Raw genomic sequence first — 72,089 nt, forward strand, 5'->3', positions numbered from 1 at the left:
AGAGAAGAAAGTAACTTTCACAAAACATCTGTAAGACAATCAAGGGAATATAAATTAAATATGAACTAGGCATTCGAAATTAAAAAATTGTAGCAGTTGGGTAGGAGATATGACAAGACTGTGTTAAAATGTACTTCTACCTGACTAATGTGTGTTGCTATATATTTACGGAAATAATACAATGCCTAAGTGTTCCAAAGGGTAGACTGGAGAGGAGGCAGTTCTGTGGTTCCTCACTTCCATGTGATATGCAAGGACGTATGAGGGTATGGATATACACAATCACTTTTCCTAAAGAAATTACTCCAGAATGGGAAAAAAGAAGAGAAACAGACTTAAAATGTTGGAAAATGAGTTAAATGTTGAATGTGTGTCATTGGTACTTAGGCACAATTGTCTATATTCTCTACATATACATATGCTTAAATTTACGAAAATAAAAGTTTAAAATGAATGAAATTTCCAAATGCGTAGGATATTTTTAATAGATTCTTTGTTTTATTTTTTTAATGTATGTGGTAGCTTCCCTCAATGATAAATGTAGCATATTACCTATAATTAGTAGTATTATAACTTAACCCCTTAGAAGATGGTTTGAAATAAAAAAAAGTAATTAATTGATTAAAGAGATTTTCTTGAGGAAAAGAGATACCCTTCCACTGATGACATATTTAGGGATTGCAAGTTCTAAGTATGCTTTGATATAATGGTTAAGGATCAGTTTACTAAAATCTCCAATGAAAACATCAGAATTTGTGGACATGGAGAAGTGGAGCTGGTGCCTACATGGAGTTTTCACTCTTATGTTCTAGTCTCTTTGGTGCTGGAAGGTACTCTACAGGATACTGAAAGAGAAACATGGACAGCAACCCATCCACAAAATCTTTTACAATCTATCCTATGTGAAAAATATCCTAGGGCAATGGTGGCACAGAACTCGTGAGAACAGGTAACCAATATTTGATTTGACTAGAGACCCACCCCTTCAGAAGGAATCCATATCTGACATGGCTTGGGTATCCAAAAAACAGAGACTAGATAGTGCTGTGGGAGGTTCTGTATGGCAAATGTGTTGCTAATTAGTCAATAAATAAAACACTGATTGGCCATTGGCTAGGCAGGAAGTGTAGGCGAGACAAGGAGGAGAATAAAGCTGGGAAGTGGAAGGCTGAGTCAGAGAGACACTGCCAGCCACCACGATGAGAAACAGCATTTGAAGATGCTGGTAAGCCACGAGCTACGTGGCAAGGTATAAATTTATAGAAATGGATTAATTTAAGATATAAGAACAGTTAGCAAGAAGCCTGCCACGGCCATACAGTTTGTAACCAATATAAGTCTCTGTGTTTACTTGGTTGGGTCTGAGAGGCTGTGGGACTGGCAGGTGAGAGAGATTTGTCCTGACTGTGGGCCAGGCAGGAAAACTCAAGCTACAAGATAGCCCAGAGACCTAGGGTAAAATCAAACACTGTGCATCTAAAAAAATCAATAAAATGATTCCTAATGGTATTCATATATCGGTGCCTTATCTAGTCATCACCAGGAAAATTTCATCCAGCAGCAGATGGGACAGATAAAGAGACCCACAGCCAGACATTATGTAGAGATGAGTCTAAATTGGAAGTCCCCATCAAAGTTTTCCTCTCAGAGCTCAGGGAATCCCATGGAAGATTTGGTGCAAAGACTGTAAGAGACAGAGGGGATGGAGGACACCAGGAAAACACTGCCCTCTGAGTCAACTAAGAAAGGCACATATGAGCTCGCAGAACCTGAAGCAGCAAGCACAGGGCCTACAGGGGTCTATGTCAGGTCCTCTGTCTGTATACTATAGGTACTAGCTTAGTGTTTTTATGGGACTCCTGACTCTGAGAACAAGTGGGTCTCTAACTCTTTTGCCTGCTCTTGGAACACTTTTCCTCCAGTTGGGTTGCCGTGTCCAACTGGGTTGACAGTTTTTGCTTCATCATAGTATATTATATTTTGTCATGTTTTGTTGTTATCTCTTAGAAGCCCGTCCTTTCCTAATGAAAGACAGCAATGGAGTAGATCCAGACAGAAGGGGAGGTGTGGAGGAACTGGAGGGGGAGTAGAAGGAGGGAGAACTATAACTAGTACTTATTTCATGAGAAAACAATCTATTTTCAATATAAAAAAAGAAAAAAGAAGAAATATGGACTCGATGAAAGGCAGAGAAACGTACAGAATGTAAATCAAAGGCTGGGAGGAATGCTCTGTGAACAACAGGGCTTTCTTACAAACTCAGTGCTGCTTTCCCACTCTTGATGCAACAAACAAACAAACAAACAAACAGAAAACAACTGCAAAAAGTTGTGGATGATTCTACAGAGAAACAAATTAGAAAAGTTGAAATATCAATGTAAAGAAATATTTGGATACTTCAATCAAGTCATCTCATAGTTAATTTACTTCATCACGTACCTATCCATTATACATCATAAAATGGACCTAGATTCATCCAAAAGTTCCTTTACAGTAAACAAGAAATAAAACTTCTATAAAAAAGAATTGTGTCATATTCCAGTTGGCAATAGTTTCTTTAGTGAGATGTGTATTAATGGTACTCCCTAGAATTAATGAAATGCAGTATCTGAAAGTGGAAAATATATGAAGGCTTAATAAATTTGGGTGTGTTAGTTAATAATTCATGTCTATTGCAAAAAAAATACAGATTATCAAAATATACGTTCAATGTTAGGGGATGTTTTGAGGTATAATCCTAATGTTACATCATGCACTAAAACTAAAGACAGAAAAAAAAGAATCATAGTATTTCACTGGGCTGCTGTCATTGAAACCTGTATTCACACACACTTACTGGGAAGACCTCTTCCAGCTCGAGGGCTGAATCATCGTCAGAACTGCAGTCAGTTTGCATGGCAGAAAGGTTCTGCGTTACTCTGAAGATCTGTAACAAACAGAGCTGCTAACTATGAAAACCAAGGCCTGCTAACTATATGATTTACACATCTATAATCTCCTCAGGCCTGCAATTAACAACTCTTTAAATGTAAAGTTCTAATACATATGAGGTAATATTTCACCACATAGTCATAAGAAGGACTCACAGCTCCCACATTTTATTTTAACTATGCAAAATGAAGGAATGTCTAATTAGTAATACTACCTTAATCCCATTCCTAGATAGAAAAATAACCAGACTTCTCCTGGGGATTACATTATATAAAATCTATCATTTTCTAATTAATTTTATTTCTTATTTAATCTCAATCTTCTGAAGTAGTCAATGATTCTGATGCTACTTTAAATATATTAAAATAAGTGAGAAGCCTTTCCTTTCTTTATTGAACTTTTTTTGCCTTGTTTTCAATAGATTATCATTCCTGGGTGAAAGTGAGTTAAGTGAGTTTGGATATGTTTGGACATGGTGACTATTCTAACAAATTTGCTTACTAATTATTTTAAAATGGAAGAAAAAGTCATACCATAAAAAGCAAATAATAAGAGAAAACAAGGATAGAAAGGGGAAGGGAAAAGAGAGAGAATGTAGAGAAAATCTGCTTTTCTTTTGCTGGAATAGTCTAAGAGGGGATAAAAAGAAAGCCTGGCAACTTTAACTCTGAATCCTTCAAGTTATCACATGACTCCCTTTATGTAAGTGACAACATTCATATTCTGAGCATGCCTACCAACTATCCTTGTTCTTCATCTGAAGCTGTCTTTCATGAACCTGCCAACATAAAAGGAATAAACCATTAACAAAACAATAATGATATATATCAGAAGCCAATTTGTCTCGATATCAATGGTAGGCACGCTATTCTCTGTTAAATAAATGTTCTCTCATTTTACAAATATTTGTTTAATGCAGATGCAGTAAGAAATAAACTTTTTAATAGGCTATTTTATGACTGTGCTAAAAAAGTAATTAAATACAAATTGAATTAAAAATTAGAAATAATCCCAGTACTATCTGGTAGTACGGAAAATAAATTACTTTCTGTTTTGAATAAAATATCCCCCTATGTGTTCCTAAAGATGTTCTTCATGAAACTCATCCATGCTCCATACAGCCCAGGAGGGCACATAATGGTCACACCGTTGCACAGTGGGATACCCCACTAGAACTAAATATAAGACACCTTTGATTTCCTTGCTGAGGACTGTCTAACCTAATTTTAGATAACCTGAATCTTTCCCTGTGTGAGTTTGTACAAATGAAGCTCTGGTTCTATTGTCCTAGAAGCAGAGAAAAATATGCATAAATTGACCTTTAAACGACTGTTTTGATAAAAATATAAAGGGGAAAAAATTGTACAGGCACATACATACACATACCTGTGCCTTCAACCTTTCTAAGAGAATTAAATTTAAAATGCTATACTCCTGGATGGATACTGCTTATAAAACAACCACTGACATTTAAATAAGTTAGTTTTCTATCCAAGGGAATATTCAGAAGTGTGATCTTTTCCCAACAGAGCTGCCATTTACCTCATTCTTAAAAATAAGAATATTTTGTTTCAAATTTGTCTTAATCAACTTGTTCATTATTCATCCTTTCTGTGATCAATGTGGATATGAAACAAAAACACAAGGAGCAGCTCAGAGGAGGCAGTGAGCACGTGACTTCCCTCGGCATGCATGCATTTCAGGAGCAGTCTTTGCAGGTCAAGACTCTACTAATGAGCCATATAATACTGTCTTCAGTGAAATTAATACTGTACTTTCTACACATGCATTATGGCTAAGCTTGTGCACTACCAACATTTTCTTAAGAACTCCAAACATCAGACATTTTTACTAAAGTCATAAAAATACAGAGCATACCACCATCTGTGCTGGAATTATATGAATTGTACATTTCTGTTTTTTTTTTTATTTCCTTATTGTAGTCAAATAATGACATCAACATGGACCTGTAAGAACTCCCCAGTGCCATGATTTCATGTTATAAGAAAGTCACTGGGAAGTGAAGAGATGCTTTACTTACTGTTCATTATCTCTCAAGAGTAGCTGGATGAGACATATAATAAAGTCCAGCAGATTATGCACAATATCAACACAACATAGAACAAATACATCAAGAATATTCTTTAGGGTATCATGAACCGTCTTGATTTTTTTTAGGAGAGTTGAGGTAAATGTCATAGTCTCACTGCAATAAATCTGTTTGACATTACTGAAATCACAACTAACATGTAGGTAGATGATTTTATCTGTTTTTTGTTTTCTATCTATTTATCTGTATTTGGTTTATACTAATTATAACACAAATAGATGTTTATGTAATAAATTCAGTGTGTTCTTTAATTTTTACAAGAAATTTTAATATAATGCTACCGATGTTAATGTTATCTATGTTTTATTAGTAGTAATATTTTATTAATAATATAATTAGTAAATTATCATCAGTACTGTTAGAATAAATATTGTTAGTATCTTATTATTAGCAGTAGTATTTTCTCATTCATTACTATTAGCTCTGGACAAATGAGAAATGAGATTGTGAGGGCAAACGCCTAGTGTTAACTCCCAATATAAACACTACACACAGTACCTTTCCACTTCCCGCTATGAGATGATATGTGGAAAGGTCTCCGTATCAGAGAAGGACATAAGCTAAAAGTCAGAGGTACAGTCAGAAGGAAGATAAACAAGAGAAAATATTTAAATCAGGAAGAAGTGAGACAAACTAAACAAAAATTCACACTTTACATCAGGGGCAGCTGAAGGACTTCAGGCAATAGAACTGTGGGCTGTATGCAAGGAATTCCTTGGCTTAGCACATTGAGTACTGAGAAGAGAGAGGAAGGTAGCTTAGTAATAAGTTGAGGGTCCCTAAGAATTCTAAAATCGGACAGCATTGAAATCAAAAGCTAAATACAAACCAGAGTAAATGGTGTTATACAAGCACAATGGAAGGAAATTTGCAAAATTGAGACTGGGTCAAGAATTTATTATCTCATGAATGCCTAGTGCCTGAAAGATGTGGGAATCTGAAAAAAAAAAACCACTAGGATCAGATTATCTGAAGGTCTGACATAGTGAGCTAAATTAAAGAATACTACTTCAGGAATATAATCCTGCAAAGATCTGCACAGTTGCCTATCTGATCAGATGGAAAATAAACCAAATACAGTATATGTCTCGGCTGCACTAACCATGAATATCTTCTAAGCATACCCAATCCTGGGTCCCCTTTGTCTACATCACATATGTTACTCAACTTCTCAGCATGATGAATGACACAGTGAATGTATTAAATAGCAGCATATTTGAGGGAGGGTTACAATACATCAATAAGCTTAACACCAAAAAATAATTTTCTGACATGGATATATCCTTACCATCAAAGTATTGCATTAGGCAAAAGAAGACTCGACTGAATAAATAAAACCCCAAAGAACAAAAACAAATGTCAACATATGTGCTTTGATAGGTTCACACAGACAATTTTGGAATTTTGGAAAGCAAGCTTGGGGATCAAGTAAAATGAGTCAATGTTCGATGAATATATGGATATTTTCTTTGGGAGAGCAGAATGGCAGTGGGCATTTTGATTTGGGAAGTTCTATGATTAGATCCTAGCTTTGGGAAAGGTAGCTATGACAACAGATGATTTATAAAGTCAAGGTCAAAGCAAAGGGGCTCAGTTAGGAAGCTGTTGCAATAACTTAAAAGCGAGATAAAGAGGATACAGACCACAGCTATGACAATGAGTACAGCATGTTGCAGTCTTGTAGCACGTGGAATGAGTGGGGTGGAGATTGTGAAAGAAACATTTCTTAAAGTGGAAGATTCCTTATTGAGAGGGATGAAGAATGTACAACGACCACAGAATCACATTTTGCTGCCTAGAAACATCTTGTTTATTAATAAAGTATCAACCTCACTCATGGCAGTTGTAAAGTTTCAGAATATGTTATGGCATCAATGTACAAAGTTCCATCACTCATACATGTATTCTTATACATGTAACTGGTGCATCTTTTTATTAAGTAAGAGCTCAATTTTTCAAATTGCTTAACATTATAATTCCAAATCATATACTTTTTATTAAAACCACTCAAAATTAATTTAGATATTTAAACATATTATATGTACTTCGGCCAGTGCAGCATATAAATACAAGCTTAAAGATGGCAACATCACAGAGTGGGTGATCCTTCCAGGGTCATTTACATTCACCTGCCAACATTGTTCACCTGCTTTGTTAGTGTTGGTCTACTCCACTGAGCTTGAGAAACCAGCATATCCAAAAAATTAGGAGTTTCATTTGGCAGAGTGGCCAGCATTGATTAGCAAAGCAACCAGAAGTACAATCACCTTTGTTTGCACTTTTTTGTTTTTTGTTTCTCCTTTTAACTTCTAAACTTTAGCACAGGTGAAAATTACATCTAAAACTATCAGATCATTTATATAGCAAAAATGTACAAGCTGTCATAGCTACGTGAAAGAAAGATGAATTGTTTTTTAAGACACTTGAGCTTCTCTTGACTATTCTTAAATATCTACTTCATTTTTCCAAGATGAACTGTGCACTCTTGGACCTGAAATTCTAATACATGGTCACTCTTGCACTCAACACTGTTATTTCTTCCTGGATGAAGAAGATTTCTTACAAGATGCTAAGTCTGATATGAATGACTTTCACTGTAGCTATAGTTTTCCTGCCTGGCCCACGGTCAGGACAAATCTCTCTCACCCGCCAGTCCCACAGCCACTCAGACCCAACCAAGTAAACACAGAGACTTATATTGCTTACACACTGTATGGCTGTGGCAGGCTTCTTGCTAACTGCTCTTGCAGCTTAAATTAATCCATTTCTATTAATCTATCCCTTGCCACATGGCTCGTGGCTTACTGGCATCTTCACATGCTGCTTGTCATGGTGGCTGCTGGCAGTGTCTCCCTCACCCAGCTTCCTGTTCTCTCAATTCTCCTCTCTGTTAGTCCCGCCTATACTTCCTGCCTGGCCACTGGCCAATCAGTGATTTATTTATTGACCAATCAGCAACACATTTGCCATACAGACCATCCCATAGCACTTCCCCTTTTCTTTTCTTAAAAAGGAAGCTTTTAACCTTTACACATCTCCAAAGTCAGCTTGGTATATTTGGGAATTTGGGTGTAGCTTTTCTTACTACTTCTTGCTGGAGGGGGGCGCTGTATCTTATGAGGACACAAAGAATATTTTAGGATTATGGAGTAGTCCATGAGGGTGTATCATCTGAGCCAGTTGCCTGGCGCTATGGCTGCTGGCTCCACCCACTTCAGCTTCCCAACATGGCGGTGGTATGTTTTCCACCAGCTCTGGGAGCCATCAACTCTCAGAAATAGTGGGTCTATGCTTCTATCAAAGCAGCGTGTAGCCCAGAAACCTCTTTTTTTGTTTTATACTAGCAAAGGCTAAATCTACCACACAGCTTAATGTGCCACTTGCAGAGGCCTCATTCCCGCCATACTGCATGCAGGTCGCAGGTCGAGTGTGCACGCCAGGAACCTGCCATAGTAGCTCAAACACGCAGGCTGCTGCTAGCTTGAAAGAGTCAACTAGGAGCTGTTTTTAGCTCCGTTTTAGAATCTTTTTATTCAGGTTTTAGGTGGAAATTCTTGCCAACACGTTGGGCACCATTAGAGCTATTAGAGCCATAGCAAGTGCGTGGCGGTGGTGGCGCACACCTTTAAGGACCTGGAGGGTAGTACATACAGGCAGTGACAAGGCAGTCACGTGTTTAGGTTTACAACCAATGAGAAGGCAGAACAGCTAGACTATATAAAGACATACACACAGGAAGTAGGGCCCTTTTGGAGAGCTCTCTTGACTGAAGAGGATCGCTGAAGCAGGAAGGGTGAGGCTCTTAGCTCTGACCTCTTGGCTTTCTTCTCTGAATTGGCTCTGTGTTTCTTATTTAATAAGATGGTTGGTTACATCTACATTTCATCTACATTCTGAAATGGCACACTTTTATTTGGAATGCATTACATCTAGTATTACCTGCTGTCAATGACATTGGATATTTGTTACTATTTTTTGAGTTTTAGGAACCAGAGTAAAGAGTAGTTACAAACAGATGTACAAATAGACAGATGGACAAATGGACTAGGGTACAAACTGATAGGGTTACAAATGGACATATGTATAAATGGACAGATATATTTCACATTCATATAAAAATAACATTCAGAAAGAGTTGATCAATTTCATTATCTGAGAATTTCATACATGTTTACAATTTTTGAAAGAGAAAATTACTTAATACTTTACTTGTCAAATGGAAGACAAAAATGGAGTGAGATAAAGTAGTGCAGGAACATTTCTCTCTTGCTTTCAAAGTGCATTGATGGTAGAATTAAAGTCGTGCAAAGCACTGCCTGATGAATCTGATGAGACCATCTCTTAGTTCTGTCAGGTCCATCCTATTCTTTTCTGCTGCTTGTGTAAATGACTGTATCCTGCCTGTGAAGTTGTTCTCAGTAACATAATGAGCAGTAATCGGAAGAAGATAAATACAAGTTCAAGATGCTGTTCTGAAGGCTCAAAAACACTTAGAGCACAGGTTAAAATATTTAGACAGCTTTTATGGCTATACATCTAGGAGCCAAAAGATAAAACAAACACATGCTTTCATTTCTGATCCGTAGACATATACCACTTATACATTCCCAACATGCTGACCGCTAATTTCTGCCTTTTATACATTAGGCTCATACTTTTGAATTTATTTATATTGGAATCTCTGTGCTTTCTCTAAAATTCAAATAAGTGGGAATATTTTATTGGTCTAGGCCCTGGCCCCATTTGTTTCCATTGAAATTAGCAAAACAGCTGTGCTGAAATGCAGGGCAAATGAATGATATCAAAGTAAAGAAAATATGTGGAAGGGACTAATCACGCTCTAGAAAACAACGGAGTAATTCTGAAATAGCAGGGCAATGATAATGTTAGCTGGTGATGCTATGCTAATAAGTGCTATATAACAATGTAGGTACTAGTATAGAAATGTTTAAAGCCACATTCAGTTATCAGCTAATGTCTGTCACTCAAACTGTCTTAGCCTGATAATGTTTGGTGCTTGTCATAGCAAAAAAATTTTTTTTTTTACTTTGAATAAATTAATCCAAATCAACTGATGTATTTTAAGGTAAATATATAAATATAGTACTAAGAAGTTTCAGATATTTTATATAAATTGTTTTAATATCAAATAATGCATCATTAAAAATCATGCAAAAATGATAGAAAGATACATTTGTCCCCTAATTTAAAGTAATAGTTATAAAGTACAAGTATCTGTATGTTTCACATTGACATAAAGCAAAATGAAGCTTATCTGGCTTTATAGTTTTGTATAGTTTCAAGCCATAAAGTTTGAATAAAAAACTTGTATCTTTTGGTGTTTAGTGTTGGGTTTGGTTTGTATGATTTTATTTAGGAAAGCTTTCTACGACAAATCACATTCAAAGGAACACAGCCAGGTTCCCAGTGTGCAAAAATTCAGCCCATCTCTAAGAAGTCTCAATTAAAACTTCAACTGGGAATTACCCAGTGGTAATAAATATAGAATGTCAAGGGAGGGGGTAAAGAAGCCTGAACTATGCTGAACAAAGGGAGAATGTTCTTGGCACACAGAATGATTTCCTCTCATATAAGAGCCAATGCTTTATATACCATTGGAGCCACTAGTCTAAATAAAAAAAAATACATGAACTAGGGAAGGAAAAGAAACCTAGGCAAATAAATTCACAACGATTATGATATTATTACCAAACAAATTATTTGGTAATTGCTACAATGTCTCTAATATTATGTGACTCCTTTGGAATGGACATATAAAGATGAATAAATGTGTTGATATACATTTTTAATAAGTGGCTTTAGAAGTATTTTGAAATTGTTACATCACCACAAACAAGAAAGTGGATTTATTATTTTTATATATTATCACATTTAACCTTCAATATCTCTAGGAACTAGGAACTAATAAATCTGTTTTAGGTATGACAAAGCAGAGGCTCAGAAAAAGCAAAATTAGATCATGTGATTTCAAAGTTCTCTCTTCATTTAACTGTGTGAACTACAATGAACTAATTTTTACCTACTCAGAAATAATTCCAAAAAGTAATATTTATTATCTACTACATCCCAAATTCTCCTATACATTAGGTATGGGGATATAACCTAATCCAGAATCATTTTTGTGGGAATATGACCTTTTCAACATGTAATTGAAATATTAAAATTATTTAGATAAAGAGTACATATATTATACAGTGGTATAATTTCTTCCAGTATCTATTTTGAAGATATTTGATAACTGAAAATAGCAGAAAAACCAGAAGAAATTTTTTTTTTAGTCATTCAATCAACCAATCATGGAGTCTTCCCTATCTTTAGACTTCCTGTTATATAAAATTATAAATATCAGTGTGCTTTATGCATGCTTGGTTTTCAGAAACTTGAGCCTAAAATTACTATAACTAATACATACTATATGTGAACAGAGAGATGATCACAACTTTAGAAAGAGTTTGAAGGAAGGAGAGATATATATTGGATTCAAGTAACTCTCATGTATGTTCATTTCATCAGAGCTTTCAAAATTCCAAAACAACAACTGGTCCTGGCCTTAGATATTTAAACCTGAATCACTGCGTTTCATTAAATGTTTCATGGCTCTGCATATTAGAGATCCTCAGGAAAGGACAGAACGTTAGAAGTCGCTGAATCCAGGCAACATATGGAATCGGAGTCCACAAAGCTAGTGGTAATGCACAATAGAAACTTAGACTCATCTCCTCAACCAGAAATAATACTGTGGAGTCCCGTAGTCTGCAATCACTCAGAATGGAATTTTTTTAAACTGCTCTTTTAATATCTGGGTTAGAAAAACAACTATTACTCGTGCCACAGTCTTACGTCATATAAAGTAAATACAATAAGATGTGTACATTTGCTCTCATTTCTGCTGTTTAGAACTGTAAAATTTTTGAGCCTCAAAAAAGTGAAGACAAACTTACAATTAGACGTAGCTTTCAGACTGTTTTAGAACTAAAATATACACATAAGTCTTGTTCTTTTCCAGGACTGCCCACTAAGGATAGCCTGGAATGCCCTGTCTTTCTCTCACTCCTTCAGCTCTTTCCTATTGCATGTGGTGGCTGGGTGACTGTCTTTAAGACCTCCTCTGGAAACAGATGAACACAAAATAGGAAGCATTTCTACATTCTGAATGCTATTGCTCTTGTATACTGACAAGACATATCAATTTCTTTCACAAATGTGTTTTAGGAAAAAGAGAGGAAGTTATCTATCTATCTATCTATCTATCTATCTATCTATCTATGATTAGAATATCAATAATTTTTATTATTAAACTTCTATTGTGTGAGTAGAGTCTTGTGTTCTCAGTTGTGTGTGACTGAGAATGTATCCTACTTTTATTATAGACTGGTAATACCTGCTTGAATCACATCGCTCATCCACACATACTCAACTTAGCAAGCATAGAGGAAAATAATGTCAAGTGTCTGTATGAAGGCTTCGGTGACCTTTGCTTTTCCATACTATGGGGCAAGTAATGTGCAAATTATTTACCCACAGCAACAAAAGCTGCAGCAGGGAAACTGCCGTGGGACCTGAATGAAGGCTTTGTGTCATTTTAGAAAAGCTGTCTTTAAAGAGACAGTCCATCAGTTATCCAGATTATATTTATTTTTTATTTTTAAGGTTGTAATATAATTATATCATTTCTCTCTTCCATTTATCCCTAGACCCTCCCATGTACCTCTTTTTCAGTTATTATGATTAACATAATGTACTGGACCCTGTTCAAAAAAGTATGCATCTTTGTCTTAATCCCAAGTGGGGAGAGGATTCAGGATTTCCTATAATGAGTGCTTGAGTTCAGGCTGTGCTGCTGCTTTCCTGACTTAGCTGTGCTGCCAGTGTGTGCCATCTCAGAGCTTCTCTACGGAGCTTCTTAAGTAATGGGGGATGCAGATAATTTTGTTGACTGAATAGTTTCCAAAGATGGATGCACAGATTATTAGGTTAGATTTATGATCCAAACTGAACTTGTTCTTGTCTTCACCCCCCTTTCCATCTTCTCTCACTCTCCTTAGCATCTACATCATAGAGATCCCAATACATTCATAAAGCCATAAAATGATGATCATTGTAATACATAACCATAGGTAAAGTCAAAGCCGAAAGTGAATTTTCATCTTTTAGATAATAATTGTGAAGTTAGAAAGTTCTCATTTTCTCACAGCCCTTAGCTATCCTCTCTCCTGAGAAGTTGGGAGGAGATGATTATATATTTGTTTGGCTATTCTTTCCCAGACAAATTATTAAATGTGCATATGAGTACGTGTGGACATGTGCATGTGCGTGCGTGTGTGTGTGTGTGTGCGTGTGTGTGTGTGTGTGTGTGTGTGTTTGTGTATGTTCTGCTCAAACATATTGTGAATTTACAGTCTGTCTTTTGATAAAACTATATGAAATTGACCTGAAATGCAGAATATCAGTTTAAGTTTCATATGTTAGTTGAACCAGATTGCTCTTCGAGTTGTCTTTTGGAACAACAGTACTCTTGTACTACAGCCTAAAACATTACACAGAATCCCCATTGCTAGGAATCATATCTTCAGTTGCAAATATAAGAAATCTAGTATCCTCTGCCTTTCTACCAGATTACATACTTGCACTATTAAGTATCTTTCAAAAATTAGTTAAGTTTAGCCTGAATGCCCAAAAGTTTCTGCAGTAAGTTTTATATTTCAAAATATTGTAATAGAGTTTTACTTTAGACATATTTAAAAACAAATATTCTCATGTTCTAGACTCAAATATAATGCTCCACATACACTCTAAACTCTAAATTGTCAGTTTGAGAGATACACCCTTCATTCTTGTCTTGAAACAGACATGTTCTTCAATTAATTTTATTGAGGATATCTTCTGTGAGCACATAAGGCTTTCAAAATTATTATGACTTTTAATACAGCAAAGGATGGCTTTGGAAGTAGGAGCAATAACCGGAAGGAAAAAAACAACAGTATGAAAATCTGGAGTGCGTAAGAAAAAAAAAAAGATGAATGAAAAAGCCCACGTTACTGATATTATTCAGAATACATCTTTATTCCCTCAGCTAAGATGCAGTGTGTATGTGCAGAAGAGACAGTAAACACACACATGATATGGAGCTGGTTTTGTCTGGAACGTTCTGGCTGTCAGTGTAAGCAATTAGTGGCTATCTGGGAAAGGATAAACTTGAGAGCAGCTGAAGAACATTGGGCTTGGTGTAAATTTTGTAGTCAGCTGGATGGGAGCAGCAAGGGGAAGCCTGGGAAGGAAAACAGATGAGAAGTGATGGTTCATGTAGACAGAGATGCAGGGGAACCGGGAGCATTAAAATGCAAAGAAGACACACACACGGCAAGTACAAGAAATATTGCCAAGGCCTGGCTGACAGAATTAAACAGATGAAGGAGTCAGAAAAACACGTTGAGATGACATGAATTTTCAAGTCTTCAGTGTATTTGAAGCAGAGATCAGTGAAACCACTAGAAGAAAATAAATTAGAAGGCAAGGATTAATGAAACAGGATGGAAAATAGCTTATTGTGGTTTAAAGGAGGAAGCAGGACATGTACACTACAACACCCAGAAAACAGTCAGGAATATGGACTGCTTCCAAGGAGAACTACATGAAAATATGGCAGTTTTTAGGTTGGAAGTCAAATCTGAACTTGTTTATATACACAAGTTAGACATGTTAGACAAAGAAGCCTTCCTGGCTTATAATTTGTGAATAAATATCTTCAGAAGAAAATATGAGCATTTCTACATGTGCAGAATTGGAAAAGCTACACCAGCTTGAAAGAATCTCGAGTGTGTTACAATCCAGTAATAAGGACATTTTTCTGCATGGTCACTATCATAACAATTTCTATCATGTCATTAATAAATAATGGTACCCAAATGTTTGATTCTACTGAATAACCATCACAACATTTTATATATATATTTATTTATATAAATATATAACATTTAGGTAATATATTCAGGTAACATAACCTGATGATATCAAAATGATCAAACACATTTAAAATACGAGGTGTTGAAACATATGTAATTGAAAATATCTGTATTATATGTTGTTGTTAGATTGTAGTGGATGACACCTTGGTAGAGTTAATGGTCTACCAGCCATTTTCCTTTGCACAAAGTATATATATATGGCTGTTGGTAGTCTCCCAAGTTTAAATATTTAGGCACTCTGGATATTATTATATAGAACCTTTTAAAGCGTTCTTTATCAAATACAGAGTAATAATGAGAGACAGTTTGATCACTTTGTATTGTTGGTAACCAGTCAGGGTGCTAATCAAGTCATCAGTTGCCTGTAGTTCCTTGACTGGGGGTATGACCTGTGAGGTCAGAGTCTTCCACTTTAGAATGTCTATTGATATTGCCAATGTTCAGATCGCTTTTCACGCAGCCATTTCCCTCAGCCACAGACACAGGAGCTGTGATATAACTATGTCCAATACAAAATGGTCAGCAAGGTGTACCTATATATCTGTACATCTATATAAATACACACATACATGTAACAACGATAATCAAGGAAGAAGAGGATCTCAATCCGAGAGTGGGATGCAGGTAAGAAGTTTGGAGGAGGGGAAGGGGAGGGAATGGAGGGAGGGAAGGGAAAGGTGAAAGTGGTGAGATTATATTTTAATTAAAAATGTGTTAAATAACAATTATAACAAAAATGTTAAAAGATTGTGTTGATAAATGAGATATGATCTGCTTATATATTCAATAAGCTTGCTGGGCCTATAAAATATTTTTAAAACAAATATATACCTATAAAATTTTATATATTGAGAATTTTTTAATTCTTAAAATTATTTCCCTAGTTAAAATATTTAGTGGAATAACTTTCAATCAATTTTTTCAGTTTGAGTTAGAGTGTTAATACACACATCTTGACTTTAAATGACAAACAATAATCCTCACTGGCTAGTGAATAAATTAAAATCAATTGTACATTTCTTTTCTCCTCTTCCTCCTCTCTCCTCTCCTTTCCTCTCCTCTCCTCTCTCTCTCTCTCTCTCTCTCTCTCTCTCTCTCTCTCTCTCTCTCTCTCTCTCTCTCTCTCTCTTTCTCTCTCTCTTTCTCTCTCTCTTTCTCAGCAACATTTTATTGTGTAGATCTAGCTGGTCTAGAACTTTCTCTGTAAACCAGGCTGGCATAAAATTCACTGAGATCTCTGCCTCCAGATGCTGAATGTAAATCTGTGTGGTACCACATCCAGATCTCTTTATTTCTTAATAAAATTTACAACATTGCCAAAAATTTTCTATTGTATAACTTCAGCGAAGCTTTGTGATTAACTGAGAAAGTTGGAAACAAGAGAAGAAAAGTTGGGAAAACGGTCAGAAGTTTTCAAGGGACCCTTTATTTTTCACATGTTACTCCTGTAACAATGATGACATAATTTCGGTGAATACAAAGTCAAGGAATTCCCAATTATATAAAGTTTAGCAATTGAACTAAATATTTTCAAGTTAACTAATTGTTTTGCTTTTAATTGACACATAATACTATATTGTGTTGAAGTATGGTACTTTGATAGGAGGCACAATGTAAAATAAAATTATCATACACTTAAAAGCTTCTCAAAAAAGGATAATGTTAACCAATGAAAATATTTCCTTCAATGAACACTATTAATAAATTTAGAAAAACAGATCTTGTTTTTAATCAAAATGGATTTAAAATGAATTTTTTAAGAGGAAGGTATGCGAGGCTAATTGTGGACAGTAAATATATATTTGATATGAATTTTTATTTCCCAAATAGGAGACTTTCAGGTTTAATTTGTAAAATATTTCCCACAGTTTAAGAATCTGCTTTCACCCCATCTTTTGCATTAAGTCCTTTCCCTACTTCACAGTCACAGAATGAGGCTTCCTAGAACTCTTGGTGGGTTGCGGCGATTGGGACTGCGTGGTTGAAGAACAGCGGAGGCGACTTCACTGAGCGTCTCAGTTAACGCCCTTATTCCTGGTTTGCTCTTCTACGGACTCTTTGAATCTAGGATTTAGAGCCAATTTACTCAAATGACCTAAATCCTTAGAAGATCTTGTCAGACAGAACCTTTGTGCACCCGGGAATAGAGGAAAAACTGCCTTTTGTCATAAAGATACTTAAAAAAAATCATGGACAGAATGAACTTAGGTGAGATCTCTTAGCCCCACTCCATGGCTAGTCTCACAATCTTTATGTGCAGAATTTAGCTGATGGCCCTACCCATGCTGGATACTAAAAATGAGAAAATCTCTAATTACTCAAAGTGTATTCAATATTGAGCTATAAATATTGCTTCTGTCTGTAGTAACATATATGCTTATCTCTCATTTTTTACACAGTATGTGAACAATGAACTCAGAGAACTCATAAAACACAAATTCATCTTTCCATTAGCATCTGCAATTGTAGGAGAATGCTCTAATTTCTAAGGACCAAGGGTAAGGTATGCTACATCCAAATTATGTCAAATAGTGTTAAGCTGTGATATGTATACATTTAAGGTTTTATCTGCAATGCCAAATAAAACCAAATTCAATACCACGTTTCTAACTCCAAATATTAATGAATGGTTTTCCAGTTAAATAAAGACCGATAAGCTTGGATGTGTGCTTAAGAGAACAAGCCTGTTCTTTTCTTTTCTTTTCTTTTCCATATTTGCTTTTGCCAGACTTGGCTCAGGCTGGAAATAATCATAATAATTGGAACCAGCAGAAGGAAAGAGCTGATGCTGCTAGGCAAGATGAAATAAACATGCAACTCAAGTAATACTAAATATAAGCTCTGTGGGATCCTGCTAGAACGAAGCACCTGAGATAAGGCAGGTCTTTGCTGCCAAATCCCTATATTTACAGTTTACAAGAAGATATATTTAATAATGCAATATTTATAATATGTGTGCTACTTAGAAGCACACCCTATATACCAGATTTACGTCAAACGTAGCAGCAAAACTAACTATCTCTAATGAGAAGAGGACAAGCAAGTGTTTGATTTATGAGAAATATTCATATAAACTAATGATATAATAAGATTATAAGTACAAATAGTATATCTATAAAATTCAGAAAGCATAAAGGCACTGTTAGAAGATCTTTCAATTCTTTGCTTCTTGCAATGAGTATTTCCCTTACTATTTAGTAGAGTCCCATTTTACCACTTTTACAGTTTCCATACTACAATAGCATGCAATGTTGGGCCAGTCAAATAAGGAATAGCACAACCTTCTAAAATGCTCATGGTTTCAGTCTGAAATTACCAATCAATCTCCAAGTGTTTGAATCATTCTAAGACAGGTAGAAGGGGAGAAGAGAAGACATTTCTATCACAAAATTTGGAGCTCTGAAAAGTGAAATGGAACAAGAACAGTAACATTTAGATACTTTGTCTACTTAGCAGCTTGAGGTACCTGTCTAGGGATTGGCTCATTAATCCTCTAGGCTCTAACAGTTACACTTGGGCAATTTAGCAAAGCAGATAAGAGCTTGAAGTCAGGCAACTACTTCATAGTAAGTAACCTTGGGCAAGCTGCATGACCTTGGGAAAGTTATGAGACTCTTTTTGCTTCTGTTTCCTGATGTTTAACTGAAATGATTAGAATGCTTTCCTCGCAGGATTAATGTGAACCTTAAATGGGTATAATTAGATGTGAAGTGAGACTTTTCTTGTTTCCTGGAATGCAGCTAAGGCTTCAAGGCTGATGGCAATGGAAAATTACTGATAAAGCCAGTTCTCAGCTCATCACTTCCAACAGCATATAGGGGAAGACTAAATATTTGAAAAGGGATTATTGGAAAGAAGACCTCAAAAAGAGTCTTAATAGACAGGAAAGTGTCGCCTTAAGAAGAAAAGCTGTGGTGTTGAAAAGTGTGTGGGCATTTACCCTGGCCACTCTCAAACTCTTTCTCTGCTGAATTTTTAAAACAGTTATAGTTGTCTAATGCTGATATCTACAAATTAAGCAGAAGAATCTGAAACTTTTTCCCAAAATTATTGGAAGCATTCATAGAGACAGCACTCTATGTCTACCTCTTGCTGGAATAATTCTGAGAGTGGGAATCTGGGCAACACTGTCCCTGACAAATAGGTTAAATGGATGTGAGACATTCCAATAGGAATGTCCTATGGTCAAGGATTTATGAGATTCCCCATGATGAATCAGATGCATCATGTGAATAGTGCTGCTCAAGAAGGCTGCCTGCTGGGCCACATGGACTGCAAAGGAAAGAGCATGGTGGTGTGCTGTGGGCAGGAGCTGATAGTGGAATGGTAAGTAATTGAACTGCGAGTCTATTGCTCCTGTCAGGAAATGCTCTGGTATACAAAGTGTGGCATATGGAAAGTCATGAAAATGGTGCAATTTCTTTAAAGAATACACAGACAGACCTATAACACAGACTATCTATGGACACCTGACTCAACAGAGGATTTATGTACAACTTTGAAAGAACTGGAGAAACAGGCTTTGCACCTTCATTCCTGTTCTTATTTCTTCTTTGTCCTGTTCTTGAAAGAGAATGTGTGTAGGATTAGAGGGAGATGGAGGAAACAAAGCAAAGAAACAGGACAGAGTCACTGCTCTGGTTACAGGTCCTAGAGTTCCTGATGAAGAATGAGCTCAGGAGATGAGAGAGCCCTTCAGCTGGACAAAACATCCACACTGACCTTTGGATCAGACTACATTCTTATTTCTAAGGGTCAATGAGACTATGCCAATAGATGAAGGTGACAAGTCATTATAACCCTGTAGATGATGTTCAGAAATGGACCAGTGGCAGCTGGGAGGATAGACTTGAGTCAGGAGGTGAGAGAAAATATCACTTGTCTCACCCTTTGTACAACTGTGATCAACCCAAATTAGCTGTTACTCTTATTATTTTTATTACTTGTCCCCAAGTGAAGTCACAGTATTTACAACACAAGTATAAATCAGAGATTCCAAGTTTAATGTTATAACTTCAGAGAATGTTACATAACTAATTAAATAAATAATAAGAAGACTATAAGGGCTCAGAAGATGGCTCAGCAGTTAAGAGTACGTGCTGCTCTTACATTAGATCCAGGTTAGGCTTCCAGCACTGACATCAGATAGCTCACAATTACCTCCAACTCCAGTTCCAGGAAATCTGACAACCTTTTCTGGCCTCTGTAGATAAGACATTCACGTGGTGTTCATATGGACAGGTATGCATAGATAGATAGATAGATAGATAGATAGATAGATAGATAGATAGATAGATAGATAAGGTAGATAGGTAGGTAGATATATAGATGATAGATAAAGAACATGTTTTTAAAAAAGGAATATATTAGTTCACTTTCAGTTCCACTCAGTACATGAAAGCATCAGTGTAATAAAAACTAGAAAAGGCAATATTCATTCTATAATATATACTATTCATTTACTAACTGAATGACAATTATTTTTTAATTTTGAAAATTAAAAAAATGAAAGAGGGGCACGGAGAGGCACCCTTGCAATCTCTGCTCTTTGAAGGCTGAGACAGGAGGCCATGAGTTTGAGGTAAATCTGAAGTATAATAACAAGTACCAGGCCATAGAAGGCTGTAGTATATAATTCTTATCACAACACAAAAAATTCAGTACTTTGAAAGGAACAGCAAATGATTATCTTTTTTTTTTACTATGACCTAGTCAATATTGCCACCTCTACATTGTCAAATAAAGCAGTTCTCTAAAAAGGCTGACATGATTGTCATCAGGAACAAAACTTCCTCTCTGGAGCAAGAACAAATGCTGAGCTGCTGCTGACCTGGAGCTCTGCCTCTGTCCTCAGCAGCCAAGCTGCATAAAAGGTGGTAGATAATTATAAGATCTCAGCAACCTGTCTTATAAGGGGCTCATACTATTTGAGACACAGCAGGCAGAGGCATCACATTGTTAAGCGATTTAACATACAACATATAAATTAGACACAACCAGACGCCTATTCACAAAAGCATCAGTGTAATAATGAATAGGACACTCAAATGGGGAAATGTTCATTTAGATGAATTATGAATGAAAATTCATTTCCGTTCAGAACAAACTGGGCATCACTTATGCCTTATTTTGGAGAAAACAAATATTTTGTGCAAAGTAAGTTTTATCATGGATGATCTAAGCAGTGCTCATGCTGCCAAACATCTTCCAGAGTACATTATAGCAAGCTGTAATATTTCAAACGTTTTAAAGTATTTCTAAAATATACTCAAGCTAAAATAGGTATATTTACAATATCTGTTAATTGTACAGTTCTTAACATATATGTTGGATAATTTTGTGTTTCAACCTGACTGGCCCAAAGTGTACCAAAATATTTAGTCAAGCGTAGGCTAGGCATAGCTTTTGAAGTGGGGTTGGGTAGGATTTCATTAAATCAGTGTATCCAGCGAAGCAAACGACCCTTTCTGAAGAGAGTGGGCCTCATCCAACCAGGTTAAGTCTTTAGTAGAATAAAAGTTTGACCACCCTTCTTAGTAAAGGAGAATTACAATTCCCTGACTGACTTTGGACTGGGACTCCTGCTTTTATTGGTAGCCTAGTCTGTTAGCTTTGGACTGGAATATACCACCAGCTCTACTATGTTCTGTATCATATACTCCCTCTGTACAATTTGGACCTAGTCAGCCTCCCTAAACATTTTACTCAATTCCTTATGATTCCAATTACCCCTTTAATTGTTTCTATTCTACTGGAGACCCCTGGATAGCACACTATGATTCAAGTAAAATTAGTATCAAAGGGAAGGGAGACATGTCTTTCATTCACTCAGCAGATGATTATAAATTATTGTCATATTTTCAGAAATCACTGTGGAGAATAGTAAAATGGCTATGACTCAGATGCTGCCATTCTCTGGATGTGTTCCTGTTCCATTCCAAGTGACATGTCTCAACTCCTTCATTGGTAATTACTTTGTTATACTAAATTAAAATAAATAGGTACTTTGTGGCATATTAAGTCTCAGGAGAATCTAGATGCAATTCTTTTTTGTTTTGTTTTTCTGAGTGAGGGTTTCTCTGTATAGCTTTTCGAGTCTGGCCTTGAACTTGCTCTATTGACCAGGCTGGCCTCAAACTTGCAGACATCCACAGGCCTCTGCCTCCCAAGCGCTGGGATTAAAGGCATGTACCACCACTGCTTGGCTAATTGCAATTCTTATATGTCATCCTAGAAAAGATAATTGAACCACATTTCTATAACTGATACAGTTCAAAATATTCCATACATTATTCCTGGGATCTGGAACTACAGAAACTACCTACAAGAAGGTTTTAGTTGAATTTTTCCATCACCCAAGTACATGACATGCTATTGAGTCTGTTGAGACCTAGTTGAACTTGCAAACTGATGAATATTCTAGCAATTTCTACAAAGAACTTTGAATTATGTTACATGTTAGAGAAAAGTGATTCATTACAAATATCTCAATAACCAACTTTCGTGCAACTTAGAGAACATTTGCATTTTAGAGTTTTCTCTAAAAATAGCCTAGAACATCACAGCCATGGTCCAAGAGAAACATCTTAAAATTGACCCTCATAGAATGAAAATTGAGACTCGGTGCCGGGCGGTGGTGGTGCACGCCTTTAATCCCAGCACTCGGGAGGCAGAGCCAGGCGGATCTCTGTGAGTTCGAGGCCAGCCTGGGCTACCAAGTGAGTTCCAGGAAAGGCGCAAAACTACACAGAGAAACTCTGCCTCGAAAAACCGGAAAAAAAAAAAAAAAAAAAGAAAATTGAGACTTGTCTAACTTCTGTAACCTTCTAATTAAAGGTAAAAAGACAGATACAGACAGCATGAATAAGTATAGAATTTCTGCTATTTGATTTTACTAATGTTCTAGTAAAATAGAAATAGAGCTATATATAGTGACAAATTAATATCTATATGTATGCTAACTATGAAATATTATACAAATTAAGAGCACAACTTAAGAACACTGGTTTATTATTGTTATTATTATTATTAGCATTATCATTATTATTAACATCATGGATATACCCCCTTTCACCTTCATTAAAAATACGAAGAAAATCCGCCAGGAGATGGTGGCGCACACCTTTATTCCCAGCACTCTGGAGGCAGAGCCAGGTGGATCTCTGTGAGTTTGAGGCCAGCCTGGTTTAAAGAGCGAGATCCAGGACAGGCACCAAAACTACACAGAGAAACCCTGTCTCGGAAAAAAAGTCAAATAAAGAAGAATTACGATTCCCTGATTGACTTTGGATTGGGACTCTTGTGACTAAGTCCGAGGATTGGCTTTTGTTATCTTTCTATCCTGTTAGAGTAAACCAACAGATCTACCATGCTAATATAAGCCTGTTTCTATGGTCTGTTAATAAAAGCATTCCTCACATGTCCACTGCTGCTATCTTATCCTCTTTGTTCTCCTAAGGGGACCACAGCTCCTTGTATGGCTGTTGCTATTTTTGTACAAAACAAATCTCGACTCTTGTGTCTGCACATTCAATACATTTCTGAGCTGTAGACTTATGGCCAACAATGTTTGAACATCAGACTTGCCATCTGCCAAGCCCTCACACACAGTATGCTACCAGACACCACTTTCTCTACACTCTGTTCTGTAAGTGTTATCCTGTGGAGAAAGGTAAAATAAGAAAATCTTCTTAAAATACCAGTTAGATAACTTTTAACTTAATTTAATGAACAATCCCCATTTCTAATGCCTAATCTAAATTATTTAAAGTAAAATGTGATTTCTACCAATCTCATAAATATTGTCATTACTTACTTACACAATACTCTGAAATTGGGATACCTTTAAAATTTTTATTTATTTACTTAATTTTGTACATACAAGTGTATGCCTGTGTTTAGGTCTCTGCACTTAAGTGTAGGTGCTGCAGAAGCCTGAGGCATAAGATTCCCCTGGGGCTGGAATTACAGAGGATTAGGAGCTGCCCAACAAGGGAACTGGGAACTGACTAGGGTTCTGCAAGAGCAGAATGTGCTCTTAACTGCTGAGTCATCTTCCCAGCCCCAGCAGGCTACTTTTCTCTACACTTCTCAGATGTGACAATTTTTCTGTTTCTAGAAGAGCCTGAAACAATTTTCATAGGGATCAAATTTTAATCTCTATAGTTAGTGTGTCTTCGTCTACTCTACAGCCATTTGCAAGTCATAAGCCTAAATCTGACTCAGCCCTTCCTCGTACCCCTTCCTTAATACTGTCATTTTGCATTTTTTATTTTTATGTTTATATCTGCTTGTGTGTAGATACACATGATACTATGTGCACATAACAGAGAAGAAAATAAAGTTGATATCCATTGTTTTTCTACATCTCTCTGCACCATTATTGGTGGTGGTGGCACTTTTTCTGTTTGTTTTCTGAGAGAATTGTTTATTGAGGCTGGAGTTTATTTATTGGCTAGACCAGTGAGCCCCCAGGATTCTCCTGTCTCTCACTTTAGCACTAAGATTATAGGAGATGCTATGGTTGGTCTATTATCTCTCATTTAGCAGAATATAAACTCCTATTCACTCTGCCGTCAGAATGAATCTCATGTCTCACTTCCTTCCCAGACCTGACAACAGTCACTCAGCCTTCTCCACTTTGTCTCCTGTCAATATGTGGGCCACTAAAATTTCCTTTTTTTCCCCAGGCTCCGCAAGTGTCCCCAGTCCTAGAAAAATGAAAATGAAATGACTTTCTTTTGTTTATATATTTCTCAAACAACAGTGTTTACCAATTTACAGAATACTGATTTTTTAAAATTTATTTATTTTTAAAAAGTTTTTTTTTTCCATTTTACATACCAATCCAGTTCCCTCTCTCTCCCCTTCTTCCACCTCCCACCCCCACCTCCCCCAATCTCACTCCTCATTCACTCCTCAGAGAGGGTAAGGCCTCCCTTGTGGAGCCAACAAAGTCTGGCATACTAAGTTGAGGCAGGACCAAACCCTCCCCGCTGTGTCAAGGCTGAGCAAGGTATCCCACCCTAGGAAATATGTTCCAACACAGAATAATGATCTAAGTCATTAGATCATTTTTTTTAAGTCCTTCATGATATATATCTCCAACTATCTGGAAAATCTTCAGTTGTCTCTAGAAGTACTCAAGCACCATATGCCTCCCCTCACTGGTATCCATTTAGTTTTTGCATAGAAGATCATTTTCATCCTGTCCTACTGTAATGGTTTAAATAGTAATGGCCCTCATATATTTGAATGTTTGGTTCACAATTGGTGGAACTGTGTGGAAGGATTAGGAGGTATGGTGTAGCAGGAATCTTAAAAGTTCTTATTAATAAAAACAAACCCAGGGCCTGGTATGGGGGTGAATGCTAGAAGATCAGAGAAGCAGAACAAGCCACAGCCATCTCACCTTGCCATTTCCTCAGCTGATCCTGTTTCCTCAGACTGGAAGCCTCTGTGTCCTTATCCAAATGGATCTCAGCTGAACTGCTTCTCGAAAGCCTGAAAGCTTAAACCAGCTAAAAGCTTCTAGTTTCTGGTCTTCACGCCTTATATACCTTTCTGCTTTCTGCCATCACTCCCTGGAATTAAATGCTCACTTCCTGGGATTAAAGGAGTGAGTCACCATGCCTGGCTATTTCCATTGTGGCCTTGAACTCACAGAGATCCATGCCTCCAGAAGGCTAGGATTAAAGGTGTGAGTGCCACCATTTTCTAGCCTCTGTTTCTAGTGGCTGTTCTGTTCTCTTACCCCAGATAAGTTTATTAGGGTGCACAATATTTTGGGGAACACAATACCACCACAGCATGGTCTTGTTGGAGAAGGTGTATCATTAGGAGTGGGCTTTGAGGATTCAAAAACTCACACTGTTCTAATAGTTCTCTATCTCTCTCTGCCTCATGCTTGAAGTTTTTGTAAGCTCTTGGCTAATTCTCCAGTGCCATGCCTCCTGCCTGCTGTCGTGGCCCGAATCTTGATGGACATGGTCTCACCCTCTGAAACTGTAAGCAAGCCCCAACTAAACTCTTTATTTATAAGTTGTCTTAGCCATGGTGACTGTTCACAGCAATAGTAACTAAGACACTTTCCTTTGGTCATTGGTTTCTTTCTGCTTTCCATTCTGCCTCTCCTGAACTCTTACTCAAGAGATAGAGATAATCTCAAAATCTCTTATACTGTGAGCAACCCTCCAGTCCCCATCTTCTCTCTCTCAATATCACTTTCCCACTTGAACTACACTCGAAGGTTTTACGAAACATTTCCACCTGCATTGCAAATTTTGTTTCTAATAGCCACTCTCCTTTTGGTTTGGTTCTAAAGCACTCTGCAGAAATGGCCATGTGTGCATGCTGGCTTCTCAGCCAGTGTTTCTACTGAAGCTACTGGGATGCTCAGATCTTGAAGGTGTTAATTTCCTGACCCCTGGTAAGTGCGTGGGTGAACTGGCTAGTAGATAGTGAAGCCTAGTTGGGTAAAGTCACTAGGAGCATGCCCTTGAAGGGTCTGATATACAAACACTAACACTCACCTGCCCTTTGCTTCCCTGCTGTCATGTAGTGAACAGCTTTATCCACCAAAAGTTTGCAACCACAGCTCAGGCCCAAAGCAATAGACCCAGTCCACCACAAGCTGAAATGTCTGAAACTCTGATTCAAAATCACTTGTTTATCTAATTAATTTTGTCACATGATAAAAAGTTCACTAATACAGCTCAAAAGGGTAGGAGGAAACATATACTTAGAAAAAGTTATGATATGCCCAAGGAAACGATGACAGTGATTTAGGAATGACACCTGGTTAAGTCTTTTGTTTCTAAGATCTGTACTGTATATTATCTCCTTTAGATCCTTTCTTTTCCTCTTAGCTGTTCCAAAAGCAGTATATTTATTTCTGTACCATCACAATAAACGGAATGTTTTAAGGTAAACCCCATTGGTTTCTCGCTACTCTGGATTCTTGGAAAATAAGATCTGATCCTTAAGGTTGATTAAATGACAGCCCTAGCTTTATCATGATACACAAAGGAAAAAAATAGCAATTATTTTGTTAAATGAATCAGTCAAAGGATTTTAATTTGCTAGAAAATATTATGTAGATGGGATAATGTGCATTTCTGGAACAAATAAAGAAATCAAAGCTCAAATCTCTTCCATCATAGAGCACAAACACCCCCACACACACCCCAAAGAATCATCCATCCCTTAGGGCTCACACATTCCAACAAAGCATCCATCCCTTAGTGCTCTAACACACACACCTCAGCAAAGTACCCATCTCTTAGGGCTCACAAACACTCCAACAAACTACCCACCTGTTAGGGCTTATACATACCTCAACAAAGTATCCATCCCTTAGGGCTCATGAATATTTCAATAAAGTACCCAGCCCTTAGGGCTCTAAAACACACACACACACACACACACACACACACACACACACACACACACACCCCTCAACAAAGTACTCGCCCCCTAGGGCTTTAACACACATACTTCAACGAAGTACCCATTCTTTAAGGCTCTAACACACACAATTAACAAAGCATCCATCCCTTAGGATTCACACATACCTCAACAAAGCACTCATTTCTCAAGACTCTAACACACACACATTAACAAAGTACCTGTCCCTTAGGACACTATCACACACACCTCAATAAGGCACTATTCCTTAGGGCTCTAACACACACACACACACACACACACACACACACACACACACACACACACACACCACTTCACTCATCCCTTCGGGCTCTGTCCATTTCACTTTAACTACCCAACATGCTTATTGGATGAGTATTTGAATTTTTCTTTGTTCCAGTAATTATTCTTTGGTACATCTGGGTGTTTGTAACATCTACTCCACTGAAATAGTACAGAATGAAGGTGACCTCTATGTTTGCCAAAAGCAATGGAAACCTTCCCGGTTTCTCTTTCTGGACCTCTTGGCAGCATCTGTCAGTGGTGAGAACAATACAGCAACACTGGTCTAATTTACAGACTTGCTTTACTGGGTGGAAGCTCAGGGCTTGTCCTCAAACTCAGATATCACAGTGTCTCTTCGTTGTTTTTCTGTAATGCTTTTGTTAAATAATGACACATTCCCTAAGCTTCTATACAGTAAGTTCTGAACACTTTTTGTATTTAGGGCTGAGTTAGATGATTTCCAGGCATCTCAAATTAAATATACTCCAAATGATGACCCTGCCTTCTACTTCTGGCAACTGTTTGATTCCCGTTTATATCTTAACAAAATTAGCAACCAGAAACCAGAAAGTATAGGAAAACTCTATTTTCTGTGTCTATCCTACCATCATTACTGTGGCTGAAGGCCTAAAACCTTTTCCTTTTGACAACCACGAATCTCTTAAGTTGCTGTATCTTTATCTTAAATCTCTTTTAACTATGTCTTTTCACTTCCTAATTTGTCTCACAAAATGTTGCTGACACCTCCACTCCCTGAAAAATTACTGAACAAACTGACTCCACTAAGTCTGTCCTGAAAGCATTTCCAACAGTGTGTAAGCTGCCTTAGATTTGCTTTAGAGTACTGCTGTTGTGGGGCCTTTTTTGAACTGTGGTTCCACACTTGGAATGACAATGTCTACTTTATAGAACCATTTGCAAAATGAAAAAAAAACATGTATTCAAAGTTCCTTGAACCCTGTCTAACATATAGGAAATATTTCATAAATGTTTGTTATTAATAACAATTGCTAGTGAATTAGCATGCACTTATTATAGTGGCATGGCCCACTTCTCATTGTGCAAGCTCCTTTCTCATTACTTTCTACATTAAATTCTAGAGTTTGATAATTGGAAACTCTTGTCACAACACATGAATGCTTGAATCTGAACAGTTTCCAATTTTTTTTTCTGAAAGCGTTTTCTATCTTTCTCATAAGATTACTTACTCAGTATTCCTTGCTCAATGAACATTGCTTGACAGCTAATAGATAGCAGGTACCCTTTGGCTCACATATATCTTTTAGAAAATATATTGGATTGAATATTATTATTTATAGTAAATATTAACTAAATCAAATATTAATGTATAATACAAATGCTATATAGTAACAATCAGTTATTAAGCTCATGTTATATTCTAAGTGTATTATGTGCATCATAACATACCATCTTTTTAACATTCCTACAAATATTATAGAACTATGAATTTTGAAAACTGAGGAGCTGAGGTAGACATGCACATCATAGATTTTAGATTCACATCTAGTACAGGGCATTGCTATAACTGAGACCCAAACCTTCTTGCTTTAGAACTGTGTACTCTTAACTATCATACTACAATACAATATGAAGTGCTTCCAATGTGATCAAGACTCATGAGCCTTCGTGGCATCACTAGCATGGTTCCTGACACAGAAGCCTAAGGACATACCTATGAACAAAGATTGGCACTACTCAAACTGTGTCCATGATGCTGAGTATTAAGGATTCCTGGTCTATTTTCTTCTCAAACACAAGCTATTTTTTCAACTATTGTTCTGATAATATTGTGAAAGACACCTTTACAAGATGAACAACTCTTTTCTTGATAGCTTTGAACTCAAGTCACACAACATGTGCCACAGATTGAATACCTCAAGTGTACAGCTGTCTTAATTATGTTTTTATTAATCTATCTATAGTCTCTAGCTTGGTGCCTGCCAAAAAGTAGGCTACCAATAACAGTTTGTGAATATTCAGGAAATGAATTCTAGTCCTAAATACATGGAGTTCGAACATTTTGATGAGTCAGTTTATAAGTATATACATTCCCGGATCAATGGCCCATACACTTGTAAACAGTTATATAATTCGAAAATATCTCAAGTCGGATTTGGCATGCATTATTGGTATATTTTTGTAGCTGATTTACTTTCTTGAATATGTTCCATTTCAGATAAGGTTAAAACAAATTTGTATTCCTCGTTTTTATTTCAAGATGATGAAGTTTCTTAGGTTTAAAACAGAAACAGAATTGAGTGAGGTAATGGAGAAATACCCAGAATTTGGCTGAGCTGATAAAGTGACAAAATGCATTTTGATGTATTTTCCAAAGTTCTGGTTTTGAAAAATCATCAACTGTGCTTACCTCCCAAAATGAAGCTTGGAATTAAATATATATTTTATATTAATATAAACTAGCATGATTTGGCCTACAGGTAGTAGAAAACTCAAGCTAAATGCCATAAACATCTTGTGCTTTGTAATATCAGAATTGGTTCTGAGAGAGGTTGAGTTATTGGTTCCTTATTCCCAAAGTACATCCAAGAGCTAGCATAGTTTCACTGTTCTGCTCTGTAGTCTTCCCATTTTCTACCAAGAGCTCTTCATGATCACAGGATTGCTGGCAGCTGCGTCTGGCCCAACTTCCTTGTGCAAGAACTTTCAGTCAGAGGGGAGAATAGTATTTTTTCTATTATCTTATTTTAAGAAGTAAGAAATTTCTCAGAAAGTCCCCTAAAGGAATTCATCTTACTTCTCATTACTTAGAACTGGATTACAAGCCATTTCCTAAGCCAATAACTGGTGAAACGATGGAAGTGCCTTGTCTGGATTAGACTAGTTGATATTCATTCCCTTAAGCTGAAGACAATCTTATATGAAAGCACCAATCGGCACATGAGCATGTACATGTATACTCTTGAATAAAACTGACATCCTACCAGCAAGATCATGGGAGGAGGGGGCTGGAGAGATGGCTCAGAGGTTAAGAGCACTGCTTGCTCTTCCAAAGGTCCTGAGTTCAATTCCCAGCAACCACATGGTGGCTCACAACCATCTGTAATGAGATCTGGCGCCCTCTTCTGGCCTGCAGGGATATGTGCAGACAGAACACTGTATACATAATAAATAAATAAAATCTTAAAAAAAAAAAAAGATCATGGGAGGAAGCAAAAAAGCAAGTGTATTCTATAGACATCCAACTCAAGAAAGTGTATTCTATAGACAACCAACTCAAAGAAGTGTATTCTATAGACATCCAACTCCAGGAAGTGTATTCTATAGACATCCAACTCAAGGAAGTGTATTCTATAGACAACCAACTCAAGGAAGTGTATTCTATAGACATCCAACTCAAGGAAGTGTATTCTATAGACAACCAACTCCAGGAAGTGTATTCTGTAGACAACCAACTCCAGGAAGTGTATTCTGTAGACAACCAACTCCTTTAATAATTTTGTGGCTAAGCTGAAATTGAAATGGTATTCAGTTCAAGCAAACTGCCTCTGTGATCAGTACTAAGAGAGTCAATGTTCATAAGAATAAAGGGTATCATGATGCTTTCAACACAAGAGGATGGAGATGCTTCAAGTAAATGTCAAGGTTGGTTCATAGTTACTATATTGGAGCTGGATAGGAGCAAGGTGTGTGGTGTGCCACCATGTGGATGTGAAGAGAAGAGACAACAATGCACTGCACATTTCAAAAGGCCTCAAGAAAGTATAAAGTTTACACTACAATAATATTTTTGAATATACAGATGTATCTAACCTGATTTAAACATTGCACAATGTACTTGTATTAAAACATAATGGCATCACTTTAATGTATCCAATGTTTATGCTTAAGTTTGGAAATAGAGAAAGGAGATTTGTGAGAAAATTCAAAATGACAGTTTCTTGTTCTATTATGGTGACTGAAGGAATTGCCAAAGATGTTACTAATTGTGTACATTTTAATAATTAATCTCCAGTAGGTACACTGTAACAAGTTCATAAACAGTAAATTAATTTCCCACAAGGAAATGGTTTCACATTTAAAATACTAATGTAAGATAAAGTAGCATTGCCTTTTTTTCATGGCAAAAAATTTTAGCATCCCTGATAATTAAAGTTTTTTTTTTTTTTTTTTTTTTTTTGGTTTTTCGAGACAGGGTTTCTCTGTGTAGCTTTTGCGCCTTTCCTGGAACTCACTTGGTAGTCCAGGCTGGCCTCGAACTCACAGAGATCCGCCTGGCTCTGCCTCCCGAGTGCTGGGATTAAAGGCGTGCGCCACCACCGCCCGGCTAAAGTTTTTCTTTTGTTTTAAAATTTAAGGGCTAATATTTTTGGGATAAAATATAGAAATTTGGCATAATTTCATTTATTTAAAATAATTATATCTTTAAATTTTCAATATGCTACATATTTATATTATTGGATACAAATCTCCTATTTATCTCTGAAACATTTAAACCAATTAAAATTATATACTGTGCAAATATGTTATCCAGTTCATGAACAAGCATACCCTTAACTGTTTATGTCTTTGTTGGCAATAATGTTAAGATGCTATCTGGTGTTTTTTACATATCTCACTATCTACTTTTTGATACAAAGATAACTCTAATTTGATTTGTTATAATTTCTAAAAACCTAACACATAGTATAGAAATACAAATATTTGATTTCTCTTGTTGTTATGGTCAGCCACTATCAGATTTACAATTTTGCTCACACTTGAAATTGGTCTGTTCTTGGAACTCTTTTCCACCTATTAGGTTGCCTTGTCCAGCCTCAATATGAGGTCTTTTGCCTTGTCTTACTGTATCTTGTTTAGTCTTATTTGGCTGTTGTCTCTTAGAGGTCTGCTCTTTTTTGAAGAGGAAATGGAAGGAAGCAGATCTGGGGGAGAGGGTAGCTTGGGGAGAGCTGGAAGGAGGGGAAAATGTGGTCGGGATGTACTGTATGAGAGAAGGATCTATTTTCAATAAAAATCAAAAAATAAAAAAGAAAGAAAATTAAGTCACTAAGACTGTATGCTCACACACATAAATTCTTTATTTTACAAATTCTTTAAACACGGGTGACTGTGTCCTTTGTATTTGTGTGTGGCCATACACATGTATATCTCATGTGTCCCATGAAGCAGAATACACTTCAGTTCACTGGGGTAATGTCTGCACTGAAGGGAAAGAGGGCATAGACTCTTTCAAGCAGCAAAGACAGGGATCCAGCTACAAGGATGAGGAATGTTTAAAAAAAAAAATGGTCACAAAGTACATTTTGTTGTTTTAACTTTAGATGCATAAGACCATCTTTGACAACATTCTTGTTCCTCCAGAAGGAAGATCAACTTCCTTCTGTTTAGTTAACACAGTACTCCCTTTGGTACCAGATTTTGCTACAAAGACAGGATTAGAATTATCTGTACCCAGTATGCTTTTAGAAAGGAACCAAGCTGTTTGGAAGGGTTCAGTAATGCTTTAAGCCTAACCAGTTGCTATTTTTTTCAAGAAACTTTGTCCAGTAAAATGATGCTTTATCATTACAGTGTGGACTACAAGGACAGGCAAACCCAGGGTCAGAATCACGCTGGGACACGGGAAATTTCAAATATAAAATTTTCTCATGCTTGAATTCCAGCTAATCAGATTTTAATCAGCTTAGTATGTTGCTAGGTTAATCTGTGTGTTTCTAGCACTAGTCACAATGGTATGCGTAAGTGTATACCAGATAAATAAGTACCTCTCTATGCATGTCAACGTAAACTACTAGGATAAGCAATACAACTCATATTTAAAATGAGAATTAAGTACTAACATAAAATCACCTTTTGCAATTAATATTTCCCTCAATTCTCTGTAACTTATTTAGTGATTGTGTGGAGTATAAAGTTTTTGTACTGTCCTTTATCCATGGTAGTTCAGTGTACAATTTAGGAAACATGTTTTTTAAAACACCTGGTAATGAACTGTCATATTAAAAAGTATTCAATTAAATGTTTTTCATTAAACACCTTTTCTTCCTAATATTTCACAGTATTGCTTTACAAAAATCCATTGTTATTTAAGAAAATTTATGTGATTTAATATATATTTCTTTCATTAAAAGACATCAAGGATCAAGAAATTTTTCCAAAAATTTTATAATTAAGAGTATCAATATAGACAGAATTTTTTACTTTGTAGACAAGGCTTAAACTGCTTTCATAGATGTGTGTATTACTATTGGATATAATTATGAACTGTGTTTTTTTAAGTAAAGTAACTTTAAATGACACAAAAGCTCTATGCAGTTCATGTAAAACAAAAAAATGGAAAATATATTTTCCAAGGTAGAGAAAGCCATTTAATAATTATTAGAATATCTTAAATAAGTCCAGTAACTTCTTTAAAATTTTTCCTAATGGGCCTTAGAAAAGGCTCTATTGGATGCCACTGGTGTGGCATAATTAGTAGTCAAAAAAAAAAAAAAACCTTAACTGTTTATTCCGGACTATCTAACATGATCCAAACTATACGCTAAGCCTAAACTAAAGTTTTAAAGTCATGAAAGATTTATCCTCACAACTCTGTCACAAGAGTTATTTAAATGTCAATGATTTGCCACAATGTAAATAACTTTGGTAATTGTCTATGACATGATCATTGTGCAACAGTGACCAGAAGATACATGTCCCTTTCAGCTCTTCAGTTAACTGGCCTTAGTATTGACGGATTTATCACTAAATTCTCTGTGTGACATAGTTCATTTTTATCAAAGGAAAATATCACTTATTGGAGACAAAAGAGGAAAAGTTGAGGCTGAAATATGAGTGACAATACACTAAGAGAGCTGTAAGACTGGGTTATCTGCTTCCTGCCATGATAAGAAGTCAAGCTGTGGCTAAGGGAGATTTTAAAAATCAATATTTGTCACCGAAAATATTGCGAGGGTTAACTCAAGTAGTGGGAAGGTCACCAGAGTATGAACCACAGAGATAGTGTGGCTGTGATCATCTTTAGTAACATTTGCCTATGTTGAGGTACTGTCATTGTTACCAACGCATTGTGTATTTTGTTCTGGATTTGATATAATTCTCTGTTTTATAGTGTTGACTATGACCACGTATTCTGTTTTATTATAGCTCCTCTTGAAAAGAAACTTGATTTTTAGCTATGAAATAAAAGTTCCACTAATAATATGATCTATCTGGTTAGCATGGTGTTTAAGAAGCATAAATATATTTTTAAACTAAATGCATCTCAGTATGATTTCATTGCTTGTCAAAATTATAGTAAACACTTCAATATTCTTTAGCTTTTTAAGGAGGAAAGATATGCACAGAAGAACATAATTTAGTGGGCAAAAATAAGTTCTACTTAAAGCAATGATTCTCAAACTGTGGGTCACACCTCCTTTGGGGGTCAAAGACGCTTTCACAAGGGTCAGGTAAGACCATAAGAAAACACAGATATTTACATTATGCTTCATAACAATAGCAAGATTACAGTTATGAAGTAGCAATGAAAATAATTTTATGGAGGAAATGTATTAAAGGGTTGCATCATTAGGAAGGTTGAGAACCACTGTTCTAAAGCCTAAGTATAAAAGAACAAATCGTTATAAATAAAGACATCAGCAAAACTTACTTTTAAAAGATAAAAACATGTCCCACTGATTTAATGGCAACATTCATCAAATAAATAATTAAAAAAAGAATTTATTCTACAAAAGACATTAAGTCTGCAAGTTAATTTTACACATATCAATTAGACATTAGTTACTTTTTGTGGTGATATTTTATTTATGCTGAATGTGGTGGTATTTTATTTGTATGTTAATAAATAAAGTTTGCCTGGGGATCAGAGGTCATAGATAGACAGCCGTAAACAAAAGTCAGGTGTTGGCAGCACACGCCTTTAATCCGATCACATGGCAGTCAGAGTCTGTGTGTGTTCAAGGACACAGCCAAGCATGGTGATACACACCTTTAATCCCAGTACCAACCATAGAGACCTGGAGGTCTGTATAGACAGGTAGTGATGAGGAAGTGATATGGCTGGGCTTAGAGCCAATGAGAAGGCAGAACAGGAAGGCAACAAAGGTACAGATTAGATAGGAAAAAGCTGGTTCGGTTCTCTTGGAGGCAGTGTGGTAAGCTAAGGTTAGTTTGGTGGCTGTCACTACTGCTCTGATCTCTATGGCTTGCAACCCTGTATTTGACTGTGTTTTTTATTTAATAAGACTGTTTAGAAATTTGTTTACACTTTTTCATTTTCATTTTCACATCTAATCACAGTTAAGAGAAAAATATCTTGAAACCTAGACCTAGAAAGAGGGCTCAGCAATTCAGAAGCCGTGCTGCCCTTGAAGAGGACCCATGTTTAATTCTCAGCAGCCCACAACTGCCTGGAACTCCAGCTCCAGGGGCCTCTAACATCTTTGGCCTACATTGGCATTTGAATTCCACACACACACACACACACACACACACACACACACACACACACACGCACATAATTAAAAAAAATACTGTTAGAATGTCTTGAAGATTAAAAGTGATGAAAGTAGATCAAAATGGCCAATAGGTTTAGAATGAGATTGGCTAAAATTTACATAATGCTTCCTACCTGCAAACCAAGGCATGATTTATATGTGTAACTTAGCTAATGATTATTGGCAATGCTGGGGCTAGAATCCAAGATCTTACACACGACAGGGAGTAATTCTAGTAGCTTACACTCCCGGCACTCATTTCATATCCTTAAGAAACTGCTACTTACCCATTTAGGAAACTTGTTCATATAACTGTCATGAAAAGCATTCTCAGCATTCAAAGCCAGATAATCTACAAGGAAGATCGCACATTTTACCACTACTGTCTCCCACTTCCTAGGGGAAATGATGCTACCAAGGTCCGCTATGCATTTGAAAGTCATTGTTTAAACTGCAAGCAATAAGAGATGTCATTTGTGCAAACTTTTTTTCTCATTATGAAAGTGAATGTGTTGAGTTTCCAGCAACTAAAAAGGAAACTGAGCATAATGAATGTGCCAAAAAAATTACACAGTGTAAATGTTAAGAGCAGAAACCCTGGCACTTAGATTCTTCAGCTGGCATTTCACCCCAAGACTATTCTCATTCAAAGCAAACACGTGAGAAAAGTGAATGCTCATGTTTAACATTCAAGGTCATGCCATTTAAATAGTAAAAAACTGTCTACAGACAGTTAAAAACCACAGTGGCATCTTTCATAACTCTGCTTAAGTAGAATTCTTTATTAACCAATGTTCTTCTAAAATAGTTACGATAAAGACATGTGAATACAGTTCAATAACAGGCCATTCGTTAAACACGTACAAGGCCCTGGGTTTGAACCCCACCACTAGATAAACATTAAACGGGTCAGTATATTAAAGCAATTTTATTATTTTCGAATAAAAAAATCCATATAACTCACATTCTACAGAATCAAATCAATTTTTACAGGCAAAAAATATGACATACTTTTTATTTCACTTTCTAAAATTAAAGGCAGCATGGAAGTTTAACACGTGATATTAGCCTGAAGTTAGGGAAGAAGAAGGTGTGATTCTTAATAAATGTGAATCTATGTCTCTTTGAAGGTGTCTTTGAAAGAAGCAAAAGGAGAGAGAGTGATGTAGCTCTTGCCTAAAAATGAAGTTCAAAGGCTCTTAATAGTCTACCTTCCACATGGAAAGAATTACAAAAGTTTTTTTTTTTCCTTTTATTTTCCATTGTGAAGTATTAAATGGAAACATGTATCCAGGCTATGTAGGTCCCTGTGTGGTCTGAGAGGCATCAGGAGCCATAGCCAAGGAATGTAGGACATGAGCATGACAGTCTGTAACTGGCTGCTGTGAACTTTAGCAGCAAAGTTAAAAGAAAGAGACAAAGTAAAGAACATTCACCACTTCAGTTTGTATCTCCGAATCCCCCAAGAAGCTCTCTCCACAGGTCCTATGAAACAATGAGAACATAGGCACCATGGCTGACTTGTAATTACGTATCTTGGTAAGGAACATTTATTATAAACAAAAAGAACGGTTTACAAAATCAACAGAATATCACCAATAAATACAAGTGGTATTTTTTCTATAAAGTTTATTCTGTAGGTTAAAAGATGATGAAATACAAAAGAGAAATCTGCTGAATTTTGTTGAAGTTTTTTTTTAATGGGTTTGAAGTCATTTAAGCAGTTCAGAAAAACAAATACCTGTCTTCTTTAGTATGCCTCAAAATATTAATTTCTCACTGTCCTTAAAAATTAGAATAATTAAAAACTAGGATGACTATAATGCAAAATTAGCCAAAAGTAAGTATACTCTAGATAATTCCTTCAATTTATCTGAGGTATATTTTACTAGTGCTTTTATTATACTTATCTTCATTTCTAACAAAATTTTCCTTAGTTTTGCTATAACCATACATGCAGTTTCTGTATAATGTCCCACATTTGACTAAGTATTTTAAAATCAATCTCATTAATATTAAAAAAAAAAACCCATCTCCAAACAAGTCATGTTTAAGTTCTCTGGCTATGCTATATATTTTTCTTTTCCTTGTTCCTTTCCAGAAATATAACTGCTGAGCCAAGAGCCTCTACCCAATTTTCAAACAAGTTCAAACCCTACAAAACCCAAGAAACATAGGCTCTATATTTAATGTTCTGAAATTTTCATTTAATCACAATTTCAATTAAATAAATTTAACCACCATTGATAAAAGAACAGTTTCATAAGATAATATATGTAAATCACTACACTTAAAGTAATATACAAGAAGATTATAGATTTTCCCAGTTATTAATTAATTAAGCAATTTATTTATTTCTGTCCATTGTAATTCAGTAGATAAAACATTACAAATGTCTATCACTAGATACCCAGAGGCTGACAGACCAAAGGTTAATATATGCTTTTCACTTAAGTATCTCACCTCATAAAAATACATTCCCTGGATCTGAAAATCTATACTCTTCCTAACAAAACACAATGCAAAACTGAATGATCAGGATCGACGGTAACTAAGATCATGGCCAGGCAGGAGTCTGCTCCCACAGGTCTTTCTACTAAGGGAAACCTCAGCTTACAACATCATTCATAGCTTTGCTCTGTGAGAGATCATGATTCCCCAAGGTGAAAACTTTTCAAATTCACCATAGTATCATCATGTGCATTAACATAGAATAAGCGGAATTTCCTTTCTTATCTCAGATTCTCAATTTGCACAACTTTTATGCCCTCACTTTTCCAATGACTCTCTGGATTTCAATTACTAAATTTCTAATACTGGACCTTTTCTTTGTGGGGAGGGGACACACATTGTTTAGTAGAATTAAAGTTGGTCAAATTCTACCTCAAGATACAGGCATCTGAATAAAATGTATCATTTAAGAAGAGATGATCAATGGAAACTACTACAGAACAATCACTCTTGAGTAGACTTAGGCTGGTGAGACTACTCACCACTAAGGCTTATTTCCATCCCTGTGACCCACAGAGAAGTAGGGAAGAACTGATTCCCAAGTGTTTTCTCTTGACTTCTGTATGCACACAGTTAGCATATCCATACTTATATACATAAACCATACATACATAAATAAAAAATAAATGTTTCAAAAGCATTAACTTTTGCAGTTACTTTCCATTACAAACACCAATACTGTTACCATAAAACCATGGCTGGTTAATTACAGTAGATTTCTTGGACCCTAAACTTGAACTTCTCACTTGTATCTATTGCTATTATGCACTATCCTGACATAAAATATGTTAGCATAACTCAATGAATTTGAGTTCAAATGACATCATACTGGAAAATTCCAGGATCCTCTACTATCTACTGCATCTTCTTCCATGCCATACAATACTGCATATTTACATTAGACCTCCTAAAATGATACATGATGAATACTGGAGAATCCGAGGGAAGATGTTTTCTTCTGTGACAACTTAGCTTTAGAAAAGTTTATGAACCTTTTTCTCTCTCATTTGCTTTGAGACAAGCTTTGCCGGTGAAATTTATGCTGAAAAACAACTGCTTAAATAGTGTTTCTTCATAATTGGATCACAGCATTTAGTGGCAATTCAGAATACAGTGATACTCGGAATTTCAACGCCGGGGCAGGACAAAGTAACAACAGACAATAATCATTATACCAATAATGCTGATAAGTGTGAGACACATTTGTAGACCATGCCACTCAGGAAACTGCATCACCACGTGTGGGAAACAAAGGCACACTACATTTTGTTGAAGGTGTCATCAAATAAAACTTTTATCTCCATCTTTCCTCCCTCAGGACCACAATTTTCTTTCAAGCAAAGACAGTGGACAGTTCAGCAAGATTCCAGTCTTTTTAAATCCACATCACAGCCCCGGAAGAAACTCATTAAAGCCAGGCTAGAAAACAGGGAGTCTGAGCTGTAACCAGCTTGCATCCCCATCCACCTCCACGCCACAAACACGCCCCCAGATCTGGAGCTAGAAGAGAGCCCAGCCACAAAGGAATTCCACTCAATGAGGAAATCCCAGTCAATGAAGAATCCTTTGGGGAACCCTTCTATAACTGCAGTCTGCCTCCCCTCCAACACTAGCGAGCTCTCGAGCTCTAGCTCTCCAGAGCTCCCAGCTTCTTAGGCTCTGCTCCTCCTCCTGCCTGCTGGCTAGGGGCGATCTCTAGGGTTAGTCAGTCCGCACGTGACTCTCAGTGCCCACATGACATGACCATGGGCGGGGGAGAAGGACTGGGGAGTGAAGCAGGGAAAAAGTTACCGAACACTGGTCAAAGCATCCAAAGCAATATGTCCCTTTCCTTCCTGGCCAACCAGTGCTCAGAAATCCCCAGGGAACTGCTGGGGACCAAGAAGTCTCCAGACCAGCTTTGGATATACTCCAAGCGTTCTCCACTTGCCCCAGGGCTCAGAGCTTCTTCCAACCCCAGTAATGACACCTCTGCACCTCAAGCTGCTCCGTCCTCCTTTCTCCTTCCCCTCCTGACTCCTTCCTTCCCCGAAAGCTCTATATCCACTGTGGGCGATGCCACTGACGCACATTCTATTTGGCCCAGGAGCTCTGAGGAGGTCAGACAAGGCCAAGCACCTTCTAAAGGCAAGGATCCAACTACACAAACTAAGTTGCTTGCCACGCTGCCATCTGGCTTAGCGCGCCGACCAGCCCCCTGCCCCGGTCCCACTAATGCTCCCTTCACAGTTACAGTGCTCTCTGGACCCCACCCCGCGGTGGCGCAACATACACCCAACACGCGCGCCCACCCTCTCCTTGCCCTCCCCACGCAGGGGTCCCACGGCCGGGCAAAGCACCGAGCAAGCTGCGCTCACCTTGCTTGACACACTTGAGCCGGAGGGGGTCCTTGCAGTGTTTGATCACGGCTAGAACGTCCCTGATGGTGAGCCCCGCCACGGGGGTCTCGTTCACCTCCAGCAGCAGCTCCTCGGATACCAACTTGCTGCCGCTTTCATAGGCCACCTTGCCCGGCTTCACCTCCCCCAGGTAGGGGAACTGTCCGTTTTCGGCGCCCCCCTTCAGTTCAAAGCCCAGCTGGCCCTCCGGGTTCCTGCCAATGACACTCTCGTGGACTTTGCTAGTCCAGTGGCTTTTCTTTTTCAAGCTTTTGGACATGGCAGTAGGGTGAGTCGCCTCAGTTCCTGAGGGTCCTTTGGAGAAGAGGGGTTGGGAGTCAAAATCGGGATGGAGGAGCCAGGGGGCCAAGGGACGAGGGTGGCAGACTTTGCCCGTCTCCCCTCTGCTCCGCGCTTTCCCTCTTCTTTGGATGGAGTGTGGCGGAGGAAGGGGGAGGATGAGAGGGACGGCTGGGCAGAGGTAGGAGAGCTTGGGTGAGGTTGTGCTGTCCCTTGAATGACACTCAAGGCTGTGGCCCCGCAGCGGAGGAAGCTGTGGTGGCGTTGGCGGCGGCGTTAGTGGCGGTGGCGGCGGCCGAGCCGGCGCGAGCAGTGGCCGAGCTGGTGAGCGGGTGGCGTGGGGGTGGGGAAAGGGTGAGGATGCCGGGGGCCACTCCTGCGTGCTGCGAGTGGGAGCGCGCGCGCGCTCGCCGGCCTCGGTGTTGTTAGCCGATATCCATGGCAGCTGCAGTGGCAGCGGTGGGGAGCGCGTGTGTGTGCGCGTGTACTAGTTGTACTGTACTGGCAGGATGCGAGCGGGCGGGCGGGGAGGGGGATGCGAGCCCAGGGAGGAGGCGCGCGCACCGGGTGGAGCGCCAGGGAGGGCTTCGCCGCCGTCTCCCTCCCTCCGCGGCTTGACCCGGTAGTGAAGGCGGAGAGAGAGAGGCAGGCCCAGGCCGCCCCGCAGCCTGCGGGAGGAGGCGGGAGCCGGGAAGGAGGGGAGCCGAGGCCCGGCGTGGGGAGGCCGGCGAGAAGGGCCCGGAGCCCAGGCTGGACCTGCCTTCAGCTTCCCTGTGAGCCCGGCTGCTCGGCCTCAGGACACCTCGACTTGTTCACACTCCAGAAAGGTTGAAGCAGAAATCCAGGGACCCGATGGCAAGCCCGGTGCCTGGTGGCCCATCTGCGGCGGCGCCTGCCTGCCGGGGCTCCATCCCGCCACCGGAAAGCTGGAGTTCCAGGTTCTAGCACGGGACTGCAGAGGGCCTGGCGGCCAGAGCTAGACTTCCCTGTTGTCTCGCTCCACTTTTACAGTCTTACGTTCCTAGCAAAGTTCTCAGAAGTCCCCCTCCGAGGAGGGAAAGTTAGAGGAAGGAATCTGGTTGTCCTGGCAGCAGAAGAAGGTGAAGCAGTAGCTGCAGACCAAGGCCACGAGTCCCCTGGGGAAGAAACTGAGGAGGGTGCAGTGGGGCAGGATAAACAGCAACTGCCCTAGTTGGAGAGTGGCGAGGGTCCATGAGGGGAGGAGCTGAAAAGGTGATCGGAGTGAGAGCCTAGGTGTAGAAATGGAAGGTTTAACCTGGACAGGAGTCCAGCTTGTACCTGGGGACTAAGCCTTAATGTCATCATCGGACAAGCACCCCCCCCCCCCACACACACACACACACTACAGAAAAGGCAAGAGAGCTCTTGGTGGGGCATGAACTCAGCTCACTATACCCCATCTATCTCCTTTCCTTTCCTGTCTCCAAATGTACAGCCAGGAAGAAAGCTAAACAGGGCACAGAGCACAGGAGCTGCTGACTTCTCCTGTGAAACCCTGAGTGATCTTCTTAAGTTCCTGTAGCTTAAATTCCATTTGCTTAACTTTGAAATAATATGTTTCAGACAAAGAAAAAAAATACAGTCATTCACCCACTCATCTTTGTAAATCAGAGCATGGAGATCAGCAGCAGTTAAGATGTCTGGGATGGCGTGTGGGAGGAAAGCCTTACAGCTCAAAAGGCTTAGACGACCCAAACAGAAACTCGGGGGTTTGGATCCAGGCTCTGCTGCTTCTCAGGAGTGCAGTATTTAGCAAACTGTTCGACCTTCCTCGGTTTGCTTCCTTTTAAATATGATTAACAAAATCCTAATTGGGGCATGATGCAGTGAGGAGAAAATCAAGTAAAGCATGTGCAGTGCTTGCCTGGCTCACCTTGCTGGGCTGTGAATAGCAGTTTCCTGCCTCTTTCCTTCCCTCACTTTTTATTTTTATTTTTTTTTCCTGGTGGAGAGGACAGCAGAGTGCATCAGAATTAAAGATCTTTAAAAAGGATAAATTGATTAATGTAGTGTCTTTTTCCACTTGAGAAAACGGATCTCCAGTAAGTTGGCCGTGACTAGTGGGGCCATCCAGTCTTGGCCTTAGGAAGTGCCCAGGAGTCTCTGGGATTGCCACCAAAAGCCCAGTCTCACCCAACTCGTCAGGGATTATAGAAAACACTATTCTAAGTGGAAACGGATAGTGAGAAGAATGTGCATTTGCCTAACACCAGTTACAAATTACCATCATCATGTAGGCTAATATTTAATGTTCTAATTGTATATTAGCTGTTCTTCTGTTACATTTATATTATGTGCTTCTTTACAGATGAGGAAAAGGAGGCACACAGAGATGGAGTTTACAAAGCTATGTTTAAATCATTTACAAAGTTTTGCATCTAACCAGTGTAACAATAATTCCATCCATTCGGAACCTCTAGCTTGTCTTCACACTTGCATTCAGTCACTGCATTGAACTCATCCCTCCCACTCACACAACTTGCCATGAGTCATACCAGCACTCAGTAGAGTCTGACCATACATTTAGGTCTGCTCCTTTTGAGGGAGAAAAGAAAAACAATGGAGCAGCTGTTTTCATAAGAAACTCACTCACATCGTCCTTAAGCCAGAAGAGCCGTGGAGCTCAGTGATATCAGGGCTCTTCAGCTCCCCATCCACCCTATTTTGCCTTGTACCCTGATTTTAGAATCAGAATCTTCAAGCAGTTCTCTCTTGTCTTCCCAGTTAGTTGTCGGTCAACTTGATGCAGATCGTATTTTTCTGGGAAGAGGAACTGCAATTGTGAAAATTCTTCTCTCAGACTGCTTGTAGGCAAGTCTATAGGGCATTTTTTTTTTTTTTTGATTAATGAATGATGTGGAAGAGTGAGAGGGTCCAGCCCTCTGGGAGGAGTACCACCCTGGGTAGGTGGTTCTGGGTGGAATAAGAAGGCAGAGTGAGCCAGCCACAGATAATAAGCAGTGATCCTCTGTAGCCTACATTTTGGTTCCTGCCTCCAGGTTCCTGACCTGAGTTCCTGCCCTAACTTTCCTCAAGGGTGGAATGTAAGATGAAATTAACTGCGTTCTCCCCAAGTTGCTTTTTGACAGAGTGCTCTATCACACAGTAGAAAGCTAACTAAGACAGTTATTGACTGACACAATGCTGGACTTTGTCACTGGAAGGTCTTACAGTGCTTCAGACGCTGTTGAGCTTGCTCTAGGATGTGCTCTGTGGTTGGATTTCTAGCCAGTGGTGTGAAGAATTCAGTAAGCTTTACCAAGTCTCCCTGGCCTTTCAGTGGCCTTTTCATAAGTTTTTCCTGGAGTGCAACTGGTATGTTCCCACCAACTATGTGACATCTCAACAATTATCTTGACCATTATGTAAGTCATGGCCATATATCACCAATCAGATCTAACTATATGACTTTATGCCTTGTCAGGGTGAGAAGTCAGTCTAAGTTATTCCCTCCTTGGATTTGAACACCATCCTATAGCCTTGTAGGTAGTGGCTGCTTCCTATAGTGGTTATTTCTGTGTTCTTTAGAAGTCTCTTTTCTATCTTACCTTCGTTTACTACACACGCATGTGCATGTGCACGCGCGCGCGCACACACACACACAGACACACAGAGTTATATATATGTTGTAAATTCATTGCAGTACTGATATATGTGTCATATATCAGTATATTTACATATATATGTATATGAATGCTGTTTCTAATTTAACACCTGGTACATGCCAAGTAAGTCCTGTACCACCAAGCTTTATCCCCAACCCCCTCAATATTTCTTGCCCCATCAGACTGAATGTATTATATTTAAGAATATATTTGTATATGCATATACTTACATGCGTGCAATAACAATTAGTGAAGAAAGAAGACATGGATTTGATGGAAAGCATGGGGTATGAGAGAGGGTTTAGAGGGAGAAAAGGAAAGAGAGAAATGTTATATAATTATAATCTCAAACATAACAGCAACAACAAACCCCATTAATATAATATAGAGGCTAAGATAGTTTTCTGAAGCAGTGTTTCATAGACTTCTCATAGCTAGGCTGCTAAATAAGTCAACCTGGTCTGGGTGGCCACATACCCTCTTTAAGTACTGTGATTTATACAGAAAACTGGCAAAAAGATTTTGTTTATATTTCATATTTATAAGATGAGAGCATAAGAAAAGCTGTTTGTTAAAATTTGAATAATTGCTTTACCCCCTACTTAACCAAGACTTATGTTAAGAATAAGTTTAAAATTTTATCTAATGCTTCTTTGTATCAAAATAAACATGTCATATTTCTTTGTTTCTGCAACAAATTTTACATCTTTTCAAGTTGATTTTAGATGTACAGAACTCTTTAGTCATTTTTTGTGGGAGCCCACAAAGATTCCAGCTTTTGGTTTGACTCAAGGTCAGAGATTCAGAGTTTATGTTGCTCTCCAAGGCTGCATAATAGGATGCAGCAGCCTGGTTACGTGGTTTCTTATACTTCAAGGCCTAATCACATGATGCTTTGCTGTGGGGCGTGTTTACCAGGTGTTTTGAGGGGTCTACACTTGGTTGTACTTTGTGCTTTGATCTTGAAAGGGGGAGGTCTTTTGCCTCTCTTCTTGCTAGTGTATAAAAAGTCCATTAGAAATAAACTTGAAGCTGCTGGATATTGACCCAGAGCCCTCCAGAAGCTATCCTGTGTCTCTATCTTTTTTCTTCATCTACTTCTATATTTTCTATCTTGCATTTCTCAATTCCTTACTACCCCCTTCAAGGGACCCTTAAAGCTCAGGGCTGGACTCCAACACTGGGCCCTGATAATTTTTATTAATTTCATTTATTAAATTACAAATTCCATTCATGTATATAATGCATTCTTATTGCTCTCCTCTCATACCCAGACCTAAAAAGATAAATATGGCATGTACTCACTTACATGTGGATATTAACCATTAATTAAATGATAAGCTACAATCTGTAGACCCAGAAAGGGTATGTATAGAGGAAGAGAATAAGGAGGACATATGGATCTCCCTGGGAGGGGAAAATATAATATAGATTTTATGGGTGGACTGTTTGTGGGGGGGTACTGTGAGTGGGGAAATCAGATGGGGATAGGGACTTGATGGAGGAAATGTGGGAGAGACAGCTAGAACTGAGAGGCATTTGAATGGTGGTATGAAAACCTAGTGCAATGGAAACTTCTTAAAATATATGAAGGTAATCATAATGAAGTCTCAAAATAGTGGAGGAGATGAAGTCACAACTAGTCTTCTCTTGTCACCAAACAAAATTTCCAGTACTGGGACTGGGTTACATGCAATTGAGTTGTTGTCCAAAGGAGTCCCATGGAAATATCCAAACAACCCAGGATATTCCTAAGACAATAGTTTGCTCTTTATAAACTGATAGCAAGAGCCAATTGTGGAAGACAGCACCCACATAACTCATTGAACATTGAAAGGTTGAGCTGATGCCTACAGAGAACCTTCACCCACACATTCTAGGGTCTTTGGTATACTGTAAGGTGATCTGCAGGCTACCAAAAGAGGAACATAAATATCAACCTAGACACAAACTCTTTTGATCTACAATGCTTTCCAGTCTGTAAAATATGCTAGAGTAATAGTGGCACAAAGTTTGTGGGAGTCACCAACCAATGTCTGATTTGACTTAAGGCCCACTCCATGCATTGGAACTCATCAACAGTTCTTCATTGAATTTTCTCTCTTCCAATCACAGTATGCTTTCTGGTCTTCTGCTCAGACTTCAGTTCATACAGAATTAAAGTGAACTGTGTGGAGATCTCAATCTTGGTATTCAGAAATTGAAATATGCTTTTTTTCTGTACAACCTTCACTTAGTCACTTAGCTAATCAGAGCTTATTCTGTCACTTGTAAAAAGGTGGTGAAATATATATGACAAGGTTATTCTAAGCATCATATAAAATGTGAATATACTTTAAAACCTTTAAAGCACTATGGGAAATGAAGGCGTGATCAAATATAGAGAATGAAGGTAGCAATGATAGTAATTCGATGCTTTTCTATAGGAAAGAATTACAGTTATTCTGGAGGTGCTTAGATTTGTTGCAAGGGAGAGAGAGAGATAATATTTTGCATCAGATTTATTATCATCAAGTAATATATTGTCTGTTGATTGGTTGACTTTAAGAAGACTAATTTTTTTTTAAAGATGAAAGCAAATTGTTATCAGTCTTGTTTGCTCTGTGAACAATACTACAGAAATCAAAACCATTTTGTGATCTCACAACTGTAAATTTTCCACCAATTTGATTACTTTCATTTCTGGAATACTTTCATATTTCCTTATTTATCCTTTGCTTTCTTTACTGTTTTTGGATTTTATATGTATTGTAAGATAGAATTTTATAACAGCATCATAGGTGCAGAGCATAACACTAGACATGATATAAAAAAAAGATACTAGAAGTTGGAAAAAAGAGTTCAGATGGTAAAGTGCTTTCTGTACAAGCATGAACTTCTGATCCCCAGCACGTGTGTAAAAGGTGTGTGCTACATCCCTAGTGTTTGGGCCTCGGGGTATGGAGATAGGATGTCCCTGCCAGTTCAGTCTAATTCATGAGCTTCAAGTTCAGTGAGAAATCCTGTCTCAAAACAATAAGGTAGAGAACAGTTGAGGGCAACACCCTAGGTTGACCTCTGACTTCCAGACTCACAGTAATACATGTGTGTGAATACACACACACACACACACACACACACACACACACACACACACAGGTTTCTATGAAATAGCCTCCACGTGTCCCATTGATTGAACTGGAATATCTTTCCCCTATCTTCTGAATACTTTTGCTTCATGTATCATGTCTCTTTTTGAAAGAATACATAAAAAACTGCTAGATGTTTTCTGCTTCAGACTTAGAAACCCATGAGGCACCACCTGTAAGTTAACTTCTCTCTCAGGATATGTTTGTCAAGTGTTACCCAAGAGAGTGGGAGAGCCTGGTCTGCCTCCTCTGGTAGCAAGAAAATCACAGACATAATATCCACCTGAGGCTCCCTTGCAAGATCTTACTGAAGCTAGGATTTGACCTGAAATCACATCTTTTCCTATCTTGCTTATTCTTTAAGAGTCTTTTTAGACTGATTCTCTCAATAATCTTTTACATACAATCCTCTTCTCAAGGTATGGTTCTATGGACCCTGTCTTAAGAGTTTTCTATTCATTTTTAATAGGTGAGGAAATAGAACTTCTTATATTTTAAATTACTTAAATTACATTATCTGTAAGGATAGGGTTGTGATTTGATTTATGTCCATATCACTTTAAAGCCCTTAGCCTAGGTTACATTTAAAGACCTTATTAGTGAGTATATATCATTAGTTTACCTTTGTAAATAGAAGCAGACAGAAAACTTGACATCTGATTGACCAATAAACATACAAATTCTACCTATATGTGAAGAAATCTATAACTTATCTAAAAATCCTTGTCAAATACATACAGACATGTTGAATACTTTAATAATGAGCAATAACAGTTCAGCAGATATTCAGCAAGGGCTCTCTTGATATCTAGAGATGTTAAGTCAAGCATTTCCATTTGTTTCCTGTTGCTTCTGTAATAAAGTAACACAGATATGGTTGTTTACAGCAGCACACTCATTTATACAGTTTGGGGTGAGACTTCTAACACAAATCATCCTCAGTTGCAGTTCAAATGTTAGAGCATCTTTGCTCTTTCTGGACGCTATGGAGGGACCTTCCTATACCTTTAATTTTATGGTCCTGGAGACTGTGTTCCCTGGTTTGAGATCTCTTTGTTCTGTATATGAAACATGATCCCTGGTAGAGTCTTTCATGCATCCCATCACACTGATTCAGCCTCTTCCACTTTTACAGGACTCCCATGATTATTCTAGGCCCTCCAGAAAATCCAAGTTCTTATTTTAGATTTAGCTGATTTAGCAATTTAAATTCTATATTCAACTTCTCTTCACTTTGCTATATTACACCACTCACTTGAGTCTCTGGTGGTAGACACTGAACCCTTTCACAGGGGACACTGTGGGGGACCAACCCCCACCTTCACCTGGGTACTCTTGAGGAGTGAGGGATCAGAGATTTAGAAATAATTGTAGAGAGGAGAGAGAAAGACAGAAACCCAAGCTAGCCTCAGGAGGGCCTGGATCCTTATCCACTGGCCCAGAACTTTATTCAAAAGGGCTTTTTATAATAATGCCAAGGGGAGGAGCAAAAGACCTCCCCTTTGCTAGATACAACCAAGTCTAGACCCTTACAAACATTTGGTATTCAGGTTCATGGTCCAGTCATCCTTTTATGCAGCCCTGCTGGTAAAGGAAGCTCAGATCTCACTAGAAAACCTTTGTTGGCTCCAACAGGTCCCCATTCTTAATATTTTAAAAAGCTCCCCATTAAGAGCTTTCAAGTAGCTCTAACAACCACAGCAATCCCCATAGCTGTCATGCCTCACAGTGAAGGAGTAGAGGATGATAAAGATGGAATGTCCTTTTTGGAGTGGGTGACTACAGCATACCAAGCCCTTTTTTTAAATCAATAAACTCTTGATGCAACCACATCAAATAAATCAAACTCTGGATGCAACTGCATCAAACTTAAAGACTCCCTTAGCTTCACCAAACATTAACAGGTTAACATAATTCTAACGTAAATATTACTATACATAATTACAATTCTCTCAAACTTACATCCAAAGGATACTCTTGATAGAACTACTCTGAAAACTGTAGCAAAAATACACTTTAAAGCAATCTTTTAATTGCTCTTAAACCATTTGCATTTCTTGCTAACAAAACATAGAATAAACTTCTGATGCATCCACATCTAACTTAAATACTCCCTTAATTTCATCAAACCATGGTGCATCAGGATCAACAGGTTAACATAATAACTCTAACATAAATATTACTATACACAATTACAAGTCCTACAAACCTACATTCAAAAGCAATATTCTCAATATAACCATTAACACTTTAATAACTTTATCAAACATCCAAAAGCAATTTCTTAATAGAACTATACAAAACATAGGGTACATTAACACAACTTAACATTAATCCACTCAAGTAACAAGAAAATATTTTTTTTAATTTAAGTTAAATAGAATGAGGAATATTAACTCCCACTTTTCTTTATAATTTCTTAAGCTGCATCTTGAGCTTAGGTAGAAAAACCCCAAATTTCACCATTAGAATAGTTCCATTTTAAACACAAAACAGTTCGTGAATCACCACAGTTAATAGAGTCTATATGTGCAGGTAAAGAAAAATTGCCCCATTGCAATGGAATCACTCCTGTCTGTCTCATTTCTTAAGTTTGAAAAGTTCAAAAAGAATTCTGAACCAAAAAAAAAAAAATTAAAATAATAATTCTGGTACCAGTCCTAAAGTTCTAGAAAGCTTTCTGATATCAATCTTAAAGTTCTAAATATGAAGAAATTCACAACCAAAACCATTTTGCAGTTAACTATTCTAGTAACAATACTAGTTCAGACAAGTATTGCTGAAACTTCACTCTCAGCAGCATTTTACGACAGTCTTTCCCTGGGAACTCTGCCTCAGGAAGAAGCAACTGCCGTAGTAACTGAGACGCTATGAGCTCTTTGGAAAAGCTCTCTGCAAAGCCAGCAAACAGAAACTTCAAGGCTTTTGGCTCCTGGATTTCACAGCTTTCACAGTTTCAGTCTGTCTGTGCCTCCCATAACTGGCCATTCCCAGGATCCCTGTGTCCTGAGGCCTTGAGGACTTTCAATAGCCTCATAACACATGAGCTCAAGAGGCCATCCCTGCTACAATGAGCCATTGCTCTCAGCACCCTGGGTCTGGGAGGAAACCCAGCCATGGCCAGTCACAGCCACTGCACCACAGCTGCTTTACCTGCTCTGCTAGTAGTCCTGGAGTCCCATGCTCTGCCAAATGCAACCTCAGGCTCCCTGGTGTTCCTGGAATGCACTCAGTGTCAGAGAACCTGTTCCCTGGCCCTCCTGGTGTGTGCTCTAAGGGCATCTTTCTTTGGAGGCTTTGTCTCTTACATAGCTGCCATGGCACCCTGCACTCTCACTGTCCAGCTGCCCTCTCCACTTTCCACCTCTTCCATGGCATCTCTGCTGGGCTCTTGCTGCCAGGGACTGTGGCTCCAGGAGAGTCCTGCTCTGGCAGCTAGGGTCCAAAGTCTTTGCTGCACTCCAAGCCTCTTCCTGCCATTTGCCTCTCTCATAGCATGGCATTTCTGCTCCTCATGGCTTTTTCATGGCAGAAAGCTTGCAGACCCTCCATGCTCACCCTGTCTCAGGCATCTGCCACCTGTGCTGCACTGATGTCCCGTGGGTCTCAGCTACCTGGCTGCTGTAGCTTGCATTGGCTTTGGCACCTGCCATTGTTGGCAGCTTCTGGAGCTTCTGAAGCTGCTCAGACTGCCAAGCTCACAGTGTACCATGGATGCTGCTTTCTGTGTCCCAGGTTCCACTTGTATTTGGAGGAAAAAAAAACTACTCTAAGTTAAACCCTCTATTATACCTTCACTGTGTTGCTAGACCTAAAGCACATATTCTACTCTAATATATTTAAGCCTACATTTCTATGACTTACTTATATTAACATTTTAAAACCTAATTATAGTAGATAGAGATTAAGAGAGAAAGAAAGAGAGAAACTAGATAGAAAGAGATATATGCTGCAGCCTCACTTGGGCATCTTTCAGTCACTTGACTTTCACTCCCAAGAATAAAATACCATCACCTTTATTTTTCAGTTCCTTATCAACATGCCTCCTTATACCCATGATACTCCTATCACTCACTCCTTTTGCCAAGTCCCATGTACCTGTTCATGGTGCCATTTGTGGGGGACCAGCCCCTACCTTCTGTCCCCAGGGTACACTTGAGGAGGGAGAAGTGAGAAATATTTATAGATGAAAAGAAAGACAGAAACACAGGATAGCCTTGAGAGGGCCTGGATTCTTATCCACCAGCCCAGAACTTTATTCAAAAGGGCTTTTTATGACTATGCCAAGGGGAGGATCAAAAGACCTCCCCTTTGTTAGATACAGCCAAATGTAGACCCTTCCAAACACCTGATATTCAGGCCTGTGGTCCAGCCATCCTCTGACGCATCTCTGCTGGTAAAGTAAGCTCAGATCTCACTAGGAAACCTCTGTGAGCGACAACAGGACACCGCTCTGCCTACTACAGTTTCACAGAGCATACTATCTTCATTCCTCATCTTTTCATAGTTCAAGGTGACAACATGCCTGCAATAGCCATCTTCCTTTATATACCTGTAAGGTTGGTATCCCAGGTAAGAGAAGATACTATGGATTCTTTAAGATAATCAAAAATTAAAATAAAATAAGACCCTTGGGATATAAGGAAAGTCAAAAATTTCAAAGCTGAAATTTAGCAATGTTTAATATTGGAGCAAGGAGAGGCAATGCCTACAGTCTACCACCACATTTTAGGTCTAGTCCATTTCAAGATTCTGTGTCTGTCTGAAATACAGCCCTTTATCCATCTGGTTTATACCCATTCACCTGCAAAGGAAGACTTCTGGAACCACATTTGTTTTAAAAATAAATTCTGCTGCTTTTTGCTATTCCAAAGACCACTCTCGTAATGTCTCCATATATCTTTTGTAGCACTGTGACTTCTGAGACCCTTCTTTTTTTCAAATCTGTCTTCTACAGCAAGAATGGATGACACTATGTAGTATAATATTTTTGTCATGTTATCTTTGCATTCTTAGGACCTGGCACATTGTCTGGCACAATGTCAAAGCTCACCAATTTCTCATAAGGCTAAAGTGATACTTTCAGAAGTTCTAGGATATGGCTACTTTCTTCATATAGATTTTTATATCTTATATTGGAAGATTATCCCTTTATATCCTTAGTAAGAACTTAGCATGGTAGAACACAGATAGGCAATGTTAATAAATATTGAGATATTTATAAATTAGCATGAATTTAAGAAAAAAATCAGATTCTATAGAATTTAAGGCAATCCTGGATCAGGGAAGGGTATGAGAGATTTTGATTAAATTACTGGTGAGGGCAGATAATGCCCTACAGAGGGTCCATAGTAATTTTTGTCACATGCTTATACCCTCTACCTAGAAATAACCATCTTGCTACATCGATTTGTTTTGTATATTGCATATTGCAAATCCTTAGACTTTTAATCAAAATATGTCTAACAGTAAGTCCTTACCTATTACTGACCTGAGCAATTTTATTTTATCTTGTTTTCACCTAAAAGTTCATATAGATTTTGAGTTTCATTCTACAGTTGGGTCACATTTGTGTTACTATAGACTAGAACTTTTTCCTCCTAGCTTTGCCTAAATTGTATTACAAGAGGAACAATCATGAATACTGGATATATATATATATATATATATATATATATATATATATATATATATATAATTTGTTCTTTGGAATTTTTTATATTGTCCTATATATTTTGATTATATCCATCAATACCTCCCTTCAACTTCCCTAGTGTCCCCCACTGTTACTCCTTCTCAACTTCATGTCCTTGTTTTATTTTAATTAATAATCTTCAAGTCTAATTAGTTTTACCCATATGCTCATGAGTATGGAGACATTAGCTGTGACATGGATAACCTGATAGCAGCCATGCCTCTAAAGGGAGTAACATCCCTCAGAAATCATCGTTGTTAATAACCTCCCACCAAGGGCTAGGCCTGGGGGCCACTCTCCCATTCATGTGGAACCTCTGACTGACTTGATATTATGCAACACTTCTGAAAGTAGCTAAAGGTGCTGTGAGTTGATGTGTACATTAGCCGTGTCATTCTTGGCCCAGTCCAATAATTCCCTGGCTGTGCCCTGTCTAAGTCCAGTATCTAGGAACGAAAGCCAATGTCTGGAGAATCTGGACTGACAGAATATGTGTGCAAATGCTTCTATGTTATGGCTTTATCCAACAGAGTAGAAAACAGAAAAAGCAAACTCTGACTAAAAGCAAATCTTGTTAAATCGGCAAGAGTCTTGGGGTCATTTTGGTTGCTAGAAATTTCTAAAAGAACTTAGTTCTTAAAAAGTGCTTCTGCATGAAATTCATGACCATGAAAAGACACAGAGTAGAGAAGAAAGCTGATGGAGAACTTTTCTGAAATCATTGTTCTATCTTAACTATCATAAATTGTAGAGAAGTTTGACTGGCTCAAACGAAGAGAACATATAAAATGTATGTATTTTTTGTTCTATGACTTAGTCCTTTCCCTATGTTTTATAAATCTTAATAGGTTCACCAGTGAGAACTCCCAATACTTTTATTATCATATTCAACCTATATATAAAACAAGGAAGGATGCTTTCTGGACACTGATACAAATAATTCTTTTTACTTAATCTACAGTCTTGCTGCTTGAATATCAATATCAGACTTTGCATTTTTTATTTGTTTTTCTCTCTGTTTATTTGGAGCTTGCCAGTTTTCCTTAATTAATTCATAGTCTCTTAAACTCAAAAAATCATTTTTAAAAATTTCTATGCATTTCTTAGTAGGAATTTTTATGTACTGTAAAAATTTTAGATACTTTGATTTTGTGACATCAAATAGCTTTGTCTGTTCTCATTTCACCCTTCCACTCCTTAAATTTCAAATAAATAATACACTTTCCACTTTTTACTCTGTGAATTCTAAATCTTTTAAAATCACCTTATAATTTTTAGTATACCCATATATACAGAAAACTAACAAGTACAATTTGCTTGTGTTTTACTTCTCTGGTCATAACAGCAGATGTTTGTTTAATATTATTTTTTCCTTGGCTCTCCAAATGTACAGCTTAATTTCTCTAATTTCCTCTCTATAGGTCTTCTCACTATCTGCCTTCAGTTACCTTTTTAAGCTTAAAAAGTAAGTGTCTTTTTCATTAATATATTGATAAACATCATTTTCATTCAGCTTAATTTTTAAGAATTTATCATCTTTATGCATGTAATGTGTGTGCATGTGTTTGTATGCATGTCACATGTGTGTGTACATCTATCTGTACATGCATGTGTGTGCATGTATGTGTGGAGGCCAGAAGTTGATGTCAGATCCCTGATTGCTTTCTGTCTTGTGAACTGGCATGGTCTGTCAACAACACTTAGAACACACTGGTCTGGCTAGCCAGCTTGCTCCAGAGATCTTCTATCTCTACTTCCCAAGTGCTTGGAGTATAGCCAATACCCACCCATCATTTCCTGGGGTGCTAGGGAGTCTACATTCCTCAGTAGTGAACAACCACGTAGGCTCAAGTAAGCTGTGTGAAGAAAATGAACATATCAGATTTTGAAATAGGTACAGTTAAGTACATTTTTCTCATCTTTGAAAAAATATATTATGAGAAATTTTAAAAAGTTTGTTTCCATTGTCAAGTAATTGCAAATATGAATGCTGGTGAACATTTAGAAACAATGGGAATGTATTTCTTTTCTTAATAATTTTAACATAGTTGCAAACTGTCCAGGCATTCTTTCATATGGAATAATTTTCTTTTAACAATTCTGGAAGTCAAAAATTTCTCAGAATATGATAAATACTAGTGATCTTATTCTATGCTTCTCATTAAAATATGCATATTTTATAATATTCCTGCAAATATATTATGTTAAACATGTGCATATAGGTATTAGAAGCACATAGATATATATCTTCCAAGTACAACATGTAATTTCATGTAATTTATACATTCATTGAGACCCAACCATTTGCTTAAATGTGAGACTCTTTGAAATTCAAGGTTAAATAAAGATCATTTAAAAAGTGTTTTTAATTCATATATAATCAGCTAAGAGTGCTTTTATCTACTGAACTCATAACATGCAACATGGATCTTTTCATCACCTTTCTTCCAGACTCACAGTTTAACATCCAAAGCATCCTAGCTTGACTTCTAAACTATAGTTTCTTTGAGATTGTAACTTTTCTTTGCATTCTACATAAAAGCTGAGAGAATGAAGGAGACTATGTGGGCAGGAAGAAAATGAACACATAGCTATCAGTGAACATGAAGACAATATTACTTGGTATATTAAGCACAAAATGAGCTGACACCAATACTAAACACTTATAATAAAAAATTTTTAAAGGATTTAAAAGAATAAGATGACTGAAATCTCAGAAAATGGTGAGGATTTGTCACAATTGTCTCTTCTATCATCTATCAGAGAGAGAGAGAGAGTGATTCTTAAACTTGTAAAAGAGGGTAAATTTCTTCAAGAGAAATTATAGCATAAAATCGGCTTTGATATAACTGGGAATAATTTCATTGCTTTATAGAATTTTAATCTTCAAATTTCCTTCGCTAGATCATAAGACAAGAAAATTATCAGGAAATTTGTAAGACAATTGAATCTCTGTTTTAGAGTGGTCAGTCAAATTTAGGTAGAAATTTAGGAGAAAATCAAAGGTATTACAAATTTCTGAAGAAGAGAAAGATGAATTTCATAAAGTCTAGTATAAAGTTGACACTGAGAGAAGAAAAGATAAATCTAGAATAGAGTAGAGAACAAATCATAACAATTGGTTCTGTTGATCAAGAGTGACTTCCCCATTGTGAATCTTTGTCAGTTTAACTACTAGACATGAATGCTAACATTGCTTTGTTTATGTCAGCACAATGTTCTCAAACACAAGGCCCCCACTGTGCTGCTTAACACCAATAATGTTTCATTTTGAATATGCTCTAGTGTTCCCCACATATGACTTTCCAGGACTGCACAAATTAGGTCTGCTGCTTTCCTCTCATCATCTCTGAAAGAATTCCCTGCCCTTATCTTCAGTTTCTCTCACTGTTTCATGTTCAACTTGAAAATCACTCCAACTAAAAATCCACAATTAAAATAAATTTTAAGGATGCATTTTAAAATCACTGCAATTGGGATTCTTATGTAAGGCTATGTTTAAAATGTTATTTCTCTTGTCAACAGTAGAGTTGGGAAGAGAAGTAGAAATAAAGATGTATCACCTTCATTTGATATAATTATATGTTTGGGGATTTTTTAATCAAAATTGAAGAGACAAGGGGCATTAGAGAGTTTGTATGAGTGTGTGACTGCAGAGTTCAAGAATTTACTAAAATACTTTATGGATTACAAAATAATAAACATATTACATTTTCACTTCAAGACTCCCAAGTGTCCTAGCAAATACTAATTTATAAATAAATGTTCCTCTAAGTTCTCACATTTACAGGAAATGGTAAATAAAAATGTAGTTTTTCATAGAACCAATGGAAATTTATTCCTTGTTTGTTTTTCTGGTGACCACTGTAGGTCTGTTTATAAGTATGGAAAGCTTTACATACTAAATAAGCTCTAAACAGAAACATCTTCTATATTCCATCCAAAATCTTTGATTATTTTGTCAAGTTACCTATTAATTTTGTACTAAATTTATCCCTTTGAGATAATGATGTGGAAACATCTCCGAAAAGGTCTCTTCTGATCTATTCATACACATTTGGATATTAGTGAAAAAATATGTTTATTAGAGAATAAGGTGTATATTGCCAGCTAACTATTCCCTGGAGTCTTCACTATACCAAATGTTGCTTGGCAATTTCTATGATTCTCTTAGCCTGATTTACAAAAATGAAGAGACAAGAAATCCAGGGGATGTATGTTATATAAAGTTGTAAATATGGTATTTATCCTACATTAACATTTTTCCTATGTGAAAGCTTTACATAAGGAAAATGAGAATTTTACAAAAGACTGGAGAGCAGCACCACTTTAGCATAAGCAAAGGCAAGAAAGACTCTTCTAAGGAGAGAGTTCTAAAGCAGCTTGAGTGACAATTTCAGTTTGGAACTATCTGGAGGAGAGACTCTTCAACTGAGGGAAAATGCATTTGTATCCTAAGGTAGGAGCATAGACTGTCAGAAAGTAGATCATTTGTATCTTTCACTTATTTACTCACTTGATTGTGGTGCCACATAGGTTAGCTTGTGAGGCCTTCTATATTTGGGGCTTAATTCAGTTAATTCTCCATGACCCCTTATGATGTACTGTGCACTTTATTTCATGCTCTGGGACTTTTTCTATGTTCCTTTTTAGGACTCTCATTTCTTCATTCTTGCCTGATGAGTTGTGTGTGGCTAACTTCTCCACTTCAAGCACTGGTTCTTTTAGGATGCCACCTCTGCAGTGTTTTCTTCCCACCATTCACAGAACTCCTTTATCATCATGTCATCATTGCCCTGACATTTCATAGATCGCTTCAAAATTGCTAACTTGCATGTCCTCTTTCATCAGCAGTGAGTTTCATTTGAATATAAGTGGTATTAATTCATCAGGGTACATATGGTTAACCATAGTACATATGTAATGTATAGCATTTAATCAATAAATCATTAAATGCATTAGACAGTTTTATAGTAATTTAATTAATATGTCATTTATCTTCAAAATATTTTCTATGATACATCTATTCTGGTTAGTTGCCAATACTCACTAGAATATTTATCATCATTTTATTCAAAATAATGAAACATTAAATGTGATTGCTCACATTAGATGGAAATTATATTCATGAAAATAAGTAAAAATAGTAATTTTTGTAACAATTCTTAATTCAACATTTCTGTTTACTAAAGGATAGATTTTCTATGCACATTTCAGTGTATCAGCATAGAGAGAGCTATTCATCAAAGTTACATTTTAATCTTTTTTTATGGTTTGTTTCTTTCATTTTAAGTTATAGAATTGAGTTAACATTTGAGGCATTCATTCATTACATCTTCCAGAACAAGGTTCTTAACTTGGAATCTGGGGTCTTTCCAACTATGTATGCCAGAAACAGAGTCCTGGATGGGAAGGTGGGAGAAGAAAGATTGGAGATGTGCCAAGGGAGTTGTGAAAAGCAGCAGTGATTCAATATTTTAACTACTTCTTTTATATTTTGAGATCATAATATAATTACATCACGTCCCCCTCATTTCTCCCTCTGAATCCTTTCATATACCCCTTCTTGCTCTCTTTCAAATTCGTGGAATTTTTTCATTAATTGTTTTTACATGCATACATACATTCCTAAATACAACCTGCTCAGTCTCTATAATATTACTTATATGTACGTATTCAATCACCCCTTGTCAGTGATTCAGTTTTAAGGAACTTTCGCTTTAGTCTGTTTTCAATGTCTAGCCCAAGCAAATCATACATGTAAAGTGAGGACAACAGGTGGATCATTTTTTAAAATACTGTTATGTTTATCATGCTGTAATTTGTACAGGCAAAATATCTTAGTTACTATTACAGTAAATGGAGCCTAGACCAAGGGAGGGAGAGAAATGGATAAAGCCAGTGTCTGCTGTGGTCTAGTCACCATGGCTTTTTTCTCTTGGAGTCACTCAAGGTTGCACAATGCCTTTAGCTTTTCATTCTTGTTAGTGGTTCTCAATCTGTAGGTCAGGACCCCTTGGGGAATCAAATGATTCTGTCACAGGGGTCACCTAGGACCATCAGAAAACACAGATGTTTACATTATAATTAATAATAGTAGCAACATTACAGTTATGGAGTAGCATCAAAAATAATTTTATGGTGGGGGGTTACCACAATTTGAGGAACTGTATTAAAGGGCTACAGCTGTAGGAAATGCTGAGTACCATTGATTCATTCCCACCTATGTGCACATGAGTAATAGATATTTCTGAAAGACACCATTGGAAGTCTTCAGTGGAAAACTGAATTTCAAGAGCTTGAGTACTGAACAGGTTTGGATTGCCTTACTCACTATATTCCTGTTATGCACCTGTTTGCCACCATTAACTACCTTGGCTATTATTTTCTTCATTTGTCATTTTCCTGGCTAGAATATTCTTTCCTTACGTCATGATACCTCGAGTTCTGCCTCCAAGGCCTCAGGAGAGTTCACAGAGACCTTCTGTACCCACTTCATCTAATGTAGTCCCTTCCTTTCCCTCTTCTCCTCAGTCAGCAGCAGCACTGTCCCTTCTGGGAGGCAGGGAGATCCTGGTGTGCCTTTTGGTTTCTAGTGCTTCCTGGTACTCCTTCTGACGCACTGGCTTCCCAGTCTCTGCTTGGCCTTTTCCCCTTGTCTCTGTGTCCTCTTCTTACAAACACCATCAGTCCTAAGTTTAGAATGGCTTTTGTCTCAAGATCCTGAGCTGGCACATCTGTAACCTGTGCTGCTGGTATATATTTCTAATTAATACAATTCTCTTTGCTTTTATATAAAGCATTGATATTGTTGAAGGGAATGTATTTATTGTCTATCTAACCTGGGCCTTGAAAGAAATAATATTGATTTTGGGAAACAATCTTAAGTAGGTTCCATTAGTAAACATACTGTATCAGAATCTGAGATATTGGAGAAAGACAGTGGCTAGAGCTATATCTAAATGCTTTATCGTTGCTCTGGACATGTGTTGAAGTAAATAAATGGTATCAGGAGAAACAATCTATTATAGTCTTCTCTATGCCTTTTGCTCATGTGGAAAAGCTATTCATTATATTAATAATCTTGAAATGAATGGATATTTGTGCAGAGGCACAAGCAAAGAAGCAAATAGAGACGCTGCTGTTGGGGACAGTAGTAGTGTCTTCCTTTTGGATGAATGCATCAACTACCAGCGTGAAGCTGTTGACTCCATGTAGAACCATTTGACTACCATTGTAGACAACTTACTTATTCATAAGAGATAAGGAGTTTTGTTCAATAGCATAGTAGGCTCTTTTTTTAAAAGCAACATAAATTATAATTGGAAATGGACCAAAATACAAGACGTTTAATGCAATACACACACGTGATCTGGAGCAATCTTAATTGGACTTGATCTCATGAAAAAATTGTCTGAAAGGCAGCTGAATTGCAACCGAAAAATCTCCAGAGAGAGAATTCTGATCCTGAAGAAACTGCTATTGGATAAATGTAAGCAAGGAGTGGAGCCAAGGTTTGTCTGAGGAGCCCTGCAGAGAACGGAAATTCTACAAAGGATAGATGGTCAGTTTTGAGTCCCACTGAATGAGGTCGCACTAATAGATGGAAGCGGGCACACAAGCCCCAGGAACCAAAATCCTTTGGGTTCTCTCCGTCTTCTTCCACCATCCTGGAGCCTGGTGCAATCCAAAACAAGGTAAGTTAACCATGAGAATAGAAAGAAAGATAACTTGGAAAATTCATTCTCTCTCTTGCCATGAGTTCGGCTGCACCATGCCTCTGGAGCATGGCAGACCGGGGGTGGGGGGCAGAAGCTTCAGTTGTAAGTTAAGTTTGGAGTTTTTAATAACTCTCTCTCTGGATATAACCCACCAGTTCCAAAGCTGAAGAGTTTAAGTGAATCAAATACCAGGGGCATTTTTGTAATTCAAGACAAGGAGCTAGTGAAGGATTTACTGAGGGAGAGAACTACTCTACAGATCAGATTTCCAGGGGTGTAAAAAGAGTAAATAAAGTGAGTCAGTGAGTTCATTTTGCCAACTCTACTCCTTCAGAATATTATAACTACATATTCAAAAATCACATATAAAAGCATACATTTATGCATGTATCATGTGAAGAAAACATCTCTTCCATTTCATTTTTCTTTTTAAAATTTCTGGCTTATTGTTATCTCAATTGTATTCCCACATGTTTTCCTCCCTGAATCCTTTAGGCAGAAGAAAATGAGTGTAAAGGTTTTATATGTAATAGTCTATATTTTCCTTTATAATTAGAGACATTTTTATTTAATCTGAACCTCACATGCAATGAGATAAATTTGATATCCTGCCATACATACTTGCATATAAATGTTTCTAAAACACAAATCATCTCAAATCACCAAGATCAGAATTAGATTTGAAAAATGGATTCAATAATGTGTTCAAAATGAAGTAGAATTAATTCTAATTGAATTCACAGAGGACTTGAAATTATACATAAATCTGTAATATTGGCTTATATTAGATATGAATTAGTACAGGATTTACATTCAGAAAAATATATCGTGTTGATATGTGAGAACCATTTAGCCAGAACATTACAACAAGTGTTAGACCTTAAATCCATACCATGTTCCATCACCTAAATGTCATTAAACAATCTGTTCATTTTTAGTTAACAATGTTAAATCCCTTAAAAACTAGAAACCTTAAAACAATGAAAAACTTAGAGTAACTAAGATTTATATATTACTAGAAGGTAAAACATAAATAGGAACTTTGCTAGCCATGATGGTTCATGGCTGTTATCCTAACACTGAGGAGGCAGAGACAGGACCACCACAAGATTGAGGCCAGCCTAGCTAGAATACAAAGCAGGTTCCAGACAAGTCAGGAAGACCTTGATGTGAATGTGTGTGTATATATGTATATATATATATATATATATATATATATATATATATATATATATATATAGAGAGAGAGAGAGAGAGAGAGAGAGAGAGAGAGAGAGAGAGAGAGAGGGAGGGAGGGAGATAGATAGATAGAGAGAGAGAGAGAGAGAGAGAGAGAGAGAAATATTTTTTAAGAGGTGACTATTTTCAGACCTTAGAAACTAGCCTATAAAATACTGAATAGATGTGAAGACCAGCAGCAGTCTGTGCTCTCAGAATGCTGGCGATAAAGAAATATCATTTGGAACTGACATTGGTAATCTACTCAAAAATACCCTTCAGATTTTGCAAATTGGTCCTATGCATGAAAAACTAAATGTTTTCTAATGAAGATTATCATTTTAAGTGAAGTGTGTAAAAATATTTTAGTATGTAAAAGTTACTTTAGTGTCTCATTCTCAGTAGTATAATTCATGAAATGAAGTAGACAGTCTGTTGCAATAGCTACACATGAAAAATTAAGTTCTCAAATATAACAAAAATGAGTAAGTAGTGACATTCATCATTTCTCTAAAAATATAGTTCACCAAATTTACTGGTTTTAATTAAATTGCATCCAGAGTTCAAGGGATTTTTAGACAGTTCTATTATCTTCATGGAGACTAGCCTCCACTTCCCTCTCCTTAGTGTGTAGAACTTTTGCTAAGAATAGGGATGCTTTAAGCAAAGTCCTCACTTTGGCTCTCATGCCAACAGAGGTTAATGGAGGCTGTGAGATGCAGGGACATATTCAACAGGGATTCTGTGGGTGTTTTTGTTTATCTTACACAGGTTCCTCTTTTTTTCATCTTTCTCTAGCTCCCAGTGGAGACTCAAGAAGGGACTCTTGTCTTGATGTTATGCAAGCATGAAGACAAAGTCTAGCAGAAGGAAGAAGCATAAGAGGGACCCAGATTCTCTCCCTCCACTCTTCATGTTTTGAAGATAATTATTATAAAGTTAAGTTGCAGAGATGGACTTCTTTTTCCTGACTATAAATGCATCACAGTTCAAACCATGTCCGTTAAATCCCTAAGTAGTCCATTTAAGTGAATTTGAGGGACTCACAGAAACCTAATGTTGCTCATAAAATTGTAGAAAAAAAATTTAGAGTGCTTTTTTGTTGTTGTGGTAGAGTTGACCATTTTTAATTTCCAGACTTTGGAGTAAATATAAATGCTTCAACTCTCATCATTTTCTCATATACAAATGTATAAATACTCCATTAATATGGTATAGTGACTCACTTATTTTAAACAACATGATGAGAGATTAGATTTTGTGTGACTCTTTTCTTTTTCAGATGACAAAATATCCCAAAGAAGACAGATTTTATAGAGCCAAGCCTTGTCTGTCTATCCTCTTCCAGATTATTAAGAGCCATTATTATCCAGGAGAAGCAATATAACTGTTTCACCAATGAGTAACTTATATCCCCTAGATTGCATTCTTTGTTCAGGGCCATTGCTGATGCAGATTTTTTTTCTGTTGAAAATGGTCACTTTAAACATCACGAATCTATGCCCAGAATACTCTTCCTCAGTCATCCTTTAAATTGAAAGATAAAAAGTCAGTGAGTCAAAGCAGTTCTTGAAAAGAAGGGAAAATTGTTTCTAAAGACTATTCATTCTAAGAGGGCTTTGCATACTCACCTCTCAGGTGTGAGCAGCAGCTTCCCATATCTAGTACAGACGGCACATTTTGATGGCCAAAATTTGAATAGCCATTATTTCCTGAGATAAATTTACTTTTAATAGTAGTTAGGAACATTGCCTTCTTAGGTTTTATTATTATCTCTATACTCGCTGTCACCAGACACTGGGATAATTTAGCATTCCATAAAACAATAAGAACAGAGGGTTTGGGAAAATTGGTGCATGAAAACATACGATGTGGTGTCAACTGTAGGCAATGTTGATCATTTGTGTTTATTTGGATTCATCTGTCCATGTACATTTGGCCTATAAGGCCAACTGTTATTCTGCAGAGGCTCTACTCATACTGCTGCTGTCACAGTTCATGGTTATCTTGCCTCATGTCCATTCTCTTTCCACCTTTGTAAGGATTTCATGTTGATGGTGGAGCATGACCTTTCACACTGTCATCATGATTCTCTTATTCGTGTGTAACCATGATACACAGGGCAATTAATTTTCAGTGTACTGAAGTGTTGGTTAAGGGGAAACAGGGGATACCGATCAATTCTTTATCTTTTATCAATAAAGGGCATTTAGTCTGATTTTCTCAGTTTCTTTAATATGATGATAAATGGATGAAAAGTACACACACACACACACACACACACACACACACACACACACAAACAATAAATATTGACTAAAATTACAGCACTCCTATATTGGCTTGTTTCCTCTTTTCCTCCCTAGTTTCCTGACTCCTAAATGAATAGGAGTTAATCAACTAATAAACAGTGCTACTGAAGTCTTTGCCCTCACGATTCTTCTCTGAAGACTAGGAAAGCATCCCCATTACCTTCTTTACCCACCACCACCCATGCTCAACCACTCCTTCCTTCCAATACTACCCCTCCTACATGGATGTCTTTGTGTGTGCGTGTACAGCTCTGTGCAGATAGCCACAGCTACTGTACAATTACATAATTATATCAGCCCATGCCACAGCCAAAAGTCAGCACACAGTACTCCTTCCCATCATTCAGCTCTTACAGTCTTTCTACACCCTTTGCCATGGTGGTATCTGGGCCTTGAAGGTGAAGATAGTGATAACATACTTATGGTCTAACACCAAATAATAACTTATTTTTAATGTTTTGACTATTATGACTGTCTCTATTAGCCTTTACCCATTTAAAAAGAAGCTTCTCTGGCCAAGGTTGAGAGCAATCTAAAGACATGAACATTTTCAGGAGGTAGTTTGCAATGTGTCCTTTATCATAAAATCATTAGTGGTGCCCCATTAGGGCCTGTGACTTCCTCTGCTATAGAGTTTTTTGCCAGGTTTCCAGTACCGGGTATTTATTCCTTCCAGTGAAGGTCTCAATTCCAATTAGAAAATATTTGGCTACTGTCAAAACAATCAGGCACTATGGACCCCATGGCCAGAGCTTGCCTAAGGTCAGTAGTATGAAGGGTAAAGCCAGAATTTATTTGAAACTTCCATGCCTTTGCTTATCTTAGCCACAAAATAATAACACTGATGTAATCTAAGGCAAGTGTGTCTCAATATAACTCTTCTCTTAATTTTCCAAATACCTCCTTTCATTGCCTGTAGTCAATGGCAGGAGTCATGTCTCAGAACATCCTGATGATGGTGGTGTAATTTGATTCTATAAGGAAATAGCCCATGTACCAGAGGAATTTACAGACCTGGTTAATAGCTAACAATGGAACTCAAGAAGAAAATGAGAATAAAAGTGCTTAAAGGTCAAAATACAGAGGTGAAATATAAGATGAATATGAGAAAACTGACTGACTTGGGGAACTCATTTGTACCTCATTATTAGATGATCTGGAAATGACACTAAATTCTTTCTCTCATACTACTTTGTTGAGGTAGATCCTTAGAACTGGAATATAACAAACTCAATGAAAAATCTCTGACTCCTCAAAATGGTATCAAGAAAGAAGTCAAGAGTATCAGAAAGACAGAAATGTCAAAATGAACTTAATGTGTAAGACTTAAGCACTCACAACCTGATACAGGCATGTAATAGAAAACCAAAACCAACAAGCTAAACAACAACAAAAACTAATAAAATAAAGAAAAGGAGAGAGAATAACAAGGCGAGGGGAAAGGCAAGAAGAAAAGGAAGACAGCAGAGGAGCCACATGTATGCTCTAGGAGGAACTGAGGAGTAGTCCACTAATTTAAGAAGCTTGGTTCACTCTGTGTGTACCTTATGGGCTGCGGGTGATGATAGAGTTATTGCTATCAAGTTAGGCTTCTTACTATCAATAGGTGATGGTATAATTGAAAGCAGATGAAGACAAGACAATGACAAAAAGCAAGCAATTATAGACTTGGTATCAAGTTGTCTTGACCTTCAAGAATCTCTGACCATAGCTAGTAGGACCTGCTATTCTCAGACATGGGGTAGATGTGAAGCTGACCAAGAAGAGGAAAGAGAGAAAGATGAGAAGCACAGAAATGTGTTACAAACTGCACATATAAGAAAATCTAATTCTCAATTCAATCTCCACACATCACATCTCAAAATCCATAGCACTGTCACCTTGACAAATGTATGTAATGCCACATGAAGTATATACAACAGATATCCCCCTGATTGTTTTTCACAAAGACCTGAGTAACTAAACACTGGAGAATGGAAAAACACAGGCATTTCTAGGAAAATTTAGATGAAAGACACCAGTGTCATGGTATTCAAAACATCATCATGGTTCTCTAGTTAAGTGAGAGGACAGGTGCAGTGTGGCCCAAGTTCATTTCACATTGCATCCAAGTGTATTAATAATCTGCCTGTGGTTAATTTTTGGTTCCCATGTAAATGACTGAAAAAGAAAGAGTTATCATCAGGGAGAACCTACATCGTATGTATGGCCTGAGGAATAAAAGCCATTAAGGAATCAAGAGCCAAGTGGAAGATGCAGAAATCACACTCCTAACTTGAGGAAATTATAAATCAGACACAAGTCTGCATCATAAAATATGATGATTAGTGTCATTAATAGCATTAAATATTCAAAGGTTATAGAGTTGTTGGTCAACATTACATTCCCATTCAATTCACTAAGTTTTACTCTGTAAAATGTATTATATTATATAGCCAATTACAGTACATTAATGTGAATTTGTTGAAGAGGCAGTTCTAGTCACAGATTCACAGCTACTGTCTGTTACCATCTGCTACAAAACCTGTTATTGGGGTTATCACTTTGTTAAATACCAGTGGATTAGCACAGATGTTGGCCTTTCCTATAGGACTACTAACCTTGCAGGTACTCTCTTTACCTAATTTTTATCAGTAATGAGGGCCCATTTTAGCTTTTATTCATAAGATGGAATCTGCAGTACTCATGACTCTTCAAGGCTATGCTAATGGAACTGTTCTTTGTTGTGGCAGAGGGTATAAACAAGCTGATCATTGTGACAATCCATAGACTATAAAAGTAGACCAGTAGTCATGATAGTTGACTTTATGAACAGGAAATGGGAATTATAATAAATATTCTAGTGCAACAAGTACCAGAAGTTTGGTGATAAACCTCACCATTTCAAGAGCATTCAGACTTTTGGAATTCCAAGTCTCAGGTGTTCAACCCTTTGAATTTTGAGATTCAGTATAACTAATGAATATAGGGAGTGCTGTAGTGAAAAAGTTACTGTGAGTCTCCAAGAAGTTCCTTGGGTTTCTGAGGAAGAGAATAAATCTCTGTAAAAGAAAAGTCTCATTTGAACAAATAGTTCTGCCATGATATGTAGTCCTACAAGCAGGTGACCGACCATAACATGCTAAGTGACTGTGCCACTGCATTTCCTTCCTGTGTTGTATTTTCAGAGTCATTGTTCCATACTTAAATCACGAGCTGTTTTATCAAACCACAGCTGCCACACCAGGGAGAAGAAACAAAGGACTTACATATGAGAAGGGAAGTTCTGAGCCTCTATTGCTTAAGCAAGCCATTCAGACCATCTCAAGATTATCACTTATCCGTTTAAAAACCTACCCTTCAACAAATGCTCAGATTCTCTCTCTCTCTCCCCATCTCTCTCTCTCCCTATCTCTCATGCTCTAATATACAAAACTGAGTTGAACATTTTGCATGTACTTTCAGTATATATTTTTCAATATATAATATTTTAATACATAATATGTTTAATTTTCCTTTTCTTTGTATAAAATTATTTTTCCTTGCATGCTCTTCTATTTCCCATTTACACACACACACACACACACACACACACACACACACACACACACATACACACACACATATATATATGGAGCTACACTCTGATATTTACTATATGTGCTTTCCTTTGACTGTTAATCATTTCTTCTGATGAGTATATTGAATTCTTAATTAAGAATAATAAAAACATATAAACATGTATTTAAAAGTACAACCTGCTATATATTTTAAATATTTTTGTCTATTTTCTTCTCCATATCATCTCAAAAGTCTTATCTAACAGCTCCAATATATAGACCATCTGTATTTCTATTGACTATTTTAAACACTTGACTATGCTCACATTTTCCTGTCTCTTTGCATATCTGAGTATTGTGGATAACTTGTATGAAAGTTGTAAGTTTTGATGAATGTCTCAAAATATGAGGTTTATTCTGAGGCAGATGAATTGCTGTGGATCATGTAGATTTTGTTGGGTGTGTGTATTTCCACTCTGACATTTGGTCATTGTAGAGCAGGGTCCAATGCACTCTGTTCCTCATAGTGTCATTGTGTACTCGAGCAGCTTAAAACTAGACCAACAACTTGGGGAAACGATTGTGTAGATACTAGTGACTTCTTGTGCTGCCTTCCTCTCTACTGTATTTCCTCTCTCACAAGTTCACTGTTTCAGCATTTCTATATTCAAATTTATCTTTCCTCTGTCAAGGAAGACTTCTTCTATTTTTTTATGTTCTCTTGCCTTATACTGCAGACCATGAAATATCCTCAAAGTGAGAGCGCGAGGGAGTGTGGAGCTCATCTGACCCCCTTCTCCTCCCCTTAAGGTTGTGGGCTTCCACTGGTTGCCATCCAATGCCTGTGAATAGTTGCATTATGTATATTAATCAGCATTTCTCTTTAAAAATCATAGCAGAGTAATTCTCATCCCACCTTTCCAATTTTCACATTTGAGAACAGTCTGTATGTGTTTCCTTGGGTGTGATTACTGCCTTATGTTTTGTTAACTTAATCAGTGGCATCGATTATGTCAATATTGGTTTCTTACATTTTATGGTCAGCATTCATTGTCTATTTTCATATTATCTTTCTTTTATATTCAGCTAATTTGTTTATTTCTCCTGCTATTACTCTATTGTAAAGAAGAACCATATATAATCTACTTATGTATTAGTATTCAATGTCAGAATCATTGTAGTTCCTTACTTCAATAAACGACACTATGCTCAGTATCCTTAATGTCTGTTCTTATGTTTGTTCATTGGTAATGAAATCATGTGACTTTATATGTTTATTAAGCATTTATATTTATCTTCCATTATTTCTCTTCTTTGGTGATCTTCATGGTTTTAGGTAAGTTGTTAGGTGAATTTTCAGCATTTACTGGTTAAATTTATTCCAGGCTACCACTTTAATCTCATTCTAGGAACTGAGTTGGGCTGAATGATTTCTCACTCAGATCTATGTTCAGGGTCACAGGGCTTATTCCCAGAGTCAGGGGTGATGCATGAAGACAACTTATAGTAAACATTCCTCATTAGGAAACTTGTTGTCTAGGAAGTAATGATTCCCTTCTCATGTTCACTCTACGGAACTTTGCATCCAGAAGCTCCTGGTGCAGTGGTGTTGAAGCCTGGTCCATCTGCAGCTTCTCTGTCACATCAGCTCTGCTTGTTTCCCTTACCTTGCTCGGAGCTTTTGCCGACAAATACTGAATCATAACCTCTTACTCACAATCTCTTTCAGCTCCGTGGGGAACAAACTTGAATGAGTTATTCTTATTACATGAAAATCCTTCCTTATGTTACTCATTATTTTACTAGTCAGTGTGTGTATAGGGTGGGGACATGCATGCTTGTACACACATGAGCACAGGCCACATGTGGAAGACAGAGCACATTCTAAAATTGTGATGAGTTGAGACAGAGTTTCTCTTGTTTGCTGTTGTATGCACCAGGCTCCCTGGCAGGAGTTTCCAGGGATTCTCCTCTCTCTGTCATCCATCTCTATCGTTGGGGTGCATTGGGATTATGAACATATGCTTCCCTGTGTCTTGCTTTATGTCCATTCTGGGAACCTAAACTCAGATCCTCGCCAGTGTACAGAAAACACTTGTACCCACTGAACTACCTTCCTAGCCCTTTACTCTTTTGCTTTCAACTTTTAATCTTGCAATAGTAATAGTAAATGCTATATTTAAATAGCTTAAATGGTTTACTTTCATATGTGAGTCTTTATTCATTGCTAATTTTTGTTAACTGTATATGCTAGGCGTTCTATTTTATTTTTCTTTACAAGACAAATCAGTTTTCTAATCCTGTTTATAAAAATGATTGTTTCCCTGAGTTATATGACATATCCTTTATTACTTAATGAGCAATCTGCCTCAACTCCTATCCTTCCATTCATTCAGTCAATTAGTCTGTGGCTGAACCAGCATCACACTGATAATTTTATCATATATGCTATATCTGTCTTAATGAGTATTGAAAATTAGTGACTCATGGAGAGTTATCTTTTTATATAAACTACAATTAATTTTTCCAGCTCATCCCTAAATATAGCTGTTGTGTTGAATGGAATAACAATGAATTTATAAATTAAGTTGAAGTCAATTAAAACCTTTCATCTCTTAGTCATCAGATTCACAAGAATATTAAACCTAGCAATTAATTTGAATCTGCTTTGAATTCTTCAGTGGAAGTCTGAAAATATTTCATATACTTCTCAGACAGTCTTTGCTAGATTAATTTCTATGCAATTGGTAGTTTAGTTGTTATCTTAAATGACATCTGCTTTCCATTTCATATTCTGGTTACTTATTGCCAAAAAAGAGAACTCATTGACTATGTTTGAATTATGATTTCTTGAATTGAAAGATAAGTTTTAAGAGGTCTCTCAGAAGGCATTAAAAATGAAGAAAGGGATAGAAAGGCAGGAAAAGAAGGAAAATAAATGGAGAATGGTTTTGAAACTGCAATACCTTTCCAGAAGGAGAAACAAAGCATAGGTAAAGACAGAATATCTGAAAAAATATTACCAATTATTTGTTTCAGTGAATTAAAGAAAAGCTAACAAATAACTCAAAAGGATAGATCAGAGGGCAGAAATCTTATCCAGATACATCACAGTAATTTAAGATTACTGTGGACAATTTATAACTATTTTCAAAGAGAAACATAAGATTAGTCATATGGAAAACAAAATAAAAACCAATTTGCTTTTACAGCAGCAACACTGAATATAAAAAGTTTGCGAAGGGATTCTAATCTGATTATGTGTTTGGCTAAGTTAGCATTTTAATGTTTGAAGCAAATTGCGTATTATTCATATCAGATAATACAACAGCACGGAGAAACTCTGAAATAATTTTTACCATTTAACTTTAGAAAGGGAAGGATAGATTTCAAAAGCAAAAAGGTAATATGTTACAGGAAAATTTGTAAAAAGGAAAACCAAT

The 72,089-nt window shown here is 37.3% G+C and overlaps 1 protein-coding gene across 1 annotated transcript; it reads right to left on the reverse strand.

Annotated features, from left to right (window-relative positions):
* Positions 1 to 14,101: 14,101 nt before the first annotated feature.
* On the reverse strand, positions 14,102 to 42,318 carry LOC131905588 (uncharacterized). The gene is made up of 3 exons (XM_059256448.1): positions 42,226 to 42,318; positions 41,087 to 41,852; positions 14,102 to 14,550 (listed from the first exon to the last, which is right to left on the reverse strand). Exons 1-3 carry the CDS (start codon positions 42,316 to 42,318, stop codon positions 14,510 to 14,512), a joined length of 900 nt encoding a protein of 299 aa, XP_059112431.1. The 3' UTR covers positions 14,102 to 14,509.
* Positions 42,319 to 72,089: the final 29,771 nt, after the last annotated feature.

Source organism: Peromyscus eremicus, chromosome 3 (assembly GCF_949786415.1).
Source record: "Peromyscus eremicus chromosome 3, PerEre_H2_v1, whole genome shotgun sequence".
Classification (NCBI taxonomy): domain Eukaryota; kingdom Metazoa; phylum Chordata; class Mammalia; order Rodentia; family Cricetidae; genus Peromyscus; species Peromyscus eremicus.

Excerpts from the sequence above, each read along its gene's own strand:
- LOC131905588 (XM_059256448.1), bottom strand. The coding sequence starts at position 42,318 with ATGGAGCCCCGGCAGGCAGGCGCCGCCGCAGATGGGCCACCAGGCACC. Across the intron at positions 41,853-42,225 it reads TCTGCTTCAACCTTTCTGGA|CTGCCATGGATATCGGCTAA; the intron begins GTGTGAACAAGT and ends CTGCCACTGCAG. Across the intron at positions 14,551-41,086 it reads GCTCAAGTGTGTCAAGCAAG|TGGTTTCACTGATCTCTGCT; the intron begins GTGAGCGCAGCT and ends ATTTTCTTCTAG.